At 34.6% G+C, this 72,089-nt stretch overlaps 2 protein-coding genes and 1 pseudogene across 2 annotated transcripts in view; 1 reads left to right on the top strand and 2 right to left on the bottom strand.

Moving 5' to 3' along the window:
• LOC114401808 (protein LATERAL ROOT PRIMORDIUM 1-like) overlaps nt 1–4,705 on the bottom strand; it is an 8,779-nt gene extending 4,074 nt beyond the window's left edge. Inside the window, exon 1 of the mRNA XM_028364392.1 lies at nt 4,489–4,705. Within this exon, the coding sequence (XP_028220193.1) occupies nt 4,489–4,705 (217 nt within the window). The remainder of the gene's footprint in view (nt 1–4,488) is intronic.
• Nucleotides 4,706–35,831: 31,126 nt separating this feature from the next.
• On the top strand, nt 35,832–36,684 carry LOC114401807 (annotated as a pseudogene).
• A 20,091-nt stretch (nt 36,685–56,775) lies between these two features.
• LOC114401806 lies at nt 56,776–57,123 on the bottom strand. Its single transcript, XM_028364390.1, has one exon. It carries the CDS (start codon nt 57,121–57,123, stop codon nt 56,776–56,778), a length of 348 nt encoding a protein of 115 aa, XP_028220191.1.
• Nucleotides 57,124–72,089: the final 14,966 nt, after the last annotated feature.

Raw genomic sequence — 72,089 nt, 5'->3', positions numbered from 1 at the left:
CAATTATATTAATACTTTATGTTTCACATGTTTGTTATGAAATAATAAAATAATTACTTTGAAATGTATTACACAATTTTATTTAAAATGCTCAAAAATAAAATTTTTGTTATATTTTCAGGAAAAAAATATTCTTAGGGTTAAAAAGATAATGTGTTTAATAAATGTCTTCTTAGTGTTTTCTTAAGACAAAAAATGTTAAGAATACACTCTTTTACAAATATATTGTTTATTAGTACATAAAATTCATGTAAAATAAATTTGTTTAGTAGGTCTTACTTTTTATTAAATATTTTTTTTTAATTTTGTAAATTTTAATAAATTTTAACTAATAATAAAGTATATGTTTAAAAAATTATATCAAAAAGTGTGTTCTTGGAACTAATTCTTCAAAAAAAATTAAAATATATATTTTTTATTAGTATAATTTTGTTAGATTTTAATTTTATTTCATTAGAAGGACGAGTGTGTTACAATACCTGTTATTAGTAGTCTAGCACTCCTGTACAACAAATATGGAAATAATTTGCTTTCTTATATATATATTTTTAAGATTATAAATACAAGAAATATATTTCATTTTTTTACTTATTTTTTTTATCTTTTTCATACATAATTAGTTTATGAAAATACAATTTGTGCATCGATTTAATTTCTAGTAAAATTAACAATGACTCAGTACTAATCTCTATGAACACTAACTCAAACAAATGCAAATTTTAAAGTATTTTACTTTACTTATTTTATAAGAATTTGTATTTTTGTGCTTTGTTTGTTTCAATAGATAGCATGGAAAATATGAACATATGATATATATTGGGCAATCCTTCCCCGTTTGCAATGATATAAATCACGAAGGAGTGCATATATTTATCCTACATAAAAACATACATGTCCTGTCTAAGGGATGGAGGAAAGGTTTATGTAGATATAAATAAATTAAAGTTGTTTTTATTTATATCACGTTCTTTTTTATTGGACGCCTTTACGTTATTCGAAACATATATTTTATTTTATTAACTAAATAAGAACAAATTTCACTTTTTAGTTTTTTTTTTTATAAATCAAAGAATAAACTACGTTCACACTGATCCGTAAGTTTTTTTCATATTACACATAATACTCCTATTTTTTTTTATCCTTACATGCACTTACTCACTTGTTTATTTGGAAAACATTATACAAATACAGTTTTATATATATATATATATATATATATATATATATATATATATATATATATTATTAATCCCCTTAATTATTTGAAACTACAGCCTTACTCTACAGAAAATTAGGCTCTCGCATGTAGTACGGCGCGTGAAAATGATGAGCTGTAACTGCTGAAATTATTTGTTTTAGAAAAATGGTAATATATATTATTCTAACGATTATTAATTGTTATTATTATATTAAACCTATGGCCTATGGAAATGAGTAGAGTGGTGGCAGTGTAGCACTCACCTACACTGTAGACTATAATCTCTAATGTCATCCATATCTTTCGCCCTTTTCCTAAGATAGTAGTAGTACTTCCTATACCAATATCATCACTGTATTCTTTTTTGTTTTGAAACGTATATATCACTGTATTCTCTTGTTTATATAGATTGTCCATGGATCATATCATTTTGAAGATGATGTTTAATTTTTAAATATATTATTTGCCTATTTGTTTCACATTTATACAATTGATTTGTATCTCTATTCTATTCTATTCCATTTGTTTAGATTATTGATATGTTTAAAATATTAATAAAAAAATAAAATAAAAAATTATTAAGATTTTTAACACTTAATGTTATCAATATGTTATCTATCATATTTTTTAATAATTTTATGTTTATTAATTCTTTAACTAGTATTTTTATAAATTTCATAATAAGACCCTTAATTATACGCATGTAATCATATTGTATACATGCTCTTTTATATAAGAATATAAGTTATGACGAAAATTTCTTGTTTATCACAGAACTGCCTTTTAGGTTTAGTCAAATATAATTAATTCAAGGAGACAAAATTCTCTTGTCTATTTTTCTTTCACAAAATTTGAATTTAAATTCTTACATAAAATTAAATTCATTGTTACTTAACCTAGTGCTTATTTGCAATTTTAATCTCATATTTAGTAAAATGTTTCTCTCTTTTTCCTTTTTATTGTGTAATAATATTTACATATTTCTCAAATTTTAATTTGGTGTACAAATGTTGAATGTTGGCAATATATATACTCCTAGAGCATGCCTTTCAAAAAAAAAAAAAAAAAACTCCAAGAACAGATCCCAATCTACTTACATCTTTTTGCGTGTGAAAAAAATTGACCTAAAAATGAAAACGAATTGTTTCAATGAGTACAAGCTGAGTCGTCCAGTAATGGTATGTTACATACTTTTGCAAAAGACAATTTTGGCGTTACTTTCACCTAATTAAGCAGTTCGGTATTTATAAGAATTGTCTATTTGTGGAATTTTATTGGCCACATAATAAAAAAATTTATTAAAATTTACTAAAATGTAACAAGATCGAATTACAAGTTTAGAAAATTAACAAACACTCTAACGGAAATTAAAAATAATTTATGTATCAAAATTCAGAAAAGAAATTCATATCTTAATAAGCCAAATCAAATGAATAAATATCTTACACAAGTGCGAGGACTAAACTATATATGAGATGTTTTCTTTGTGGTGTGTGGAGAAATGAAAGATTGTTGAAGTACACCCTATGGCGTAAACAGTCAGAGAGAGATTTCTTTATTTGGTCAAAACACTGATCCATAAATTCCGTGCGTGAAATAAGGACAAGATAAATAAATAGGTCAGCATCCAAAATCACAAAGAAATTAAGGCGGTCTTTGATTCAAAAAAAAGAAAAAAAGAAATAAGTTACATAAAACGGAGATGCAAAGGGTATTTTTTGTTCGTGTGATTTTGTTTTTTTATAAAAATTATTTTTTAGACGACAAAAATAACTTTTTTAACAAAAATCAATTTTTCTTGGTTTTTAGACAAAAAAAAATCAATTTTTTAGCCAAAAGAATCAAAGATAGGTAAAAAAAATAGATTTTCTTTGACACAATATATTTTTCTTATCAATTATTACTCATCTATTTTTCTTAAATCAAACAACATAATATATCATTTTTTTTCTTTTTCAGATTATCTCCTATTTCTATCACTCATATTTCTCTTATATAAATCAAACACACCTTAAGTTCAATAATGTTCCAATTCAAATAAAAATGACAATTCAGCTTGGGCGAGTTTGTTTAAACTTAAAAAAATAATTTAAAATATTTTTTATATAAGTTTTTTTTTAAGAAGAAGATAGAATTTACTTCTTAAAATAATTTAAACAAATATATTGTATTGTCCAAAAGCCACAAAATACATGTGGCATCGTACGTGGCACATAGAGGCACATGTTCACCCTACACATCAGTCCTGCTACAGAAGAGCGGACGCCTGACCCTTAGCAGTCAGGCTCCCCTAAAAAACCGATTATCTCTAAATATTCAAATGTATTTGAATATCTTATCCATTGGCAGGTAATTAATTATTTATAATGTCACACGTTATATACAAGGTATGATTATCTTCTACCTTTTTACCACGCTTAACTAATATAAATACAGGTTCCAAAGAACCCTTTACACGATCCATCACACATTCGCTACTACAAGTTTGTGTGTCTCTCTCTCTCTCATACGTTCCTTATTTACGCATACACTTGCTTTTCTTTCCTCACTCATATTCTTACTTGAGCATCAAAGTCTTTTATTTTGCAAGTCCCCCCTCCTCTCAAAGACACCTCTCCAGGACAACGTGTGAAGTTTGGGACCTCACTCAACCACGTCCACCCTAATGTGTCACAATTCCGAATTTTAGTAAGAACATTTGGCGCCCACCGTGGGGCCACGGTAAAACATACCCCACGACTTCTCGTCAATTCTCTCTCGTTCATCCATGGTTAGCAGTCGATCTAGCCTCAAACACGAGACCCTTCTCAAAGACTCCCATCCTCATCTGGTAGTTATGACAGACACAGACACTCTACAACAACTCCAAAACCACATTGTCGAGATAGAAAGACGCCACGAGAAGGAGTTGACAAAGCTAAAAGCTGACAATGACCAGCTGGAGGCTCATGTTAGACATCCCTAAGGAGACGAGCAATTTGCCCACACCTTGCTTGAACGCACCTAAGGGGAACAACACCTCCGACACACAGGCAACACTGTAGATGACTTAAGCCTCTTCCACATGCACCACCCAATAGAGAGGACTGTCTTTCGACATCCTTTTGTTGACTGCATTATGGAGGCTGGCATGCCCTTGGGGTGGAAACCACTCAACCTCGAGGGGTACAACGGGACAACAGATCCAAATGAGCATCTAGATGCCTTCCTCACATAGGCGAACCTCTACACAACGACGACATGATTCTATGTCTTTTCTTTCCTGCGTCCCTCAAAGGGGCAACATTGACCTGGTATGATGGACTCCCACCAAGGTCCATAGACAACTTCAACACCCTCGTTGAACAATTTAGTGCGCAGTATGCCACCAGCAAGTCTCACTGCATGACCTCGACCACCTTTATCAGTCTGCAACAAGCAAACGATGATTCCCTTAGAAAGTTCATGCACAGATTTGGGCGCATAGCTGTCCAGATCCAAAATCTTAACCCCAAGGTAGTGTTGCATTCCATGCTCCTCGCACTACGCCCTGGCAAGTTCGTGGATAGTCTATGCAAAAAAACCACTTGGTAATATGGACGAGTTGCGCGAGCAAGCCAAGGGTTACATCTTGATAGAAGAAATATCCATATTCCAAAATGAAGTCTATCAAGCCAGACAGAAGCTCGATAAGCGCAAAGCAAACACCAAGGCCGACTTACATAAGTCGAACAAGAGGCATAAGCCAAACAAGCGCCAGCCTCTCTCCAAAGGGCCTAGGTATAAGCATTACACACCCCTAACGACCAATCACACCACGATTCTCGAGGAAGTATTCAACCTGGATGTACCCATCCGGCTACCCAAGACGAAACTTCCAAGGTCAGGGTCAGACATAACCAAATACTGCAAATATTACCATGGTATTGATCATAGCACTGAAGATTGCTTGGCCTTAAAAGACAAGATAGAAGAACTTATACAGGTTGGGTACGTAGCCCAGTTTTTTAAGAGACTAGAAAATCACCAAGCAGGAGCAAGACCAGGAGGACATCAAGAGGAGCAGCACAAGAACCAGGAAGCAAATAGAAGAAGAGTGGAAGATCGAGGCAGACAAAGACCACAGCCACAACGGCATGAGCGACCACCTTCACCAAAACAGGAACCCACCCAACACATCAGATATGTAATCAACATCATCGCTGGCAGATTTTTCTATGGGGGACAATCGAACCAGTCCCGAAAATGTCATCTACACGTCATCCGGGACATCAACATTAACTTTGTCAACACACCCCTACAACGAAGTCTCCCTCCTATCACCTTCACGGACAAGGACTTCAAGGGCATCAACCCCATCAACCAAGAAGACCCTGTGGTTGTCTTCATGATCATAACGAACTTCATGGTGTCCAGGGTCCATATCGACCAAGGAAATTCCACTGATATCTTGTATTGGAAAACCTTCCAGACTTGATGTCTCACCCGACAATATGTGCACTCATGTTGGTCCACTCCTCGGCTTTTCACGTGAGAGAGTTGAGACCAGAGGCTACGTGGACTTGATGACCACTTTCGGTCAAGGCAAGCTCTCTAGGAGCTTCACCATCAGATATCTATTGGTTGACGCAAACACATCATACTTTGCCTTAATCGGCAGAAAGACACTCAACGAGCTTGGAGCCATAGTCTCCACGTCCTATTTGACGATGAAATTCCCTACACTAACAAGGGAGATTGTAACTGTCAAGGCTGACCAAAAGCAAGCACCACAATGCTATACAGAGAGCCTGAAGGTAGCACTGTATCCTCCCATCTGGGAGCCTGCCATGCCTCACCCCACAGCGGCTGAAGGCACTCAAGTCATGATCGTGGATGAAGTTTCTCAAATCTGAGCCCTGGCCGTCTACCAGGTCAGCCAAAGCGGTGATTTTGACATAGATCCATGAGACGACCCCTCCGATAGAGGCCTGAAACCAATCAAAGAGCTTGTCTAGCTGCAACTCGAACCTAAACTTGGGCAGTGCATGCGGCTTAGTAGGGACCTCTCCAGTCACGAACATTAGTGCATCACTGACCTACTATGTAGAAACACAAATTTATTTTCTTGGCAGTCATCTGACATGGTAGGAATCTATCCCGGCATAATCTGCCACAAACTGGCTATTTGCCCTCAGGCCAAACCTATATCACACAAGAAAAGGAAGATGGGAGAAGAACGACGTAAAGCTGTCAAAGAAGAAGTCGACAAGCTCCTCCATGCAAACTTTATCAGAGAGGTCAGGTTTTCTACCTGGCTCGCCAACGTTGTCATGGTAAAAAAGGCCAATAATAAATTGCGAATATGCACCGACTACACTAATCTAAACAGGGCATGCTCCAAAGACGCATACCCTCTGCCCAGTATCGACAGGTTGGTTGATGGAGCATCTGGATTTCAGGTGCTAAGCTTCATGGATGCCTACTCCGGATACAACCAGATCAGAATGCATCCTCTAGCCGAGGAGAAAATGAAATTCATTACTGAAGATGCCAACTTTTGCTACAGGGTCATGCCATTTGGCCTAAAAAATGTAGGCACAACATACCAACGACTAATGGACCGAGTCTTCAAACAAAAAATCAGACGAAACGTCGAGGTATATGTGGACGACATGGTCATCAAGTCTCAAAGCATACCCTAATACGTGGCAGACCTAGAAGAAGTCTTCAAGGAATTATGAAAATACGACATGCACCTCAACCATAAAAAATGTACTTTCGGGGTAAGGGGCAATAAGTTCCTCGACTTCATGATCACACATCAGGGGATTGAAGCCAACCCTAACAAATGCACTACCATACTGGAGATGCAGAGCCCAACCAACATCCAAGAGGTTCAGAAGCTCAACAGTATGCTAGCATCCCTGTCCAGGTTCCTTCCAAAACTCATCGAAAAGGCGAAGCTATTTTACAAACTGCTTAAGAAAATAGAGCCCTTCTCTTGGGACGAGACTTGTGAGCAAGCTTTCCTGGTTTTCAAGAAGACCATAGCCATATTGCCAGTTATGAGTCAACCCAGGCTAGGAGCACCATTACTTCTACATCTCTTAGTAGCTGCGAAGCCGTCAGTTCATCCCTCATACTAGAGGAAAGGAAGCACTAGCTCCTTATCTACTACACCAGCCACATACTCCATGATGCCGAGAAACGCTATCAAATGATTGAAAAGGTGGCACTAGCACTTATCACCTTGGCCAGACGACTTAAGCTCTATTTCCAGAGTAATCAAGTGGTAGTCAAGATGAACTACGTTATCAAGCAGGTTTTGAGAAATCCTGAACTCGTAGGAATGATGGTGGCTTGGTTTGTCGAACTTTCAAAGTTCGACATTCAATACCAACCACGTGGCCTCATGAAGATACAATTCATGGATGCCTTTCTAGCAGAATTTGATGGAAACGACATTACCACCCCAGACTGGTGGACCCTTTACATTAACGGTGCGTCTAATGTAAAAGAAAGCGGGGTAGGGATTATCCTCGAAGGCCCTAACAACATTACTCTAGAGCAAGCCCTTAAGCTCAACTTCAAAGCCTCAAACAATCAGACAAAGTATAAGGCGCTCATTTCAGGTCTGAAGCTAGCAAGAAAAGTTGGAGCCAAAAGGCTACAATGCTACATAGACTCGCAACTTGCCCAAGGACAAGTTGCCAACACATACCAGACCAAGGAAACAGTACTGCTCAAGTACTATCAGATAGCGAAGTCTCTCATCAACAATTTTGAATGTTTCGAAATGTACTACATTTCCAGAGAAAGCAATACACGAGCAGACCTGCTCTCTAAGCTGGCCAACACCAAGAAGATTGGCCACCTCAAGAATATCATCCACGAGATGCTCCAAAATCCTACCATAGATGCTGAAAAAATTATGGTTAGAGAAGAGGAGGAACCAAACTGGATGACTGATGTAGCTCCATGTGGAGCTTGTAGGCCTTGGATCTTCTTCATCAATGGAGTCTTTTGCTTCTTGAAGATGAATGGAAGCAGAATGGAGAAAGAAGATGATTAGAGATGCCACTTCAAGGAGAAGATGAGTCAAGAAGAAGCTCACCACCATAGGAAGCCATGGATAAGAGCTTGAAGGAAGGAAAAGATGAGTATAGGGAGAGGGAGAGAAGGAGCACGAAATTTAGTGCCTCAAATGAGGTCTGAACTTTGAAGTGTAATTCTCAAATGATCAAAGTTGAAAAAATGCACACACATGACCTCTATTTATAGCCTAAGTGTCACACAAAATTGGAGGGAAATTTGAATTTCTATTCAAATTTCACTTGAATTTGAAATTGAATTTCTAGAGCCAAAATTTCACTAATTATGATTAGTGAATTTTAGCTATGGTTCAGCCCACTAATCCAAGATCAAGTCCAAGATTCTCCACTAAGTGTGCTTAGGTATCATGAGGCATGTAAAGCATGAAGGACATTCACAAAGTGTGACTATATGATGTGGCAATTGGGTGTAACAAGCAAATGCTCACCTCCCCCTCTAAAATTTAATTGGATTGAGCTTCTCCCAATTCAATTAAATTTATTTTCCAACACACACACATCAAATATTCACTTAATGAATGTGAAATTACAAAACTACTCCTAATACAAAAACTAGTCTAGGTGCCCTAAAATACAAAGGCTGAAAAATCCTACATTTCTAGGGTACCTTACCTACATTATGGAGCCCTAAATACAAGACCCAAAAATAATGAAACTTTAATCTAATATGTACAAAGATAAGTGGGCTCGTACTTAGCCCATGGGCCCGAAATCTACCCTAAGGCTCATGAGAACCCTAGGGCCTTCTCTTGCATCTCTGGCCCAATCTTCTTGGAGTCTTCTATCCAATGCCCTTGGGGGGTAGGATTGCATCATTCTCTCCCCCTTGAAAAGGATTTGACCTCAAATCCAGAGGTTCTTGAAACTCAGGGATTCTTTCCTCAACACCTGTAAAAAGAATAAAAAGATATGTATTAGTGATGTTGGGTATGTTAGAGTAGGGTAAGGATTGAAAACCCCTTTCCTGGCTATCTTCTCATGAGAGAACATAGTTCCTCACCAACTCGATGAGTGATGCTACAAGTATAGAAAAATATGGGACAAACCTTTTGTAAAAGTTTTTTAAGTCATTGAAGACCCAAATTTCCCTTATACTTGGTGGAGTAGGCCATTCAGGAATGACCTTTATTCTCTTAGGGTCCGTGGGAAGCCCTTGATCACTATTTAAGAAGTTAAGGAAAGTAATGGAATAAAACATACATTTTTCTTTATTTTCATGTTGATTATTCCTACAAAAAATTACGACAAACCTAAGGTGTCCTATATGAGCACCTAGGTTTGTATTGAAACAAAAAATAAGAACAAACCTACCTAATGAGTCCCTATGTACACAAATCATGAAAATGTTAGGTGCATGAGTGATTTTACAAAAGAGGGTTGCACCACTCAACACATTTATCATACTACCTATCATAGGGATTTGGTGCCTCATAATTCCTATTTTGGGCACCAACAAAGCACAAGGATTTAAGCTCTTACGAATCAAACCATCATCCAACAACTCCTTTACTTGAGGAATAACCTCAAGCTCAAGAGGTATTGCAGTGTTAAGGGATGTTTCCCTTGATAAGATAAGGTAGAAAGATTGTTTAAGAAGGAGTGCTATTTTGATATCACCTGTTGTTGCAAGATGATTTTCCTTCTTAACAATATTCTTGGAGGAATCCTTTTCCTCTTTTCCCTTTCCCTTGGCCTTTAAAGACAAGGCCTTACTATCCTTCTTTTTCTTTTGTTTTTCTATTTTTTCTTCCTCATCCCTCTTATCTTGCATAGTTAGTTGATCTTTGGCCACCTGTGAAGGTGTTTGAGGATGCAACGCAAATTTAGTGCCAAGATGGGTGAGGGTAATCTCATTAGTTAGGTCATTGTAAATGTTCTTCCTATCAAATTGTAATGTCCTTCCTAAAAGAATATGCCCTACCTCCATGGGAACTACATCACAATTAACTTCATCCTTACATGTCCCAATGGAGAAAGGTACCTTCACTTGTTGGTTAACTATCATTTCCCCTTGTTTATTGAGCCATTGAAGTTTATAAGGTTTTGGGTGGGAAATGATAGAGAGGTTCAACTTGGAAACTAATCTTGTGCTACAATAATTGCAACAAGATCCATTATCCACAATGAGAGAACAAGTTTTATCTAAAATTTTGCATCTTGTATGAAAGATGTTCTCTCTTTGGGATTGAGATAGATCATAAGATTGACCTCCAAGGAGCCTTCTAACCATTAGGAGGCCACCTTCTTCATGGGGGTAGGCTTCCTCAGTAGACTCTTCACCCCTTACTTCATCTTCATTTCCACAAGAAGAAGAGGAAGAAGTAGTCTCCTCTTGACTACTATAAATGTCTTGACCCCTCATAATCATGGTTTTCTTTGTAGGGCATTGAGAGGCAATGTGACCTCTCCCAAGACATTTGAAGCATTTAATGTTGCTAGTCCTTTCTTGGGAACTAGTCTTAGGGGTGGATTTCTTTATGGTCTTACCCTTATCTTCCTTGGGTTTTGAAGGTGCAGCCCCCAAAATTCTTTGGGCTTGGTCCTTCCTTGGATAAGAGTGAAAGCCATAAGATTTTGAAGAAGGTTTTCTTTTAAGTTGTTGCTCCACTCTTATACAAAATTGGACTAGCTCATCTAGGTCCTTATATGGAAAGATTTCAACCTTATCCCTCACTTCCATATTAAGCCCACTAAGTAACTTAGCTATGCTTGTTCTTTCCTCCTCCCTAAGTCCAACTCTTAAAAGGAGTAGTTCCATTTATTGTCTATATTCTTCAACACTTATACTCCCTTTTCTAAGCCTTTGGAGCTTGTCCATAAGCATTCTTTCATAGTAGGAGGGAATATGCCTCTTCCTAAGGGCACTCTTAAGGTCATTCCAATACTCTACTGGAGGATCCCCATGAATCCTTTGTTCCCTAACAAGGGAAGTCCACCAATAGAGGGCATACCCTTGAAAGCTAAGGGTAGCCAATGGAACTTTTCTCTCTTCGCCAATATGATGGCAAGCAAAAAGTTATTTAACCTTCATTTCCCAATCTAAGTAGGCCTCAACATTATCTTTTCCATGGAAATATGGGAGGCTAATGTTAACCTCTTGAGGCCTTCTATCCTTTTCTCTTCTTTGGGAGTGAGGTCTAGGATGTGACCTATGCCTTCCTCTATAATAGTCACTAAGTTCTTCACTTAGGCTCTTGCAAAATTCATGACTACTATAGGAGACATGTTTTTCTTTTTCCATTTCTTTCATTATTTTTCTTCTTTCTTCCTTTCTTATTTTCTCTCTTTTATCTTGATGTATTTCTTCCACTCTTTTTTTTCCTTTTACTTTTCTCTCTTGTTTTTCTTTCCACAACTTAAGGGATCTCAACTCATCTAATATCTTATACAAGGGGTCCTTAGGAGTAGAACCCTCTCCATTAACACTAGATGAAGAATGAAGACTCATGTTGGTTCCTAAGTTGTGGTTCTTTCTTGTTGGGAGTTTGAAAACAAAAGGTAAAAGAAACTATGGTTTAAACTAGCCAAAATAAACACTAAAAGAGGTGTGAAAGATAAGGTAAAAACTAATTGGTAAAAGGCAAGCTATCTAGGCGATTTGATAATGGAAGGTAAAGGAAATAAGCTATGAAAGTAAGCAAGAAATTAAAGTGCAAGAAATGCAAACTAGGCGGATCCTAAGAGTGTTTGGATGACCTCATTTAAGGTTTCCAACAAAACACTCACTATCCTAAGGAAAAATTGCCTAAAATTATTACACACAAATAGAAGTAGGGTGACCTATTGGAGGCTCCCAACTTACTTCCAATGAAAGGCCTTTTTGTTACAAAATTTGAAAGCAAAGCAAATTGTCAATTACAAAATTACAAAAAAAAAGTCCTCAATTTTGGTGGCTATTCTCTCTTTGGTGTTTCACTCAATTTGGAGTGCTTCTTAGTCCAATAGCTCTTATGGTGGTTGGCCCCTTGCTTCTTGACTCAAATTCTTCAAGGGATGACACCAATCCTCCTTTCCAATTCCCTATATAGAAACTCACAAACAAGGAAACAAAGAGACAAGCAATAACCAAAGACCAAAACATGAAATGAAAGCAAAACCAATAGATTTTTAACAAGACAAATTTTCAAGGATTATTCAACAATTATAGCTATGAAAAGCACATAAAAGCAAGCTAGGACTCGAAGAGAAACTTAGAATGGCTCTAGAGTAGAGTAAAAAAAACAAAAAAAAAGACTCAAGAAACCTCTAATTTTGGCACTTGTTTTCACACTAATTTTGAATTTAAATTTCAGAACTAAGATTGGTATAAAATAGGCACCAATTATAGAACAAATTTTGAGCCAAAACAACAAGCACACTTCCCTTTCACTTTTTTTTTTCTTTTCTGGACACTAATTTTCCTGCCAACTTGTGTGATTTTTCTTATTTTTTCCTTTTGTCCCAATCACTTGTTTCTTTTTTTATAATTTTTTTTTCAAATGTATAGAAAATTCAGTAAAAATTTAAGCTCAATTGCAGTGACCAATTCTTAGTAATTTTTACAAGTTCATATGTTCAAGCTGCCAGCACCAGCGATTTCAACCTAGAAATTAAGAGTAGTGTTTATGTTGCTTAAGGCTTGGGTAATTACAATTTGTGTTTGCTTATGCTTAAATTTCTTGAATAAAAAAATTCAAGAGAGTTTAAGACATATTTTGATTCACAAATCCAGCCACAACTCAGCACCACAACTCAATTTCTTCATAGGCATCATATAGGAAACTTAGAAAACAAAACAAAGTTCAACAACAAGACTACTTCTAGGAATTGATTTAGAACATGTTATAAACTAAATAACATGCATGAATTAGACTCGAAATTAAAATGATAGGCTAAAAATGACAAGAATACATGAACAAATGTATCTAAAATTCAATCAACAAAATCAAAAGGAGAAGATGAGCTCATACTTAGCCCATGAGAAGATGAGTCAAGAAGAAGCTCACCACCATGAGAAGCCATGGATAAGAGCTCGAAGGAAGGAGAAGATGAGCAGAGGGAGAAAAGGAGCACGAAATTTAGTTCCTCAAATGAGGTCTGAACTTTGAAGTTTCATTCTCAAATTATCAAAGTTGAAAAAATGCACACACATGACTTCTATTTATAGCTTAAGTGTCACACAAAATTGGAGGGAAATTTGAATTTCTATTCAAATTTCACTTGAATTTGAAATTGAATTTCTGGAGCCAAATTTTGGAGCCAAAATTTCACTAATTATGATTAGTGAATTTTAGATATGGTTCAGCCCACTAATTCAATATCAAGTCCAAGATTCTTCACTAAGTGTGCTTAGGTGTCATGAGACATGTAAAGCATGAAGGACATGCACAAAGTGTGACCATATGATGTGGCAATGGGGTGTAGCAAGCAAATGCTCACCTCCCCCTCTAAAATTTAATTGGATTGGGCTTCTCCCAATTCAATTAAATTTATTTTCCAACACACACATCAAATATTCACTTAATGCATGTGAAATTACAAAACTACCCCTAATACAAAAACTAGTCTAGGTGCCCTAAAATACAAAGGCTGAAAAATCCTACATTTCTAGGGTACCTTACCTACATTATGGAGCCCTAAATACAAGGCCCAAAAATAATGAAACCTTAATCTAATATGTACAAAGATAAGTGGGCTCATACTTAGCCCATGGGCCCGAACTCTACCTTAAGGCTCATGAGAACCCTAGGGCTTTCTTTTGCATCGCTGGTCCAATCTTCTTGGAGTCTTCTATCCAATTCCCTTTTGGGGTAGGATTGCATCAATGACCCCCTACAAAAATTCCCTGATACGAGGGATACTCCTACTAAACGAGGACGAAGTTCGACGCGCCAAACTAAAGGGCAACTACTATGTCATCCTTGATGGCAAGCTATTCAACAAAGGGTTGACAACAACCCTACTCAAATTCCTAAACAAACAACAAGTAGATTATGTTATGAGAGAATTTCACAAAGGGATTTGCATTCTCTATACCAGAAGATGCTCCTTAGCCACCAAAGCGGTGTGAGCTGACTACTACTGGCCAACACTCAAGGTAGACACCCTCGACTTTACCAGGAGATGTAGACGATGCCAAGACTTTGCAGACGTGCCACACACTCCTCCTGTCAATCTTCACAGTCTGAGCTCCCTTTGGTCCTTCGCCATGTGGGGAATGGACATCCTGGGACCACTTCCAAAAGCCCCAGGAGCAGTCAAATACATACTAGTCGCCATAGACTACTTCACCAAGTGGATAAAAGCAAGACCACTATGGGAAATTACAGCCAACGAGGTGGAGAAATTCACCTGGAAACACCTCATCTGCAGGTTCTGTCTCCCATATGCCATTGTCACCGACAACGAAACTCAATTCAAAGCTCAAACTTATGAAGACTTCCTAAAAAGGCTAGGCATCAAGCACCTAGTCACCTCTGTCGAACATCCTCAGACTAATGGACAGGAAGAGGCAACTAATAAAGTCATCCTCAAGGCCCTGCGTACTAGACTCGATTTAACGACCCGCCTCGTCGCTACGATATTACCATTCTAAATCGCGATTATTTCAAATTTTAAATGAAAACTCCGTTAATTTGCTTATAAAAAAATGAAAGTAATTTTTGCCTCGACATACATTCACCAAACAACACACATTACTTAAGTGGATACATATATATTAGTATAGTAACTCAGTACATATCATTCACATAATGGAAATTAAACTTGTTCATACATATAATTCAAATCTGTGATTTACATCTTTGATTCAACAAAAGAATCATGGAACCAACTATGGAGGAGTTGATTAACAAAACACAACTCTCTCCCAAAATAATCCCAACGTCATCACTTCGGCTCGACGGCTCCTCAACAGAATCTCACTTCCTGCACCCTGCTGCTGTCATTCTGCTCCTACGAACAAGGTTCGCGATCATCACAGGTATCAACCTCACGATACAAAATTGCAAGGGTGAGTTCATTATAAAAAGAACCAATGCTAAATCCAAATAATCACAATTAGTAAGAAAACATAGGCAAACATCATGAGATTACACAACATTCATTATTCAACACCCACATTCAACAATTATTCATCATCCACATTCAACAATTATTCATCGTCCATCCATGGATCCAATCAATACTACTCAGAATGATGCATGCACCTGACCTCAACTCTCAGATTCAATATGGTACGTACCATCAACCAAGGAAATAGCCTAAGTGTGTCCACACGACACGACACCTCACTTAGGGAAACTATGCAGTAATTGTCGAGGCCACCCAGTCGTGCACTGTAACTCCCCCCCTCCCTCGATGATCAGCCTGGGCCACAAGGGAGTTCCCTACCAGGTGACACACCTCCTAGTACAAAGTACATATTGTCATAGTTTATACTATTTCCCGTGTCATATGAGGCATGAAACATGGGCACCATCAAGTACAATGACTATGGATGAGTTAAAGATCCTAAGTCATCCCCTCAGAGATGCTTAAACTCTTTAACTACTCTATTTTCCCCCATCAGGGACATCCGACAAGGTCAATGCACCTCCCCATGAACATACACAACATACAAAATATGAACATGAGAACCATCAAGTACAAAGACCATGGATGAATTAAAGATCCTAAACATCCCCTCAGAGATGTTTAAACTCTTTAACCACTTTATTTTCCCCCACCAGGGACATCCGACAAGGTTAATGCACCCCCCCCCCCCCCACGAACATACACAACATGCATCATCTCAATGCATTTACAACATCATCAACAATTTCATTTCAATATCATTCTTAACATAAACATCATCAATGACGTTATCAACAACAACAACCTCATTCCATATCAATATCACCACATATCAATTTAAAGTCATCAGTAGCAACATCAACAGTAAGTCACATTCCGCATGTACATATATATTTCATGCCTGAGATTCACACTCCCTAGGTCTTTAAACAACACAAGTCAAATAAGGACAATAATTTTATTCATCAACTATATATATATATATATATATATATATATATATATATATATATATATATATATATATATATATATATCACATCCCATTCGTCGAAAACATGGTTTTCTAGAAAAAAAATTCAGCATGCAATAGGGACAAACATATATTCTCATAGTTAGGTTCCCTGACCTTAACCACGATGCAGAAACGATAAATTTATAATAAACTCCCTTCACCTATCGTGAGCTCCCCGTCGGTTCCTCTTTGCGTCACTTAGAGGTCTCTCTCTCATTCACGCTTGTCGGTCCAACGCAAGTCTCTATTATGCCAAAACGAAAGGAATTTAGAATGGATTTCAAAAACAAGGTCGGGGTCAAATACCCCTGTCAAAACATAAAGGGTTGAGGGGTGTTTCGGATTGTACAAATGGAAACATCATTTTGAAATTTCGATCACGCCAATGTGACCGGGGTTCAGTGAATGCCGCAAAAATAACCTAAATGTTATAAAAAGATAACTTTTACAATGTCTCATTCTCTAGGGTTTTTCAAAGGAAGTGTAAAAACACCCTATTACAGTACCCAACACATAAGAGACACTAAGAGAAACTCAAACTAGCTAGGAGAAGGTTTAGAAGTCAAGATTACCTCAGAGAAACTTTGAAATGGAGGATTGAGGGATTTTCTCCACCAAATCTTCGAGGAGGATTCTGAGGATTCCGCTCCGATTAAAGTGTTCCTCTTGGTGTAGGGCTCCAACGGCAAGCAACGGCGGCCACCGGTGGTCTTGGGTGGTGAAAAATGAGGTTTTAGGGTTTGGGTGGCATTTTTGGAGAAAAGGAGAGTGAAAAATTGTACTTTTCACGCTAAGGATGTACTTATAACCTGTAAATTTTGTTTAGCGAGACTGTCGCGCTAAACTTAAGTCCACTTCTTGAGCTTAGCGCAAGAATTTAGGCTTAGTGCAGCCCCCTTTGCACTAGGGCGGGCTTAGCGCACCCTTGGGCGCTCAGCACAACTTCCTCTCTGGTTGGAATTGGACTTAGCACACCTCTAGGCGCTCAGCGCAACTTCCTCTCGGTTGGAATTGCGCTTAGTGCACCTCTGGGCACTCAGCACAACTTCCTCTCGGTTGGAATTGCACTTAGCGCGCCATTCGCGCTTATAGAGAGACCAAAAGTTGTTATTTTCAAAATCCCAACGGTCAGACTGTGGAAACATGTCTTAGAAAGCTCCAGACAAAATTTGAAGACGATCCAACCGTTAACAAATTCGGGATAACGATTTTACTGAACTAGGTTTAGGCAAAAATCTAAAATCTCATAATTTTAACTTTGCTCAACAAACCTCCACATAACTCAAAATCCACATCAATAAATTCACACATGACTAATTCAAGTAATATTTCAAATCATTCAAGTCAAACATATATTCAAACAACAAGCTAAACACAATCAAACATCGATTTATAATTAATAACATTTCAGGGTGTTACACTCGACAAGTCTAAGAGCGTATGGAAAGAAGAACTCTACAACATACTCTAGGCGTACCACTGTTCACCCCAGACAACAACCTACAAAACTCCTTATTGAATCACATATGGCATAGACACCATGATCCCCATTGAAGTTGGGGAACCATCGACAAGGAGACTATTGTTCCAACAACAATGAAATGAAAAGAATATGAGGGTGGAACTTGAAACCACTGAAGAAGTCCGAGAAATGGTGAAGATTAAGAAAGAAGCTGCCAAACTATGAACAACTAGAAGATACAATACAAAGGTTAAACCATGAGCCTTTCAGCCCAGCGACCTCATATGGCAAGTCTGAGGTGAAACCAGAAAAGATTCCCAAGCGGGAAAGCTTGGCCCCAACTAAGAAGATCCCTTTAGGGTCACATCCATCCTTGACAACGGAACGTACCAACTAAAAGAGCTGGATGGCAAAGTAATCCCACGAACGTGGAATGCCACCTACCTGAAGTTTTACTTCAGTTGACCTATACTCCAAACCCAATGTTGTATTCTTTTCCATACTCAAGTCTTTTTTCCCAAAAATAGAAAAATCAAGGTTTTGGCTTGAAGGGATTTTAACAAGGGACATCTGGGGTAATGAATAGAATTCATACTCAATCAAATACATTGAATAAAATTCTACATCCCTTCCTTTTCACAGTTCTCTTATCAAGACAAGAGCATACATAGTTGTAGCTTCCTGGCTCTTAAAACCCAAGATCCGCCCTTGGTGAGCCCCTCTTCTGGCACTAAGCCTCTAGTACATGTGTTAGTCGGTTAATACGACTAACTTTTATGTAAAAAAGCTGTGTAAATTGTATTCGACTCCTTCCATTTATAGTTTTTTTGTAGTATTGTAAGTAATCTTTGTTAAATATAGGTAATAAGTACTTAGTATCCCACTTTTGTGTATTTAATAACTTTTCCATTTCAATTTCAGGTAAAATAAGCAAGTTTGTGGAAGTGCTGATTTTGAGCCGCTCGCTAAGCCAATTCTCTGGCTTAGCGAGCCATCCGCTAAGCGCAACAGTTCATGGCTAAGCACATAGAAGATCCTGGAAGCAGATGAGTTGTCAGGTGCGTTGAGCGAGAGTCAAACACGCTAAGTGCACCGCTTGCACCTCCAGGCTGAGCGAAGAAGAGGCGCGCTAAGCCAAATGTCACTTAATTTGGCTAAGCGAACCAGAATGTGGCTGAACAAACGACCAAAAATTAGCAACACTATTTAAAGCCTGAAATCAGAAATGGAAGATAATTCTCTATTTTGGCGTTTTCTCTATTCTTGGAAGCATTCATCTGAGTGGCTGAGTGGTGGAGAGAACTTCTAGTGTGAAGATCCTGAGGGACAACAGAGATTGAAGAGGAAGTTATCGTGCAGAGTATGGGATGAGAGTTTGAGTGATTGTGAGGTTTTTAGAGGTGAAAGAGACATCCTCACCACTTGTACTTCCTAATCTTTCATTTTCTCTTTTTCATCTTTGTAAGAGAAGCTTCCCAGCAATGGAGAGCTAAATCCTCAGTTGGTTCTTCCTACGGGGTACTTGATGTAAATACTCTTATATCTATCTAATGGTGTTGCATGTGTTCTCTATGCTATCAGTACTTCATTTTAATATGCTTTTGCCTTGATCATGTAGATGCATGCTTAGTTAGGGTCATTCAACATTGGGAAATGGTTTGATCCTTAGAACTTGATAGAACGGGGCTAGTTTATCGTATTTTCACGAGGGATCGAGGTACGGTAACCTAGTTGTTGGTATATATGTCTTAATGCAATTCTGGTCAAGTTTAGTCCAACAAGAGGGATCTGAGGATGACGCTTGATTAGGATTAGGCTAAACATGCACAAGACATCGGGGTTTCGCAGTCCAGGAGACAACATAGAACACATGAATGTTGTTAGATAGAGAACATCTTTAGTAGCATCAGTCGCTCAGTAGGAAGACCAACACGTTGATCATCTGCCTTCGCACCCACCACTGCTCACCTTTTTATTTACCTTTGATTAGTTAGTTTACACACATGTCCATACTACACACAAACCTTTTACAACAAGACGCTTATTTACTGAACCATAGCTTTACCAAGTAAAACAAGTTCCCCGAGAGTTTGATACTCGGTTCTTACCGTTTTATACTACTCACGCGATCCGATGCACTTGTCGATCGTCGAACAACATGCCACTTTGTAAGAGTCACATATGCAAGAGCATATCACTGTGACTCCAATACATGCCACCCACGACGAGTGACATGTGCGCACGAGCACCCTACTAAGCCTCTAGTACATGCCACCCACTGCATGTGCGCACGAGCATCCTACTAAGTCATCAGTGCATATCACCTACGGGAGTGACATGTGCACACGAGCTCAATACCGTGTCTTCAGTACATGTCACTTTGTAAGAGGCATGTATGCAAAAACATACCACCATGACTCCAGTATATGTCACCCAATGATATATATGCAAGAGCATACTACCAAGCCTCTAGCACGAGCCACCCTTGGCGAGTGACATGTGCGCAAGAGCACACTACCATGAATCTAGTATATGCCACCCACAATGAGTGACATATATGCAAGAGCATACTACTAAGCCTCCAGTACACGACATTCATGGCATGTGCGTATGAGAACCTTACTAAGTCTCCAGTGTATGCCATCCACGACAAGTGACATACACGCAAGAGCATATTACAATCACAACTCTAGTGTATGCCACCCACTACGAGTGGCATGCATGCAAGAGCATATCAGTATCATGACTCCAATGTATGCCACCCACAACGAGTGAAATACATGCAAGAGCATGGTGCCCAAAACCCAGGACAAACAATTCTCTGGTTCATACTCTAAAGGGTTTGCAAAACCCAAAGTCCACCCTTGGTGAGTCCCACTGATCTACACCTCCTTGTCTCTAGTACTTGTTACTTTGTAAGAGGCACATACGCAAGAGCAAGCCATTTCATCTCCAATACATGCCACCAATGGCGAATGCCATATATGCAGGAGCACAACACTTACACTGCAGACAAGACTCGTCAAATCCAAGCTCCATGCTTGCTGATCCTCACATGTCTCCAAACACGTCCCTGGTCAAAGGCTTGATAAACCCAAGGTCCACCCTTGGTGAGCCCTTTCCATTACTAAGTTCCATCTCCACAGGAACACAAGGTATGCAAGGTCTACCCTTGATAGTCTTCTTTATTCCTAACTTTTATCTGTGCAGGAATATAGCTTACCAAAAACCCAAGGTCTACCCTTGGAAGTTACATCTCCAAAACCCAAGGTGTGCCCTTGGTACATATTCTTGCAAAACCCAACATCTGCCCTTGGTATATACTCCTACAAAACCCAAGGTACCCCCTTGGTACGTTCACATGCAGCAACTATGACGACCACCGTCAAGGGTCTAAGTTCAACCAAATGAGCTGCCACCCACTATTCGACAAGACATTTAATCATGATGAAGCCCATACTCACTCCTCACAACCATCAAAGGAGAAACTTAATAGGTCAAGCGACTTACCCCTCGACTGATTGGCAAGACTTTCTACCAGGGGCGAGTCAAACATAACTCCTTACAACCTTCAGGGGAAAAACTCCACAAAAGAGAGGGGAAGCCCCGTCAAATGGGTGACAAGACCTTTAACCAGGTTGAAATCAAATCTGATATGACTCTGCCTCATTCTACTTTTTACAAGACCACCACGATTCTACCTCTACATCAACAAAGTCTTGCTTCCTATGTTGTCTACATCATGACGACCCATTCATAGGCCACAAGTATGGAGTGTTGCAAAAAAAAAAAAATGCAACATACATGACAGACACACAAGATATATAGTGCATAATTCATTATCGAAAGAAAGCTTGTGCATTGAAGAAAATTAAAAAATTGTCATAGTTACAAGGCCTATGCGGCCAAATTTTCAACAACAAAGAAAAAAGATAAAGACAAAGACAGCCTAGACACGGGCATCATCGCCTTGCTCTGCAACACCCTACCCTTCATCATCAGCCTCCTCCTCCACAGCAATGTCTTCCTCATCAAGCAGGACATCATCCTTCACATCCTTGAAGGGATCGAAGAGACCCAAGTCAAGGTCCTTCGCAAAGAAACTGGCCTGCCTGACAGCCTTTTGAAATCCTTTTTCATGCTACTCAACAACCTTCTTCTTATACAGAAGCAACTCTTCTTCAAGCTCCCTGTTGGCCTCCCTTTCCTTAGCAGCCTAGAACTCAAACTCCTCCAGCCTGGACTCCCAATCCTTAAGCTGGGCCTCTAGATCAACAATCACCTTGGCAAGCCCATTCTTCTCAGCCGCCATGGTCTCCATTTTTCCACCCAAGTCCATCTTTTCCGCCTCCAAGTCCTTGCAGCATCTAAAAAATTCATCACCATCCAACCAGGTGCACAGTAATTTGGCCAATGAATCACCAACTTTGGAAGTCAGTTGGCGGTTCGACCTTACATTCTCAGCGAAAAGCAACGGTGGCATTGGCCACCTTAGGGTGCTTCACTCGCCAAAGAGTACGAGCAATAGCCCTCCACCTGGCGACCTCTGCCTCCAAGGATGCCACCTTCTGCATAGTCTCTTGGTGTCGTAGTCCATTCTCCTCCAAATTTCCAAAAGTCCTTTGGAGGAACACTTTGGAAAAGTCAGTAGCACTCTGCATCCCAGCCGACCTAATTAGGTTCTTGTCGAATGCTGACACAAAGCCAACCGGGGTCTTCTGCTCCAGCTTGTAAGTTGCACCCCACAATGAGTCAGCATCACTAAAGGTGTATAAGTGATAAAGGGAGACACGAGGGCGAGAGGATGAAGAAGGTGACGTCACTGTAGCCAAGACATTAGAGGGAGAAGCCACCGGAGCCATAAGGGAAGAAGGAAACATCATACGAGCACCAATGGTTGTCATACTAACACTTAGTAAAGGTGCCGCGACGGTGCCACGACAGAGTCAGCCTGAGTGGCTGGCACAGTAACTTTGACAGCAACAGGAGAAACCTCCTGAACAACAATAGCGGGAGGAGGTGAAGAAGCAGGAGTAGCAACAGTAGCAGGAGCCTTGACAATCGGTGGAGCTGGATGCACATCTTGCACAATCGAAAGGCGACCCGTAGTAGCCATCAACCCTGCAGCCTGCCTCAGAGCATAAAGACTCATAGAGGCCCTCGACTTCTTGCGGCCAAACAACCCAACAACATCATCTCTCTTCTTCTTTGCCAAAACAGAGGAAGAAGAGGGGTGACCTCAGCCCCAACAACAATAGGGCAAACCTCACCAGCAAGTTGACCCCCTTCTCCAACGGGTGGAGTAGCAGCAAACAGTGGCACGGTCCCACTTGTAGGTCCAACCTGCTTCATGAGTGGCCTCTGGGCAAAGTCACCCATAATACTTGTAAAACAAGCAAGACAACAACATATACACGTGTTAGTCATTGGTCGACACCGACCTTAAACATAAACAAGGACAAGGTTAGGCACTTTACCATCCAAGGCAACGAGAGGATCACTTGCTGATGAAAGAGACAGAATGAGCCATGTGTCCAGCGAGGTCACCAACTGCTCCAAAATTGCTTTGTTGACCCTCTCTACAAGGGTAGGGTCAGACTGCTAGTAGAACGAGAAGCAGGGCTCCCCGTCCCTGTTGAACATAAGTGGCATACCATCAGTCACGACACTAATAGCCAGGACCTTGAAAAAATGGTCCTTTAAATGGCGAAAGATGTTTGAATCAAACTCAACATTGTTCAAGGAGACCCATCCAATCTTGTCACTCTATTTCATTTGAAGGAAAAATAAGAAGACCGGGACACTAGGTTGGATGTTGAAGAAAGGACACAAAATCTCAAAGGCCCACACTATCACTCAACTGTTTGGGTGAAGTTGGGAAGAGGCCACATTCAAGTGCTCTAGTAGAGCACACTGAAAAGCGATCAAGGGCAGAATGACACTCAAGACCTCAAACATACATCTATACATTAAAAAAAAGGGCAAACGACCAATTGCCGCCCTCAAAAATGGGAAGTCATCACTCCCGCAAGCCTGAACGCCCAGCTTACAGGAGTCCTTAGGGTTTGCCAGCTTCACCTAGCGCTGAAGCGCAGCGGCACTCGCCACCAAGGTCAGACACGACTTATATTTCAAAACATCATCCCTCACCTACTCACAACTAGCAACAACCAGGGTAGAGGATAGCGACCCAACACTTAGGCTACATCGAACACAGGGAGACGCCTCACATCTCTGTCGGCACTACTTCTTCTTACACCCCCAGAAGCAGAAAGGGGGAGGATCACAGTGATTGGGAAAGGCTCCTCGACAACAGCGAAAGGCTACACCCTTCCTTAAGGGTGAAAAGCGCCCCCACTAGCACGAGATAAGGTCCTCACCCTCTCCGTAGAGTAGGACTCACTATTGGAGGCACCTCGGCACGTATCCTCATACGAGGAACCGCCTATCGAGATGACCTCCCAATCCATGATGGGTTGTCAATTGATCCCCTACAGTCATTGCCACCCAAATTGATGGCAGAATCAGACAGAAAGGAAGACATTATGGTGGACAAAAATACCTTTAGAAATTGAAGGGTGAAGAAAAGGAAACCGAAAGCCAGAAAGCACAAGAGAAAGAAAGCAAGGAAGCAAGGAGATAATGAACAATGACCCAAAATCAAATGTCCACTCCATTTAAAGGTGTGATTATCTTCTACCTTTTATCTATAAGCAAATGTTTACCTCTAATATTATCTATAAGCTCTCAGATATTATCTACAAGCCAAAAATTATCTGCAAAGGCTACAACAACCCTTACAACATAAAGACCAGCAGCCACGCTCAACTAATATAAATACAGGTTCCATCGAACCCTATACACGATCCATCACACACTCAGCACACGAGCAACAAGCCTATGCCTCTCTTTCTCTCGCTCGCTCATACGAGCCTTATTTAAGCATACACTTTCTTTTCTTTTCTTACTCATAGTCTTACTTGAGCATCAAAGTCTTTTGTTTTGCAAGTCCCCCATCCTGTCAAAGGGACCTCTCTAGTTCGACGTGTGAAGTTTGGGACTTTACTCAACCATGTCTACCCTAACAAGTCACGGTTTCGGATTTTCATAAGAACATACACTAAAAAACAAAATTATTTATTTTATTAAAATAAAAACTTATTTTAATAAATAAGTTTGATCAAACTTACGAATATTGGATCTACGGTGTATCTGAAAAGTGAAAAGGCGTTCCTAAATCCTAAGCTTAATTTATTTGTTTTTTTAATTTAATTCCTAAGCTTAATGTTAGTACAGAAATAAGTATCAATTGTAGTGTTGACTATCCCAGGGCAGTACTATATATTCTTAATTAAGGAAGAAAAGTAACCACTCTCAGATTTCCCCCTCTTCATCGCTATATGAAATTCCCTCAAAGAGATGAAATATGTTCAATTTGGTATTAAAATGGTGCAATTTTTTCTGTAAATAATCAAAATGGGTAGATTTAAAAATATTAAAGAGCAGACGTATTTTAAATCTCATTCATGTAGATGTATTTTTACCAAAATCGTGCTTCAAAAGATTATTTCATTTTTTAGATTTTTTTTTAAATGTGGTGGTTAAAAGACTGCTACAAATTACTTCTTTATCAGCCATTTTGGTAATTTATGAAAAAAAATTATGGTGGTTGAAATGCATTTTTTTAAATCTATCCATTGTGTAAAAATTAGACCATTTTATTAAAAAATACGAAATACGTTTGTTCTTTGAGATTTTTCAGTATATATATTAGTAAATTTTCAACTCATTTACATACAGTGTATAGTTTTACTAGAAGCTTTCCATTGTTTGACTATTGAATATGGGGGCGATGCTACTCATTACATAAGTTCGTTCAAACTATCATTGTTTTGTTGCATGAGTCTACATGAATGGGATTTGAATCTAATGAAGTTTTATTTATGTTATGTTTGCCAAAGTAGCTAGTTGAGAAAATGTAGCTGAAAGTTAAAAAGTTAGCTTGTAATTAAAAATAAAAAAATTAACTTATTAAATTTTAAGTGTTTGAAAAAATTAGCGATTGAAGTAGCTGAAAAGTGTAAAATGACAAAAAAACAACAAAATAATTAGGAAATTTGTAAAATGTATCAAGGACAAAAAGGAAAATAAATATAAAAGCTTGAAGTTAGCATTTTAAAAAACTTTATTTCAAGTAACGTTTCAAAAAATATTAAAAGTTACTAAAAAGCTACTAAAAATAATTTGTTTACCAAACAATTAAACAAGTTCTACGACTAGTAAAAAAGATAAAAACTAGCTAGAATGCCTTGCATGCTGAGCATAGCCTTATTACTCTATTTGTTCTAAAATGATAGTCTTTTTTTAAAAAAAAATAATTCTTTTATTTTTCTTAACTATTTTTTTCCAACAATACTCCTATATATAACTATGAAGATCAATACATACTTGTGTTGAAAAGAGACATTTTTCACAAAAATAAGTTGGTGGAGGATAGAATGACTCCCTCCAAACCTAAATATAAAAAACAACAACAAAAAAATATTTTTGCACTAAAATAGAAGCAAATTTTAACTATTTTGACCGTATCTAATGATATCATTCCAAAAATGTCTTTCAATTAATTGTGATTCTAGTTCGATCCAATAAATTTTTTTTGTATTCTTGACATCAAATTCTAATTAAGAACACTTTAGGAAAGAAGTTTATTTTTTAAAACATGATTAGTATAATTATTGGTGAATAGTGGGATAATTAATGACAATAGTTCAAAAACTAAGGATACTTTTGTCCCTCGTGTTTTATGAATTTCCATTTTTAGCTTCTCATAATTTTTTTTGTATTAGTCCCTAAAAAAAGTTTGTTTTGTTTTTAGTCATTTAAAAAATTTATTTTGTTTTTACTCCCTAAAAAATTTCTACATTAGGAACAAAAAAATGGAATGAAGTTCTTTTGAGAGATTAAAAACAAATAACAAATAATTATGAAGGATTAAAAGGATAAGAAAAACTATATGGAATAAGATATGAAAAACTATGCCTTTGAATTTTATAACACTGTAAAATTAGTAGGTCAAAGGTCATCCCTAATGCAAGATTCCTTTGAGTTCTTTTTTATTTAACAATTTCTCTAAGTTCTTAAGTAAGTCCTATTTGTATGCATCACTTATTTCAAGCTCTTTCAATTTAAACATATCCTAAGAACTCAACATTTCCAACCCAACCCCCAATAAAATTAACTAAATGGGCCCTACCAATTGGCCACACATCCTTATAAGTTAGGGTATTGTCACGTGGGTGCCTTTTCGTTGTATTCCCAAATTGCCCCTTGGCAGGAAATAAAACAGGAGCATGCTTCCATTTTGCAAATTGGGGTAAAAAAAAATTAACAATGAAATCATGATTGTGTTAATTCTGTTGTTAATTTTTTCACCCTCGTTTACAAAACAAAAACATGTTTCTGTTTTATTTCCTGCCAAGGGACAATTTGGAAATACAACAAAAAGGCACCCACATGGGTAGTGCGTTTGTCACTAATCCCTCTCTTTCCCTCACTCGTTTGTCGCTAAGTAGAAAAGGACTTAAGAAAATGATATCCCCTTGCTAATCCCTTGCTATTTAGCATCAGATTAGTGATGAGAAGTTTTCCTCTTGAATCCCTCGCTATTTAGCATCAAATTAGCGACTATTTTTTGTGTACTCACATGGTATCTTTGCAAAGTTACCAATTATTTTAGCAAGGGATTATTTCCATCACAAATCTCTCACAAAAAACCTTCATTGTTTTCAGAATAATAATTTAATTTAGCAAGGAAATATTTCCTTTCCCTTACAAATTAGTGAAGGTATAATTCCCATGCAGCTCTGTCGCAAATGTAAATAAAGAATGGAATTTAGTTTTTAAAATAATATTAATAATGAAATAAAATTAAACACTTATTTTTATAAATTAATACTAAATAATGTTTAATTAACATAACATTAATTTTAACAACATACGAAATTAATTATATTAGTTAACTAAAAATATCTATTATATTATATAGTTATTTTTTATTATACATAACATATATCATTAATTATTTTAATATAAATAATTAGAGAATACTACTATCACTACCATCACATCGTTACCATTAATATCATTATCACTACCACCATCATTACTGTTTCTATCATCGTCACTGTCACTGTTGCCACCATTGCCATTGTTTTCACCACTACTATTTTCATTGCTACCACCACTATCATTATCATCTGTTGGATCAAGTGGTCTCAGAATAATTAAGAAGGGGGGATTGAATTAATTATTACTGAACCTTTACTAATTAAAAATCTATTCTTCTTAATATTACCAAAAGTAAAAAGAATAATTAAAGTGCACAGCGGAAATTAAAAGAGTAAGGAAGAAGAAGACAAACACAAGAGATTTATACTAGTTTAGCAACAACCCGTGCCTACATCCAGTCCCCAAGCGACCTGCAGTCCTTGAGATTTCTTTTCAACCTTGTAAAAATCCTTTTACAAGTAAAGATCCACAAGGGATGTACCCTCCCTTGTTCTCTTTGAACAAACTAGTGGATGTAGCCTCCACTAGAACTGATCCACAAGAGATGTACCCTCTCTTGTTCTCAGTCACAACAACCTAAATAGATGTACCCTTTACTTGTACCACAAAGGATGTACCCTCCAATGTGTTAAGACAAAGTTCTCAAGAGGTTAATCCTTTGAAACTTTGTGAAGGGGGAAACAAAAGAATTCTCAGGCGGTTAGTCCTTTGAAATCTTTTGTTTATGGGAAAGGAAAGAATCAAAAGAATTCTCAGACTGTGTCATTTTGAATTCTTTGACAAGGGAGAAGGGAGACACAAAAGAATTCAGGCGATTAGTCCTTTGTTCTTTTGGAAAAGGGAGAAGGGAATGAAAAAGATGAATAACACAAGTTTTTGAACAAAGAACTTTTCTTGGAAGAGAAAGTTTTGAACAAAAACTTTTAGAAAGATGAAACAGAAAGTTCTAAAAGAAATGAAAGAAGATGTTGAAAGATAGATTGAAAGATAGAATGATTGATATGAATTATTGAATTAATTATTTCATGCCAAGGTCACATATTTATAGTTTCTTGATGACTCAAGTCAAAACTTGTAACTCTTGGAAATTCCTTTAAAACTAATCACTTAAAAAGATATGACTTTTGAAAGAATCTTTAGAAACAAGTCACTTGAAGAAATGTGACTTTTGGAAATGAATTTTTCGAAAACAGTCACTGGTAATCGATTACCATAAAGGTGTAATCAATTGCACATCAACAGATGTGACTCTTCATTTTGAATTTTGAAAATCTTAACGTTTTAAAACCACTGGTAATCAATTACTTTAATATGATAATCGATTACCAGAGAGTAAAACTCTTTGGTAATGATTTTGTGAAAACTTCTTGTACTATTCAATGTTTTGAAATTTTTTTAATACTTATCTTGATTAAGTCTTCTCTTGATTCTTGAATCTTTGAGTCTTGAATCTTGAATCTTCTTGATGAAACTTTCTCTTGAATATTTCTCTTGATTCTTGAATTGTTCTTGACTCAATCTTGAAATCATTATCTTGGGCTTTTTGTCATCATCTTTGTTATCATCAAAACACCTTGAATCAATCTTGATTCATCATCATGAAGCAATGAAGCTTGCTTCTACATCATCGTCGTCAGTGTTACTGTCGTCATTGTTACCACCATTGTCTGAATACATAATTGATTTAGTTAAACTCTTTGTTCATGAAAAGGATTTCAAGATGAATTTGAATAAATGTTGCATGATATTGCTTGTAGGGATCATAATTGGATCTACACTAGCAGTGGATGCTCTATCTCTTCTATGTTACATTGTCGAGGATCATTCCTCTTTGGCATGCCTATTATGAGAAGTTGCAGGCAAATTTGGTGTTCTTCTATATCCCTAGATAGAAATAATTTGTTATCTGGCGAATGTTGAGAACTAGGGAGTTTTGGCACAGTTTATGTAGGACACCTTCACAATTTTGAGCATGTTGCTATCAAAAAGATTAAGTAGTATAGAGACAAAACAAGGTGTAATTTAACTAAAGGTGTTGCGTAAAGTTTTAATTTAGCCACAAATGTTTAATATAATCTTAATAATTGTTTTGCATGTATACAAATTTAATTGAAATTGAGTATTTTCCTCTATAGAGTTTTCTTTCCAAACCAAATTGTGGAATTATCTTATAATTGTTTTATTTTATTTTATTTAAGATTTGATACATATTTTATTTCATTTCTAAATTTCATTAAATATAAATTAATTGTAAAATAATTTTTTAATATATATAATTTTTAATAGTTGTGAGAAGAATTGATTTTAAAAAATATTTAAAAATTGTGAGGAAATAGCGTGGGAATAGAGAGGGAAATAAGGCTATGAGTTGCGAGGGATTAGCGAGAAATTAGAGAGCAAAACTAGGTGATGAATAGTGAGGAACTAGAGAGGGTTTAGAGAGGCACAATTGCAAGGAATTATTTATCAGTGAGGGACAATAGCAAAAAATTAGAAAACTTTCTTAGAATGAAGAATTGTATTTAGATTGGGTTAAAATATGTTTTTCATCCCTTTAAAGATATAAAAGTTTGATTTTAGTCCATGGAAAAAAATTTGTCCATTTTTAGTCCTCGCAAAATTATAATGTGTCATTTTTGGCCTGGAATTAGGGTTAGATGAATTCGAGCCTAGGTGTCAAATGACTGTCCACTTAAAATTGGACATGTGTTGCTCCATTTTTTTGTTTCCTTTATCTTTTTCCCACACTCATTCTTCTCCTACAATTTCGACACCACCACCAGCACAACCCAGATCTACCCTATAAAGCGGCATGATGGGCAAAAATGAAAGCTGCAAAAACCCTAACTAACCAGAAGTTGAGGAAAACATAAGCCCTAATGAGAGTAGAGGATAGGACCCTAGCTACAAATTTATACACCCAATCAACATAGTCGAAGACAACATTTGAAGTTAGGTGAAGACACCTAAACGACGATGCTTGCAATGGAACCATCGCCTACTGTTACTGAGGTGATTGGATCAACGAGACTATGCAGATCATGCATGTAGGTGGAGATGAGTGACTCAACAGGCGCATGGACAATGATGATTGGTGGCAAAGAAGAAGTTATTGTTGAAGGAGACAACGTTAGGGAGTTGAGGGCAGTAGAACAACGACTAATGCTACAGTTTTTGTTGTGCTTGTGCTTGCACCTGATTGGGTGTAGTTTGTTATTGTTTCTTTTTTCTTTCTCCCTTTTCTCCGCATACCACAAAAAAAATCATTATTAAAGCTTAAATTAATGTTATACTATTTCAACGACCAAACTCTAATTTTCAATTTGGGTTTGGTTTTATTAGGAGTTTCTTGATCTAGATTGATGTTAGCAAAGAAGGGTTTGATTCATTCATTTTTTATTTGTCTAATTAGGTTTTTGAATATGATTTTTGCATTTTTTTGTTTATCTAATTTGTGGTGGTTTTTAACCTCCACAAATTAAATTCTTATAATTTTTATTTTTTTTCTTCAATTTGTGATAGTTTTTAACCCCTATAAATAATATTTAAATTTTAAAATAAAATAAAAATGGCATACAGGTTCAGACATAATCGAACCTAACTCCAGACCAAAAAATAACACATCATAATTTTACGAGGACGAAAAATGGACAAAATTTTTGTAAGAACTAAAACCGAACTTTGGTATATTTGCATAGATGAAAAGTATATGTTTAGTCTTTAGACTTAAACAAAATATGACCTAGCTCTAGGACATAACCAAACCTAACTCTAAGACAAAAAATAACACATTAATTATAAGTTTACGAGCACAAAAAATGGAAATTTTTTTTGTAGAAACTAAAACCGAACTTTGATATATTTACATGTATTTTAGCTTTTAGACTTAAACAAAATTTAAATTTACAAAATTAATTAGAAATTCTAATAGTTTGAAACATAAACACGAGAGAGTAGATAAATATTGAATAAATATTAAAAAAAACATAATAAATGATATTCTATGGAACTGCTAAACATATCAAGGAATCATCTCAAATATTTGCACAATTTTTTTACCAAAATATATACTACCCCAACTCAAGGTCATACAACAGAGGTACTTCACATCCCTTCATTTGAAATCCATTCACCATTCTCAAATTAGAAAATTTCTTAAAATCTCTATACGAACTCTTTTATTCTCACCAAACTAAGTCTGTAGAATTCTTTATTTTGTCTGGTTTCACATAAATGCATTGAGCAACATCAAATATTCCTCACAAACAGAGATACTCTTCAATTTATACAACATCAAATTCAAATCATCCCAACATCATTTAGTGGAAAAACCACTATAAACCATGGCCACATCTAAAAATTCTAGTTGCATTGTAAACGAGACACAAAGAGATAGAATTCCTCAAAATAACGAAGTCAAATTCAATTCACTTAGTATTTCGTTAGTTTCTTGGTTTAACTACTACTTAACATTCATTATGCTTGAATCAAACACTACCACAATTATCCTATCTTCACATTAATCATTATTAGCTCATGCTAACTCTCTCGTGGATGAATTTTAAACTCAGATTCAATAACACGTACACACAAGTATCAATTTCAACATCAAATATAGCTTTAGTACATCAATTTGTTTTTCATTCTCAAGTCAACCACACATGTACATTATCCAAAACAAATTAAATTCCCTCCTCCTCTTACTAATAGGAGGCATACCTTTATCATGATATGACAATCTTTTTTGGCACATTGAGAATAATAAAATTTAGAACTGCGATTACTTGTAACAAACAGTTATATAGTCCCTTAGTACTGATGGATTTATGCTGTCTTGCAACGTTACAATGTTTAAAATTGTTAATTACAGAAGACTTTTGACATGTTTGTTGGTGTTTCACTGCATCTTTGCAATCTGGTGGCAATGATTGACAATTATAATGCTCAGGATTTGGAGATGGGTTTTATATATGTAGTATGTAGGTCTTCAAAGTCTCCTAGTGCTTTTAGATCTATATATATATATATATATATATATATATATATATATATATATATATATATATATATATATATATATATATATATATATATATAATTGAGCAATTCTTACAAAATCTGAAAGAAACTAATCACATGCTAGCTTAATATTTTATTTTTTAATTTTAAAGCAAGACAAAAAAATACAGGAAAATGAACTAATAATGGTGGAGAAGAGATTGATCTTATACACACACTCATTTTTTCTTTTTTTAAAAAAGGATCTAAACATGGTCAATTAATGCTGCTAAATTATTTATCTAAAGTAGCATAGTTTCATAGGTATGCATAGTTCAGGCTAGCTATGAACAACTGAACAAGGTATGCATTCCATCAGGCTAGCTATGAAGAAGCATGTATAATTCATATATATGAGTAATAATACACACTTCATAATTTTAAACACCCTATTAATATTTATTATTATTTTTCTTTCTTTCTTTCTTTGGCATGCATGTGCAAATACTTATGTTCCTTCTCTCTTTATTATCTTTCTAGGTGTTTATAAGAGTATGAGTATTTATCAATCATTTTCCTTCATGTATGGTATCTTTTGAAGTGGATAACAAAACTTTTATATAGACTTTCTTTTTGTTCTATTACTTTTCTGCCGCAAACTATCATTCATGTTTAACACACTTCCAGTGAGAACCTAAAAAAGATTTTGTACGTACCAATAACAAAAAGTATAGGAAGCAAGAAAACAAGACATTTGTTAGACAAACATTTCTGTCATGTTTCATTTTCATATGCTCCCTTAGCTTATATATAGACTCAAATTATTTCACAAATTCTATCTGCTTCCCTTTTTTTCTTTTTGGATTATTTTTGTACCCAAACATATTATAGATTAATTAGGATAAGAGATTAGGGGTGCATATATTATTATTATTAATATTATTAGCGGATCTCATGCATTATCATGTATGTGTGTCTATATTTTTAATTTGTTATCATGTTTTTTCTTTATAATTGAAATATTTTTTTCCAGTTTATATTACTATATACATTGAAGTGTATGGTAGTTATATAGAGAACTTTAATTATATACACAAGAAAAAGTGTTTGAAATATTTCAGGAATAAAAGTAAAATACTATTTATGTATAATATTTTGATAATTGGTAGTGCATGCATTAATTCATGTTTTGTGCTTCTTTCCTATATATCCATTTTTTCGCCTGTTTGGTGTTTTATTGCGTGGTTTTTTGCTCTTCGCTGACTTTCTTGTTTTTTTTTTGAGGTTGTTCTCCTTTTTTTTTTTCAGTTTCCTTTGTTGTGGTGTTCCCTTTGGTTGTCAGAAGTCAAGGTAATACCTTCCCACTGAAGGGTGAACTTTGCTTTGGTGTTCCTTTTGGTTGCTTCGGTTTTCCCTTTGCAACTGCACTTCTTTTTTGCTTGTTATGTATCTTTAGTAGTTCTTCATCTCAAGGTGTGATTCTACGGTTGTTCAGTTTGGTTGAGAGTTATGCATGCTTGCGTTCATGTTTTGTGCTTCTTTCCTATATCCTTTTATTTCGTCTGTTTGGTGTTTATTACATGTTTTTTTTTTGTTTTTTCTAAGTTTCCTATTTTATTTGAGGTTGTTTCCCAGTTTGCTTTGCTACGGTGTTCCCTTTGGTTGCCAGGAGTCAAGGTAACACCTTCCCACATAGGCATGAAGTTTGCTTTGGTGTTCCTTTTGGTTGTAATTTTTTGTAAAAAAAATTCCTATGTTTCCTGTCTAACTTTTGAAGCACCAAACGTTTGGTAGAGCTTCTTTAGCTTAAGTATTTTTTTTGGGTTTTTTGTTGTTGGTGTTTTCCTAAGATTTTTTGGTTTTTGTGAATGCATGGTTGGATTTTTTGTATCTTTGTCTTGGAATCAGTTTCTGCTAGGGTTTGTTTGCGAGAAATTATGGCTGTGTTTTGATTATAAACTGATACATTGACCATTGTTTGTTTTGGATAATGGCCAAATACTGTCTTGCATGCTGTAGGATAATTATTGCTTGCAGTTCTTAGAGTACTTGAATGAGGCTGAAAATGATGTTCAAATGATTATTCTATTGACCCATGGTCGAATTAAAGAAGCACAAACCACACCTTTTTTTTCCTGTTATGTATCTTTAGTTCTTCATTTAATTTTTTGTGCTTCTTTCCTATATCTTTTTTTCCTTTGATGCTAACACTTGCATGTCTATTATACACTTGTGCCCGCACATTAGCTGATTTTTATGCATGTTTGCTTTTTATTATTATTATTATTATTATTATTATGTAGGCTATGTTCTCCTATAGTTTCTTAGTTTGTTTTAAAACAAGTGTTTATCCCTAAATTTCAATTTTTTAAAACAAGTGCAGAAAATAAATTGTTGGTTTGTTGAATGGATATGCAACTGGAGGTGCAATATCAACAAAAGGTAACTCTTTTTTCTTTCATTTTCTGTCTTTTATCATGTTTTTCTTTCTCTTATATGTTACAAATGACAGGCATACATGACATTTCAATAATAAAGGTAATGATTGCTATACTTTACTAATAGTTATTTTTTTCGGTTGTGGCATTGATCTTGGCTGCCTGATATGGCATCTTTATCTGCTTTTCTTGCTCAGTTGTTGGGATAGAATTGGCATGTTCACATGGCACACGGTTTCTCTCATCCTATTGCATCTATATATCAAAGCTTGATCGACTCATGCTTCCTATCATCACTGCCCGTTTTCTAAATCTCATTCTTCATCTGCAACTATTTGGATTGCTGATTTTTGGTACATTCTCCACTTTTTAGAGTTTATTTTTTCCCTTCCCAATTGTTGATATGAATTATCATTTATTATTTTCTAGAAGTTGATAATTTTTTCATGTTCATTCTGCAGTTAATACCATATTGATATTGGCGCATTTCTTTGAGAAGGTTACTAATTCATTGGCACAGGCAAAAATGCTGGGATTTTTCAAGGAGAAGTTGGTTAAAGCACCCAAAGAGGTGAACAATCCAGCTTCTTTGAATTCATGCAGCAAGCCTAAGCCAAGTCATGAAATCCTGAAGGATTTCATGCCCTACAATTCCTCCAATGCTTTCTCCATGTGCTTTGGGAATGATGCTTTGTTAGCCTATTCCCCTTTAAACAAGCCCTTCATTCATCATAGGTATACTTAATTTAATTGCCTTTGAGATATAAATGAATCTATTGTTATAATCAGTACATTCCATTTTCAAATTTCATGGTTGATAGGTTAATAAATCCATTGTTTGTGAAACGGATTTATGAATGATTAAGTTGTATTGCTAATACAAAAGAAAAAATATGTCACGGGTTGTTTAGTGGTTTGGATAACATATATTGTGTCTTCCTGGGTGGCTTGCACAACCTTAGCATGGTCAATAAGCAGTATGGTCTATCAAAGGGAACAAATGAGGCCATTTTTATCACTAAAGTGTATCGAACTCTTCACGACAGGGGTCCACACCCTGCTGATCAGGTCGTCAAGGAACTTGAAGGTAGTTTCGATTTGTGATCTATGACAACAAGGATGGAACAATTTTTGTAGCATCTGTAACTCTCTAATTTCTCGATCTATGCATGGCAATGTGTGGTTTGGCTATGTGTAAATGGTGTTATTAATCTTTCTTGGACTGATTATTAATTTGTTTGTTTGAGCATGGTTCTAATGGCCAGATTGGGCTCTATTGGGGTGTTGCAACTGATAGTTCCATAGTTATTTCTGAAAATCTGGAGCTTATAAAAGCAAGCTGTGCTAAATCATTTGCACCATTTCCAACTGGTATGTAAATTTAAAGCTTTGATTCTAAATCACCATTCAAATTACTAATTCTTTTCAGAGTAACTAATAAGTATAAGATAATGGAAAAGAAAAATAAATGTGGCATAATAGAAAAAGTAAAATACATTTCAAAGGGTAACTTGTGTGTGGAATTTAACGCTTTACTGGTGTTTTTGTTTGGAATGGTCAATAGATCAAAGCCTGAAACATCCATTCTCTTTTCTTTTTCTTGGTTGATATATTATTATTATTATTATTATTATTATTATTATTATTATTATTATTATTATTATTATTATTATTATTATTATTATTATTATGTAGGCTTTGTTCTTCTATAGTTTCTTAGTTTGTTTTAAAACAAGTGTTTATCCCTAAATTTCAATTTTTTAAAACAAGTGTAGAAAATAAATTGTTGCTTTGTTTACTGGATATGCAACTGGAGGTGCAATATTAGCAAAAGGTAACTCTTTATTCTTTCATTTTCTGTCATTTTTATCATGTTTTTCTTTCTCTTATATGTTACAAATGATAGACATACATGACATCACGATTTCTCTTCTTCTCGAGTCAATTTTTTCATTTTACATTAGACACATCTATTTTTCGTTGTATGTTTTTACCTCTCTACGGGCAATATTTGCATACTAGCAGGAGACACAAGTTGCTCTTTCATGTTCTTGCAAAGCTAAACTCCATTTAAGGAAAAATCTTCAATCTTACATCATTATTCTTTATTTTATTTATTTTTTAAACTTCTGAGGCATCATTCTTTTAAGTTATGGTTATGCATTATACTATATTACTAAGTCTAACTAATCCTTGAATTAACCACAAATTATATATAATGGCACAATGGATTGTTAATTTACTTTTTATTTCTATTGATTTTTAAAATTCCTAAATTTGGTGAAACCTTTTTTCTTTTAGTTTGAGTTGATGATGGAGTTCTATGATGAACATGAAGGATGGTGATGACTGTGATTTTAGATGAGTCTCGATTGTGCATTGAATTTTCTATTATGAAATAATTTTATTCTTTTTTCTTGATTATTATATTATATTTATTTGCTATTTGAATTGGATGCATAGCCAAAATGATGGAAGCTTGCTTGTGGGGCTTCTATGGAGGCTGGATCTTTCAAATTCAATGGGGTCCTTTAATGGTGATTTTCCACCATGGAGATGCAGCGGAAGACAAAGGAGAAGAAGTGAGAGAAGGCGCCATCCATTAAGGAATAAGCCATGGAAGAAGGAGCTTCACCACCAAGATGAGCCTTGGATAAGAAGCTTGGAGAGGATGCTTCAATGGAGGAAAAGAAAGAGAGAATGGGGGAGCACGAAATTGAAGGAATAAAAGAGGGAGAGAAGTGGAACTTTGAAGTGTGTCTCATAAGACTTTCATTCATCAAAGTTACAAGTGTTACACATGTTTCTATTTATAGACTAGGTAGCTTGAGAAGCTTTCTTTAGAAAACTTCCTTGAGAAACTTCTTTGAGAAAACTTCCTTGAGAAGCTAGAGCTTAGCTAAACACACCCATCTAAAAACTAAGCCCACCTCCTTGAGAAGCTAGAGCTTAGCTACACACCCCTATAATAGCTAAGTGCACCCCCATGACAAAATACATGAAAATACAAAAAAAAAGTCCTTACTACAAAGACTACTCAAAATGCCCTGAAATACAAGGCTAAAACCAAATACTACTAGAATGGCCAAAATACAAGGCCCAAAAGAAAGAAAAAACCTATTCTAATATTTACAAAGAAGAGTGGATCCAACCTTGACCCATAGGCTCAAAAATCTACCCTAAGGTTCATGAGAACCCTAGGGCCTTCTTTAGTAGCTCTAGCCTAAGTCTCTTGGAGTCTTCTATCCAATACCCTTGGGGGGTAGGATTGCATCATCCTCTCCACCTTGGAAAGGATTTGACCTCAAATCCCGAGGTTCTTCATACTCTGGGCTCCTTCCCTCGACACCTGTAAAAAGAATGAAAACATATGTATTAGTGGTGTTGGGTATGTTAGAGTAGGGTAAGGTCTGAAAACCCATTTCCTGGGCATCTTCCCATGAAGGAACATGGTTCCTCACCAACTCAATGAGTGGTGCTGCAAGTATAGAAAAATATGGGACAAACCTTTTGTAAAAGTTTGTTAAGTCATGGAAGCCCCAAATTTTTCTTATACTTGGTGGAGTGGGCCACTCGGGAATGACCTTTATTCTCTTAGGGTTCATGGGAACCCTTTAATCACTATTTGAAAAATTAAGAAAAAGTAACGCAATAAAACATACATTTTTCTGTATTTTCATATTGATTATTCCTACCAAAAAGTATGACAAACCTAAGGTGTCCCATATGAGTACCTAAGTTTGTATTGAAACTAAAAATAAGAACAAACCTACCTAATGGGTCCCTATGTACACACACCATGAAGATGTTGGGTGCACGAGTGATTTTACAAAAAAGGGTGGCACCATTCAAAATATTCATCATACCACCTATTTTAGGGACTTGGTGCCTAATAATACCTATTTTTGGCCCCAACAAAGCACAAGGATTTAAGTTCTTGCAAACCAAACCCTCATCCAACAACTTCTTTACTTGAGGAATAAACTCAAGCCCAAGAGGTGTGGCAATGCTAGCAAGTTTCTTTTTACAAAAGAGAAAATGTGGAGGTTGTCTAAGAGGGAAAGTTTCTTTAATGTTTGTCTTTATTGTAAAATGATTTTCCTTCTTAGCTAAACTCTTGGAGGAGACACTTACCTCCTTACACTTCTCTTTAACCACTAACGGTTGTCCTTCTTTTTGGGGGTAGATTTCTTCACTAGATTTTTCCCCTTTTGCTTCTTCACTTTCACTAGAGGAAGGTGAAGTAGTAGCCTCATCTTGGCTACTATAAATGTCTTGGCCCCTCATAATCATGGTTTTTGTGGTGGGGCATTGAGAAGTAATGTATCCTCTTCCAAGACATTTAAAGCGCTTTATAAAGCTAGCCTTCTCTTGCATACTAGCCTTAGGGGCTTGCTTTTCTATTATCTTCCCCTTATCATCTTTGGGCTTAGAAGGTATCACCCCTAAGATTCCTTGACCTTGGTCTTTCTTTGGATAAGAGTGAGAGCCATAAGATTTTGAAGTAGACTTCTCTTTAAGTTGTTGCTCTACCCTTATTTCCCAATCTAAGTTAGCCTCTACATTGTCCTTCCTATGGAAGTATGGGAGGTTAATGTTAGCCTCTTGAGACTTTCTTTCCTTTTCTCTCCTATGGGAGTGAGGTCTAAGATGTGACCTATGCCTTCCTTCATAATAGTCGCGAAGTTCTTCACTTAGGCTCTTGCAAGAGTTATGACTACTATAGGAGACATGTTTTTCTCTTTTCATTTCTTTCATTATTTTTCTTCTTTCTTCCTCTCTTATTTTATTTCTTTCATCTTGACTTATTTCTTCCACTCTTTTTTTTCCTTTTTCTTTTCTCTCTTGTTTTTCTTTCTATAACTTGAGGGAACTCAACTCATCTAAGATTCTAGATAAAGGGTCTTTATGACTAGTACCCTTGCCATTAACACTAGCTGAATGATGACTCATGTTGGTTCCTAAGTTGTGGTTCTTTCTTGTTGGAGGTTTGAAAACAAAAGGTAAAAGAAACTATGTTTGAAACTAGCCAAAGTAAACACTAAAAGAGGTGTGAAAGATAAGGTAAAAACTAATTGGTAAAAGACAAGCTATCTAGGCGGTCTGACAATGGAAGGTAAAGGAAATAAGCTATGAAAGTAATCAAGAAATGTGAACTAGGAAAATCCTAAGAGTGTTTGGATGACCACATTTAAGGTTCCCAACAAAACACTCACAATCCTAAGGGAAAATTGCCTAAAATTATTTCACACAAATGAAAGTAGGGTGACCTATTGGAGGCTCCCAACTTACTTCCAATGAAAGGCCTTTTTGTTACAAAATTTGAAAGCAATGAATGTAAGTAAATTGCAAATTAAAAAATTACAAAACGTCCTCAATTTTGGTGGTTGTTCTCTCTGGTGATTCACTCAATTTGGAATGCTTTTTAGTCCAATAGCTCTTAAGGTGGTTGGCCCCTTTCTTCTTGACTCAAATTCTTCAAGGGATGACACCCATCCTCCTTCCAATTCCCTATATGGCAACCCACAAACAAGGAAACAAAGAGACAAGCAATAACCAAAGACCAAAAAAATGAAATGAAAGTTAAACCAATGGATTTTTAACAAGACAATTTTTCAAGGATTATTCAACAATTAAAGCAATGAAAAAGACATAGAAGCAAGCTAGGACTTCAAAGAGAAACTTAGAATGACTCTAGACTAGAGTAAAAAAAACTATAAAAAAAAGACTCAACAAACCTCTAGCTTTGGCACTTGTTTTCACAGTAATTTTCAATTGAAATTTAGGAACTAAGATTGGTATAACATAGGCACCAATTATAGAATAAATTTTGAGCCAAAACAACAAGCACACTTCCCTTTCACTTTTTTTTTCCTGGATACTGATTTTTCTACCAACTTGTGTGATTTTTAGTATTTTTTCCTTTTATCCAAATCACTTGGTTCTTTTTTATAACTTTTTTTCAGATGTCTAGCAAATTCAGTAAAAATTTCAGCTCAAAATTCGAAGTAACCAATTCTCAGTAATTTTTACAAGTTTGTATGTCCAAGCTGCCAGCACCAGCGTTTTGGTTTTTTTAAGCATGGTATATTGATTGCCTTGGGCTTACTTTCAACCTTCCCATGTATGTTGAACTCACTAGGATTGTTTACCACAGTTTTAGGAGTTCAATATTCACTTAGGATCAACATTTCAGCCAACAATTCAATCACCAAAACTCAAATTCACAATAGACACAATCATAAGGAAACCTAAAAGTTCAAAAAAAGGTTCACAATCAAAGACTCTCTAAGAATTTTGCATGAACATGTTAAGGACTAATTAACATGAAAGATTTGACTCAAATCAAATAAGAGGCTAAGAGAATTTCATACACTCATAAACAAATGAGTTAGACAAAGAAACAAGAAAACAAAAGTCAGCACAACATAAGAAATCTTATGTGACAAGTTTCATGACTAGACATGACTTCTATGATAAAACTACAATAGGTGAACAAGTCACTCTAGATTTTTTATGTTTTCTTCTACATTAATATTTTTGTAAGAATTTTATGGTTTAGGTTTCAGCCACAAAAAAATAACAAGACAAAACTCAAAGGAACCTAAACTCAACACAATTCATGGTTCAAGAACAAGAACAAGAAATTTGAACCATAAAAAATCAAATCTAGCTTCTATAGCAAGTTTAATCGGTGGAAACTCTAAAGAATCATGTTAAAAACATTTATCACAAGACATGTGAGGAGATACATGGAGAAAAAAATGAAGAAACAACAATGGAAGAGAAGGTAAAGCAAAAAATTAATGGAGGTTTAAGGAGCACCTACTTGAAGCTCTTGTGCTCTGATTACCACTTGATCGAAGCTTGCTTGTGGGGCTTCTATTGAGGCTGGATCTTTGGGCGTCAATGGGGTCCTTTAATGATGATTTTCCACCATGGAGATGCAGTGGAAGACAAAGGAGAAGAGGTGAGAGGAGGCGCCATCCATTAAGGAATAAGCCATGGAAGAAAGAGCTTCACCACCAAGATGAGCCTTGGATAAGAAGCTTGGAGAGGATGCTTCAATGAGGAAAAAAAAGAGAGAAGGGGGGAGCACGAAATTGAAGGAATAAAAGAGGGAGAGAAGTGGAACTTTGAAGTGTGTCTCATAAGACTTTCATTCATCAAAGTTACAACAAGTGTTACACATGCATCTATTTATAGACTAGGTAGCTTCCTTGAGAAGCTTTCTTGAGAAAACTTCCTTTAGAAGCTTCCTTAAGAAAACTTTCTTGAGAAGCTAGAGCTTAGCTAAACACACCCATCTAAAAACTAAGCTCACCTCCTTGAGAAGCTTCCTTGAGAAGCTAAAGCTTAGCTACACACACCCCTCTAATAACTAAGCTCACCTCCTTGAGAAGAGAAGCTAGAGCTTAGCTACACACCCCTATAATAGCTAAGCGCACCCCCATGACAAAATACATGAAAATACAAAAAAAAAAGTCCCTACTACAAAGACTACTCAAAATGCCCTGAAATACAAGGCTAAAACCCTATACTACTAGAATGGCCAAAATACAAGGCCCAAAAGAAGGAAAAAACCTATTCTAATATTTACAAAGAAGAGTGGATCCAACCTTGACCTATGGGCTCAAAAATCTATCTTAAGGTTCATGAAAACCCTAGGGCCTTCTTTAGTAGCTCTAGCCTAAGCCTCTTGGAGTCTTCTATCCAATACCCTTGGGGGTAGGATTGCATCACAAAATGCATTTACTAGATCACGAGGTGGTCTTCCAATTGGAGATGGAATATCTTTGAATTATGGTGTGCATCCTGTTGCAAATATTCCACTACATGATCAGTTTTCTTGTGGAAATGACTATGCCTTGAAGGTTCTGCCCTGAATTTTTGTGTGTTTGTGGCATTATACATTTGATTTTTCGCATCTGTGATAGTGTCACCTTTATTTTAATCAATTTTATGTCTACATTTACAGGTAAGGAAACCATATACTATCACAAAACAAAGAGAAAGCTAGGCAGATGAAGAACATAAGAAGTTCCTTGAAGCCTTAAAGCTATATGACAGGGCCTAGCGACGGATTGAAGGTATAATTAATTTAGAAATTTCATATCTTAGGCAAAGTATGACATAAAGATTCTAGCAACACACACACAGATTCTGAGATTAACTACATTTCTCAGGTAAACCTGTTATTTATGTTTCCTATTTTTTTGGTGCAATGGAAAGTCCAATCAAAAGTACTGGCAACTAAACTCTATTAACTCTAATCAAAGTGTTGTTATTTTAAATTATTAAGCTTTAGCTAACTCGACTATTTCTGAATTTTCGGTTTGCCTTTCTATCAATATGAATTAACCACAACAATCCAACATGCATTTCAATTTATTCAAATAAACATCTTCTGCTCCTGCTATAATGCCAATCATTCACGCCTTCATGACACTAGCCTTGAATATTCCAAGTCATGTCCATTTGTATTACCAATTCTTATTTTTTATGATTCTCTGTATCTTTTTTTCCTTTTGGACTTTTTTTTCCTATTCGATGGTCATGGTTATTGACAAAAAACTTATTGAACCCATTCTTTGGCCAAATAATCAATACAAAGTCTGTCCTGCTGCTCAGCCTAGACCCTGCATCATTGCAACTGTAGGAGTAACATATTAGATTCTAGATAGAATTGTTATAATCCTGATTGGTGATAATAACTGATCTAATATATATATATGCTCTACATCCATCTCTGGCAAAAGTTAAAATTAGTTTTTGAAAAATTGACTTAAAATATCATATGATTTTTATCCAATGATCATGCATGAGTTAAAGCTCCAATTACATTTCTTCCTGGGCAAGATTTAAAATGATCTTATCCTCTATTCTGCATTTTTCCTAAAAAAATATTCAACATAAGGCCAGCTACATTAAATTATAAGTCAAGTCACAAACCTCACTCTACATTGTTTGATCATGTTCTTGGTTCAATTGTCAAATCCAGTTGATACACAACACCTCCAACATTAAAAGCATTCATGATATAATAATTCATTATATTCTATTATTGCTTTGATATTCCATAGTGCAGCTTATAAAAAGAGTTAAAACATTTCACATGCATAAATAACCCTTCAGCTGCTTGCACAACAATGTACCTTGCCAATCATTCAAATGCCCTTGCAACATTAACTCTTAAGAAACAACAATTAAGACTGCATAATTGCCAAACAACTCAATCTGTCGTTAGTTACAACTTTGTGAAAATGCAACAATTTAATGCCTACAATCTGCTACTTCAACTTCCTTCAACACACCAAAGGAGAGCTTATCTTGCAAATTTTGTTTCAGTTTTTTGCCAAAGAACCATTAGCTTCAGGCTATCCCAGAAATGAGCATAACATCGTCAACAACGTCAAGTAGGGTAAGCCACCTAAATAACTTTCATTTACTTAGCTTTTGTTTTCAATCAACTGCTTTTCTTCACCCCAAATCCTATTTTCCTTCAAACACTTCTACGCCTGAAATTATCATGCCTACATTATTGCAGATAAGTAATCCAATTATGAGGTGACCCTTCATCCTACAATTTATCGCCATCTTCCACAATGACAGAGTGATATTAAACTACTCTTTTATTCACATTGTGTCTTTGACTTATTCTTCTCATCCAATATATAACACCTAACTTTAACACATTTTTTTGGCAGGATTATATAGAAATACCAGTCTTCTACCATGAACAGTGGTCACCACACTACCCGGACTTTGCCCACTTTAGCTATGACGGAGCCATGTACGAAATATGAATCAGATAGCACCGAGGGAAATTCTTCTTTGCTGATGGCCTCAAAATCTTCAGAAAAGATTTAGGGATCCACGAGTCCACCACCATCAATTTTTTGGCCTGTGACCAAAAATGGATATTCAACCTCCACTTCAGTCCTCCACTAGATCTACAATCATGCGGCAGACCCCTACTAACATCCAGAATGCATGTCTGGACTCTTGAACTCACCCAAGGCCTGCTTGGTGCCCCTGATCCACTGGTAACTGACATTAACTACATTTACATTATTATGCAAATTTTTTCCAAACATTAATTTCAATTTAATTTTATGTACAAAGACTTCCACCTATTGCAGCAATACATCTTCCTTCCTGCGGTTTCCATATGACGATTTTAAGAAGGTTTGGCCCTCCATTGCAATGGCCTGTCATCACGCTTGACATTGGCATTGGTGACAAGTACGTTGTCCAACCATGGTACCAATTTCTCGCAAAAGGTGATTTCAGCCATGAAGACGAACTCTCATTCTACTATAGGCCTCACGACAAAATTTGGGAAATTGTTATTAGAAGACAAAAACATTGGGGCGACAACGATAGTGATTGAATTTTAATTTGTATTTTTTGGATTTTAAAACGATGTTTTGTTAATTTAGATGTTGAACAATTATTTAGTTTTAAATATTTAGCCTTTTAGCTTTGCTAATTTTTTTGTGTTCACCATCATTTAGTTATTATGCCTACCATATTCTATATATTTGTAATATTCTTCTGCGAACAACAAATGAACAACACGACCAAAAAACATCCATAAGCAACGAAACATGTAGAAAATCAAACAATTTTCCAAGTTTCCAAAATGAACAACATTCGTTGTGATTATTATTATTATTATTATTATTTATTATTATTATTATTATTATTATTATTATTATTATAGATTATGTAGGCTCTACCTGAAAGCCCTTTTTATGTTATGATGATAGGAGTTAACACTGATATTTCTTATCTCTTTTGTTTTTTTTTTTTTTGACTATCATGCATGTTTGCTTCGTCACTAATTGTTTCCATTTGCAAGACATGTATATTTTTTCCTTAGGCTGATGTTGACGAAAATAAGTCAATTGACTATCTTGAATTCATTTCGGCTACAATGCATAATAATATTATAATAATCAATTACTGACAGATATTTACTTCAATATTTTTTTTTCACATAAAGAGAGAACCTGAAAATATTTTCTTGGTTTCAAATTGCAAATGATTCCAAGTTGTCCAAATAATAATAATAATAATCATAATAATAATAATAATAATCATAATAATAATAATAATAACAAAACGCACATTATCAATTATCATATTCATAGGTATAAACCACCTTTCTCTCTTGCGTTTTCTTTGTTACTCCGTCTCTCCCTCAATCTTCTCTTTCTCCATCTTTCTCTTCCTCAATTTTCTCCTCTTTTCTTTTTATTCTTTTTGTTTCTTCCTTCATGCAGGCGACCGTAATTTTATTGTTGTTGATGTTATTGTTGTTGTTGTTGTTATTATTATTATTATTATTATTATTATTATTATTATTATTATTATTATTATTATTATTATGTAGGCTCTAGCTGAAGACCTTTTTTTATGTTGTGATGATAGGAGTTAGTATTTCCTATCTCTTATTTTTTTTTTGCCATCATCCATGTTTGCTTCATTATTATTATTATTATTATTATTATCATTATAGATTATGTAGGCTCTACCTGAAGGCCTTTTTGTATGTTGTGATGACAGGAGTTAACACTGATATTTTCTATCTCTTAATTTTTTTTTTGTTGTCATGCATATTTGTTTCATTACTAATTGTTTCCATTTGCAACACATGTATATTTTTTCCTTAGGTTGATATTGACAAAAATAGGTCAATTGACTATCTAGAATTCATTTCAGCTACAATTCATAATAATAATAATAATAATAATAATGATGATGATGATGATAAACAATTTGTCAACTTTGAACATGAAATTTATTATCAATGTTAAATCTATTTTAATTAGCAAGGTGCCTTTCATTTTATTTCTACCTTGCAAAACAAATAAGCATGCATGCTAAATAAATTGCGAACGACTCGTGCGTATGCACGAGTTACACACAAGCTTCTAGAACCCTAGCTTGTTCCAAAAATCAAACCACATGTTGATTAAGTTAGATAAAATATTTTTTATTTAACTACATGTCTTTAAATTTAAATCTTAAATATATAATCATATTAAATATTTAGAGAAAGAATTTTACCGTGTATAATAACTCTATCGTCTATGATTTTAATTCACAAAAGATTTCAATCCTAAGAGCAACTTAATAGAAATACACTACACTACCCAAATATACATGGTGGTATCTAGCTCGACAGATATTTATCAAAATAATAATAATACATGTCGTCTTAATCTTAGATTATTATTGATTATGTAGGCTCTAGCTTCTCTTAATTTTTTTCCTATCATGCATGTTTCCTTTGTTGTTGTTGTTGTTGTTGTTGTTATTATTATTATTATTATTATTATTATCATAGATTATGTAGGCTCTAGCTGAAGGCCATTTTTTATATTGTGATGATAGGAGATAAGGCTGATATTTCCTATCTCTTATTTTTTTTTGTTGACATGCATGTTTGTTGGCAAAACCATTAACAACTACTTCATTCACTACGAAGGACAAACCCACAAGATATTTTCTATTAGAAACACAACTCATCATTATGATTAATTCACAATGTCACTCTTTCTGTAATGATATTATTATTATTATTATTATTATTATTATTATTATTATTATTATTATTATTATTATTATTATGTAGGCTCTAGCTAAAGACCCTTTTTTAAGCTGTAATGACGAAAGTGAACATTGAGATTTTTCTTTGAGGTTCCTGGTGTGTGTAGGTGGTAATACATGCTTTCCTCATATACTATCAAACATGTTGATTAAGTTAGATAAAGTTATTTTAATTTAACTACATGATTTAAATTTTAATCTTAAATATATAATCATATTAAATATTTAGAGAAATAATTTTACCGTATATAATCATTTTATCGTATATAAGTATAATCTACTAAATATTTCAACCCTAAGAGGAACTTAACAGAAATACACTTTACTACCCAAATATACATGGTGGTACGTGGCTCGACAGATATTTATGAAAAAATAATGATACGTGTCGCGTGAATCTTAGATTATTCTTGATGACGGAAAATGTTTTTCTCTTCAGGAGATGTTTTTAAATCAATTCCTACGTATCACTGTTATGCAAATTCAAAAACCTAACAAGGTAAATATAATAATGCATTGTGATTGATGTAAATAACATCCAAGTTTATGGGCTTAAGTTGGAATGACCGCCAAGATGAAAGATAATGTCTTTAAAATGTTTGACTTCAAAGTTTGAATGACTGACTATCTAGAAAATTTGCCTAAAAGTAAAGTTGCTTTTGTTCTGTTGTAACTTTATACACGGTAACTAAAGTAAGGTATGCTTCTTCAATTTTAGGAGATTTAATTATTTAGAGAAAATACACAAATATTCAACATCATAAACTCTCCAATATATAGTTCATTTTAATCTATGTTTTTCTCGAATTTCTCTTCCATATTCATTTCGTTTTCTATTATTTTCAAATTTTATCCATTTATTTATTCTACCTTTTGTGTGTTCTTGTTATTTTTGAAAAATTTAACAGCAAAAAAATTAAAACAAAAAAACACCCTTGCTTTACATTTGATTATTGTTCCTTTAATTTACAAACAAAGTTTGTTATGCTTTTCTCATGTTAATACAAATTCTATATCTATAAAAAAAAACTCTAATCTAAAAGAAAAAGGTTTACTCTTTACTCAAGTTCTCAATAATTACCAATCAACATTTCATTGACGTGTTCTTTTTTTTTTCTTAATTATTTTCCATACAATCGGTTCTTTTTCCCGAATTTTTCTCTTAGCAATTCCTATGTTTGAAGCAGAATGTTTTTGAATTAGACCACGAATTAGAACAATTGAGACAAATCTAGCTCTTAGACGAGCTAGGACACGAGTCTATCAATGTGATTTCATAACAAGTTGATGCGTCTAAATACCGGAATAACTAAAAAATGGAAAATGAAACAGTAAAAAAAGATACAAAAAAAGAGAGTAGAAAAACTTATTAGCTACCAAAGTGAATGGATTACCAAAGTGGATGATTTACTCATTCCATACTAGAAACAGGAAATCTTTTGATAACGTAGATTCCTATTTCTCAATGATATCAAGCCGCTGAATATTGGAAACAAGCTATAGCCTTAACCCCCTGATAATTATATTGTTATAATAACTGTCTTCATTCCTATATTTCTTTTTTTGCTACCATTCAATAAAAATATTCTAAAATTGCTAAATAAATAAAAAATCCATGGGTATGCATAGTTGATGAGGTTTAAGCACAATATTATTATAAATATTCAGTTCTCTTATTCGTCGATATGCATAGCTGATGACTTTGAACATCAAACTTATTATCAATATTAAATCTATTTTAAGTTCCACACTACTTCTCATTTTGTTTCTTCCTTGCAAAACAATTAAGCATATATGCTAGATAAATTGTGAACGATCGGTTCGTATGCAAGGGTTACATACTAGTTATTAATAAAAATGCGGACAAAGTAGAAAAGTGTTAAAAACATTTCTTTCTTCGGTAGGCAGAGGCGCACATGTGTATCCGCAATTCTATTTGTGTTGCGTTAAAAATAGTATATTGTAATAATTTTTCTTATTATGCGTAGATGTGTATATTAATTTTAGTTTAATATATTTTTATTACATGTTTATTTATATAATTTTTTTACAACTTAGTTCCTACTAATTAACTATGGGACAAAAATAGTATTAAATTCTAGAGAGATGAAAATAAAGAAATTTTATACTTTTTATATTTCTTAAAAAAAATTATTTTTTTAAAGTCTAATATTTTAGACATTTGTCTTCAAGAAGTATACAAATGCCAACATAAAAAAATGATGTAAAATGGGACAATTTTAATGATTTAAAATTTTAGATGCATAAAAATAAATAAATTGTTATATCTTTTATATTTTTTAAACTTTTATTTTATTATATGTAAAAAAATTATTTTATTAAACTCTATTATTTTAGACGTAATTCTTTTCAACTCACTGGAAATTTTTCAGTGTTGTATACAAACTTTTCTAATTATTTCTCTTCATTTAAACATATAAAAGAAGAGTAATAAAATAAATAATTTTTTTCATTTACTGAAATTATAAACTTCCAATTTATTTGAATTTTAAAAACCTGTCCATTTTCCTTTTATTTATTAAAAAAAATACCCAGTTTTTGTAATTTAAAAAAACTAACTACACATTAATTTAAATAGACATTTTTATTAATTTCAAAAACTTTACCAATTTGTTAATTGAAACTGTTCATTTTTTAAAATTATAAAAACTATTGATTTGTTAATTAAAACTGATCAATTTTTTTAATTCAATTTAAGAATCTATCAGTTTTTTGTTAAATAAAAGTGTCCAGTTTTTTTATTTTAAAAAATTAGTAACTAGTTGACTAAAATTTTCCATTTTTAAAATTTTAAAAACCTACCAATCAATTTATTAGTTGAGCTCCCTAGACTGTTTTTGTTTTACTATCTTTTGAAAATATATCATTTTAATTTTTTTTATGTGTTGCTGGGGTTGCTTTTTCAATATTCTAGCTATTTTTTAAGCAGTGCTTTAGCTTTTTTCAATATTCAGTACACAATAAAAGAAATGTAATAGGATATTCATGCACACTAATAACTGGAAACATGATCTAATTTAATAATACATGCACTGATTTTCTTTTGATTTAAAGAAAAAAAGATAATGAAAAGTGTAGTTTGATTCAAATAATATGATATAATTTATTATTCTATCATTTATATAGAAGTACAACCAAATTGGAAGGAAATATATATCTGTTAGGTACGATTAGAAACAACAGAAAATTAAGCAAGACTAACTAAGATACAAATGCAACGTCACTTAAAGAGACATCCAAAACTGCATTGTATGGTGCTAGTGCATCCTCAACATAAATTTGCATGTCAAAATACGTTTTTAACATAAATCATCCAAATTATCTTAACAGTCCAAATTTCTTTTGCATATTCATGCATGTCAATCCTTAATGTACATTAGCTTGTGGTAGCATGGACAACTTTCAAAGAACACAGATGTTGTTACACTTGTGTGTCCATATATCTAGTATGTTATCATGTTTTATTACGCTAATTAATTTAATATATTTATACTCTTTTAATGAAAAAATTATTAATTATTAATTATACTATTTACTTCTTGTATAGTAAAAAGAAAGTTATGACAACATTTTTTTAGTTCTTATTTATTATCACATATAATTGTAAATTTAAAAATATTCTTAAGGAAAAACTTGCTTCATATATCTTTTCTTTGCGAATATTTTATATATCTTTTAATTCATCAACAAATGCATAAAAAGTATGTATTTAATTCCGTAATTAAGTTTGGTGATCTTAATTAATGAACGTGATAATATAACACGTTTAAATTGTTAATTTATCCATGAGATAATAAGTTAGTTTAAATTAACTTTTTACTAAATAAAAGAAAAATTAATTTAAAATATATAAAATAAATACAACAATCATGAGTGGATTGCTAACAAAAATGGTATTCTTATTCTCAAATTTTCATAATGGTTTATTTGAGTTACTACAATGACCTCAGACCTCAGGTATAAAAAAAATAGAAAGAAAAACATACATTGATATAAATATATAAATTAAATTTGAAGTAGTATATATTTGTAAAATTGCATAACAACGAAAGGTAATTTGGCCGTGGCTAATCCACGATATGTATAAATCAAATTTCAAAATTAAAAAAATTATACAAAATGAAAAATTTATACATGATTGAATAAACTAAGATTATACATAACTAAAAAAAGATGATGCGTATGCCATTAAGTATCATCAAATTTCATTAACTAATAAGATATTACAGTGTACATATAATTCTTGCTTTCTTTGCATATTCAAAATTTTTCACATTAACCATGTTTACTTCAAATAGTAATGTAACTTTGTAAGTGGTTCCTTTGGTTTATAATTCTCTACACGCATTTATAGTTTAGAGATAAAAACAGAATTTTGAATTGATCAGACCAGTAACAGTTTTTTATATTAAAAAACAAAAACAAAATAAACAAAGAAAAACTGTAAATAAATATAGGAGACTCCAAATTTACTTCGGTTCAAATCCTCATGTGTGTGTCCGTATTTCAATTTAATTATCATATTTTTGCGTTAAAATTATTTTTTTCAATTTATTGGTCTGTAAATTGATGTGTGTTACAGTAATATAAATAAATTGAATTATATACAAAATAAAGTTACAAAATATTTCATTATTGTAGTATTGTACATAAATTGATTAAGCTAAAATTGATTATATTTAGTTTTACTTTTTTATCAATAATAAATATTTTTCAACTTATCCAAGCAAAATTGCTTATGAGAAGTTTTCCGTAGCAATAGTTGATCAATGTCTTCCTTCCTCATTTCTTTAGTAAAATTAATTTAATCTCTAGCACAACTCAAACTGACTCCTTTAAATGACTATTAAACAAAGGTGTTATCGCGCGCTGCGTGCTCATTTTTATATTGCTATCCCATTTTTTTTAATATTTTTTTTCAATATCTCTTAGTAACACATAACGTGTATTTTTTACTTTTATGAAGTTTTATGTACACTTATAATTCACTTTAGTTTTTCTCATTATAATATCATGTCAGTGCCCCCAGATGCAAACATAATTGTAACATTCAATTTTTAAAATTATTTTTTGTTTTAAAAAAAATTAAAAATATTTTTCGTTCAAATTTTGATTTTAAAAATTTAATATTGATGAAAATGATTTTTAAACTTGTTTTAAAAATTATATTATTTTTCTGCCTTTATTTTCTATTGTTGAATATAACTTTTTTTTTTCATATTTTTCAATTGTTTTAAAATTCTGTCTCTAATTTCCTATGCTTTTGTTATTCAAATGAATCTTCTTTTAAGAAATCAAATTAATATATATATATATATATATATATATATATATATATATTATCTTATTTTAAAAATTAGTTTTCATTTCAGGGTTTTATTTAAATTGAATGGTTACTTGGCATGGGTTAACACATTTAAATGAGTAATTATTTAAAATTAGTTTTACTTTATTTTTATCAGTAAATCTATTTCACTTTTTAAAATTACCAATTTTACATATAAAACCAAAATGAGTTTTTAAATTATGTGAATGACCATTTATTATGCATTAGCTACTTATTTGGGGTTGGTCAAATTAATGATATATCTAGCTTGTGTTTTTGTTATTAAAAAAAAAAACCTGTGAAGTTGTGAATCACTTTTGTGTTATTTCATTTTATTTTGCGTTGAATGTATCCTTTCAACTCTTATGCTTGGATAGAGTATTTAAAGAAGTAATTGATTTGAAACGGGATATTGAATATCAATCATTTTAAATTTTGTATTTTGATAAAAAAAAATGTAAAGTAAAATTAAATATATATCATTTTAATAGGAAATTTTAATCAATGGAAAAGAAAAAATTTGAAGTTCATGTAAAAGTTAAGAAATTTTAAATATCTGACATTTCAAATTTTCTGAATTTTTGAAATTTTCCATCCAAACACATGACTAATGTAATATATGTTAGTCTTTTAAAATTCATTCTATTGAATACATAATACATGATTAATTTTTAAAAAAATTACACTTATTTTTTTAATGAAATTCTGTTTTTACTTTTTTAGAAAATAATAAAAGTATAAAAAAACTAACCTACAAATTAGTGAATTTGGTTTTAACTTTTCTACATGTCATTTTGTTGATTTAAAACATAAAATTGACTACATGTATAATTGATTGAAGGTTTTTCTTTTTTTCTTAATTTAATGTGGAAAGTGTATTTATGATTTACTTTAGTTTAGTTGTGTTAGTAAATTATTAATATATAGTCACGTTAAATTCAATTCAATTATGTAAACTTAAAATCAATAAGAGTTAATTTGTTAACAAATGAAGAGAGAGAAAACTATAGGAAAAAGAACAATGAATTGGAAGTTATTAACTTATTATAAAGAAAAAAGGTGTTAGGGATGTAAACAAATCAAAAGTCAGTTTGGACACTGATCTTAGAAGAGGGGATGATGCAAAAGAAATTGGGCAGAGTGGTGTTGAGAGGGAAATTAAAATTTAGTTTTGTGTTATTTCTTTTTATTTTACATTGCATCTATTATTTTCATTCCAGTGATGCGATTATTTTAAACTTTCAATAAATAAAATTATAAGATCAAACTATGAAGATGCAACAAAATTGTATCCACTAAAATTACAATTAACTATTTTTTAAAATTTAAATGTAAATCAATCAAATAATTATTTCAAAATTGTATAAAAATTCATTATTTGAATTAAAGAAAAAAATATGAAGTGTTATTTAAAATTAAAATTACATATGATTAATCATTAATATATACCGTACGTACACCTGAAATGAATACTTGAAAGTAACAAAAATATAATATTAATGTTAATTGTGTTGCTTATATTTTTTTCATAATTTGTTTGTCTCTTAGATAATTCATTTGTCTTTTTTCATGATCATTTTTCATCTTCTATTTCTTGTATTTTTTTTTTCCTTTTGTTCTCTTGATTGATGAGTATTTAAATTATCCATACTTTATATTACATGTTAAAGAATGATTTTTTTAAAAAAAATAATGCTAAAAAAGAAGAAATTAATACAGGATATAAGAAGATAAATAGAAGGTTGGCAATATATTTGAAATGAATAATGTATGCAATTTAGTTGTGCCATAGTTATTAGAGAATTTTGTGGTAGAATGACGGAAAGAGTAAGATTGAGAGAATAATATAAAATGGAAATAAAAAAAATAAGAGAAAAAAGGTAAGATTGAGAGAAAAATAAAATAAAATAAATAAATGAATTTCTTAAAAATCAAAGTTACTAAAAAATTTGATAAATTCCTACGAATTTGATTATTAATCACAAACTTGAAATGAATTTGAAGTCATGGAGTTGTGATAAACTTGAAATGAATTTGATAAATTCCTACGAATTTGATTCCTATAAATGAATTTGAAGTTATGGAGTTGTGATAAACTTGAAATGCACATAAAATATTAGAAAAAATTAAAATAGAAACATAAACAATTAAAAGCAATTGTATCATATGGTGTAAAAAATCTCACATTCAAAGGTTAAACAAAGAACCTGAATATAAATTAAGAACGAAGCCAAAATAAATTGAAAGATGAAAATAAAAAGATTGAATGTTATTAGATGAGATATCTGAAATTGCATGGAATCATGATAAACAAAATTGTATATGTTAACCATTCAAAAAGATAAACAAAATTCATTTCTGCAACATTAAAAAATGAAAAAAAAAAAGAGAAAGACTTTTTCTATTCATTCCTCTTTTACTCTCACGAAATGTCTATGCACAAAATAATAGCAAGCGCTTTTAATTATCAAACACAAACATGAAAATTCAATTGATTGGAAACAAACGAACGCAACCCAAACGTAACAACACTAATTTAATTATTATAATTAGTTGAGAGGGAAAAGGATAATTGGGAAGGAGAAGGAGAACCTTTGGCAGTGAGTTTCTTGGTGAAGATGTTCATGACAATTGGTACGTGTTGTCATAATAGTCGAAGACAATTTACGGAGAGACACACACAACACAATGATGGTGTAGAAAAGAAAGATCCTCCTATTTTTCTTAGTGGAGAGATAAAAAATATTTTTGATCAAGAAGGGTGCAAAGGTCAAGACAAAATGAACGAATAAAATTAAGTAGATGAAGTAAGGATAATAAATGGTAATTTTGTGATTAATTTAGAGACAAAAGCGTCAAATAAAATGTATACACAAAAAGGAGATATCCTCTTTATATTGTTATAGATTATTTGATGGAACCAAATATTATTTTTAGTTGAATGCGTAATAATTTTTAGTTGAATCGATTAAAAAAATGTGCTATAGTATAGAGATTAAATTACAGAGGCACTGCACGTATAAAAAATAAGTTGATCTTATTTTTAGTTGAACCAATAAAAAGTGATCAAATGTATTTAAATTCAAGAAAATATATCTAGTTTTTAGTTTTAGTTCCTGTAATATTTGTAAGTATACTTTTTATGTATTCCAGTAGTATATAATTTCTCATACTATCAATTAATGAAAATTAACATTATTAATAAAAATGCAGACACAAAGTAGAGGAGTGTAAAAAACAAGCCATAAGAATGCATTTAACTTTCTTAGTTAATTTTCATGCTTGCATTATTAGGTAATAGGTATTTTCCAACACTACTAAAAAAAAATACTTTTTATCACACCAAAAGTATATAAGGGGGCGACATTTTTTTAAATAAAACATCTTAGAAAATTTTTGCTGTTTTTAATATTTAATTTCTCTGTTTTTGTGAAAATCGTCTCACTCTTCCACTTCCTTCTAGGGTTTTGAAGCCACAGCTACACCTGTAGGTGCTCCCGCCTCCTTACCAAACCCTCCACAAACAACATAGAGAGAGGGAGGAAACCTTAGATATGGCGGCGTGGTGGTGGTGGTGGTGGTGGCGGCGGCTGGAGTCTTCGTAATTGTCAGTGCCAGCGCTCCAAGAGAGGGGCGTGGTGGGGCTGCATGTAGTTGAAACAACGGTGTCGCTGCGAGAGACAACAGCTCTAAGCCTTGATCTTGAGCGCGACTGTTTCACACCCCAGGAGAAAGGTATAAGCTGCTGGTGAGATTTGTGCGAAACGGTACCTTGCTTGAGGCATAGCAGAAGCTCCACCACGACGGTGTCGTCCGCCATCGCCGCTCGCACCCACTCGTCTTTGTTTACCATCTTCGCCGTTCAACACTCATCAAAGGGAAATGATCGAGTGTGAGTATTGGAGAAAACTTAGATACAATTAAGAAATGTGGAGTGTCCTTACCTTTTCTTTTTTACTTTTTTTTAAAACTCTATTTTGGTTGTTCTCAATTGCAATGCACTGATGATTGTGTATTAGGCTCTAAAAGTCTATCCATTTCCAGCAACAATTACAGCATTTCAATTTGTCTTTGCATCGTTGGTGATTAATTTAGTCTGAACTTTGAATCTCCATCCAAGACCAAACATAAGTGGTTCACATGTATTTTGAATTGTATGATGATTGAATTGTATGGTGAAAAAGGGGTGGTCCATTAATTTGGTGGCGTAATCACTCTAATTTCAAATTATTAATTTTATTAATTATATTTGTGTTTACAGCTTGCAGCAATCCTTCCATTGGCAGTGGCTCACACAATGGGAAACCTCTTGACCAACATTAGTCTTGGCAAGGTTGCTGTATCTTTCACTCACACAATCAAAGCCATGGAGCCTTTCTTCAGTGTTGTTCTTTCTACCCTTTTACTGGGTGAGGTAACGTTCAAGTCTTCACTTTTTCTTCTTGTAATTTGTACATAATTAAGTGTTATTAATTTCTTTTCATAAACTGAAAAACTTGAATGCATGTCATAAGAATTCTAATGATTTTTTATTTTTAATAAATTTTATCGAATAGAAAAATATGTGTTATAAAGATTATATTCCTTATACTCTTTTTAATTCTTTTATCTCAAAAGATATGATCCAAAAGAGAAAAAAGAGAGTGAGTAGAGAAAAAAGAGAGATAATTTTCTTAAAATCTTCACCTAGTTTTTTATATAAAAAATACATGTTTTTCTCTTCTCTTTAGAAATAAAACTACTTAATTTTTAATAATTTTTCATGAAACGTGTTTGTCCCAAGTTCTTAATATAACAAGAATAAAAGTTTAAGTGATTCTCTACTCATTCCGATTCTTTCTTATTACGAGCATAACTTGAATGCAAGTTCTTATAGTAATATATGTCTCTTAATATAATAAAACTTGTATTTTGATAGAAACAATGATAATAATTCATCATTACCAGGACAGTTAATTCATCATACCTCTAGGGATTTAAGGCTCAGTTAGTTAGCAATCATGAGGTGGCACGAAAGAGGGGGGCAGTACATTTCCACAATACAAGGAACAGTCAATAGAGAGAATAGGGGCACTGTGGATTTGGCAGTTAGATCTAGAGGGAATGAATAAGATATTCTAGTATCCTATAGGAGCGTAGCTCTAGGCCCATTTTGGGATTGACACATTCCATTCTCTGTACTCGTTTCCATTTTTCATCAATAAAGCTATCTTTCCTCATATTTTCATAATCGTTTTACTGCTACATTGATTATTGTTCTATTAGTTCTTATCAAACTGGTCCGACCTGTCGGATTCATCATTCCCGGAACCAGTGAATGCCCCCGAAGAAGGTTAAGATGGATGTGAAGGTAGCGGCGTTAGAAGGAGAGATGTCGGAGGTAAAGTCAACGTTAAAAGACGTTCAGAATGCGGTGAAGACTAGCCATGAAAGTCTCATGGCCATGTTTGAGCGATGTCTAGGGAAGGCGATGCTGGAAGGAGAAGATAGTGCGAGTGGGAGGGGAGTCCCTCCGGATCCGGGCTTCACAACCTCAGTCGTGATGCATTGACAGATTTTCATCAATCCATCAAAAAGGTAGAGCTACCGTCCTTCAACGGCGAAGATCCCGCTGGGTGGATTTCACGTGCGGAGGTGTATTTCCGTGTTCAGGGGACGTTACCGGAGTTGAAAGTGAGTCTAGCTCAGTTATGTATGGAGGGAGCTACGATTCATTTCTTCAATTCTCTGGTCAGAGAAGATGAAGGCTTGTCGTGGGAGAAGTTGAAGGAATCACTGTTGGCCAGATATGGGGGTCATGGCGACGGTGACGTATATGAACAATTAACAGGGCTTAAACAGAGTGGGATGGTGGAAGAATATATCACCGAATTTGAGTATCTCATGGCTCAGATTCCGAAATTGCCTGACAAGCAATTTTTGGGGTATTTTCTTCATGGGTTGAAGGTGGAGATTAGAGGACGAGTTCGCAGTTTCGTAGCCATGGGGGAAATGAGTCGCGCAAGGTTGTTATAGGTAACGCGTGCTGTAGAGAAGGAGGTCTGTGGAGAAAATGGGTCGTCTAGTAGGAGAGGGCTCAGATTTGGAAGTGGGTCACACCGACCCGGAACTCATGGAGAGGGTCGAGGACTTTCGGATTGGGTTTTAGTGAAGAATAGAGAAGGTGGAATGAACGGGGTTTCTAAAAGTAATCCTATTGGGCCTAGAGATGAAAGAGCGACCCATGGAGATAAGAGAAGGAATGGGCCTCGTGATCGTGGGTTTCAACACTTATCTTATCAGGAATTGATGGATAGGAAACAAAAGGGGCTTTGCTTCAAATGTAAGGGGCCTTTCTCTCCTACACATCATCCCGATAAACACCTTCGGATCCTTCTTGTTGATGACAGTGATACGAAGGAGTTAGAGGGCCAAGTTCTGGCGATCGAAGTGAATGAGGCGGAGGACGATGAGATGGGAGAGATGAGTCTGATGCATTTGGATCAGATGGCTAATCACACTCCCCAAGTTATACGTTTTCAAGGTGAGATCAAAGGAGTTCCGGTGCTTGTGTTGGTAGACAGCGGGGCAACGCATAACTTCATCTCTCAGAAGTTGGTAAACAAGATGGATTGGCCCATGGAGGAGACTTCACAAATGCGAATCAGGTTGGGTGATGGGTTTCAAACCATGACTCGAGGAGTTTGCAGAGGGGTGGAATTGAAGATTGGAGGATTCGAAATTCAAGCAGATATGCATTTGTTTGAGCTAGGGGAAATTGATGTTGTGTTGGGAATAGAGTGGTTGAACACTCTTGGAGATATGATTATGAATTGGAAGAAGCAACTCATGAGTTTTTGGAGTAATAAAGAGTGGGTTACATTACAGGGCTTAGGGAGCACCAAAGAATCCATGGTGGCTCTGTAGAGTATTTTGGTGAAGCCTAAGCAGTGGAGAGAGAGGAAGTTAGGGAGTATAGAGAAACAGGAGAGTGGAGCAAAAGAGAGCCATTTGTCTTAACTACAGAAGGAAAGGTTGGGTCAGTTATTACACAATTTTGTTTCGGTGTTCGCAGAGCCTAAGGGGCTACCTCCAATCAGAGACAAGAAACATACCATTAAGCTAGTCGAAGGAGCAAGACCGGTGAATGTGAGGCCCTATAGGTATCCTCATCATCACAAAGATGAGATTGAGAAACAAATCAAAGAGATGCTGGCTACAGGAATAATCAGGAACAACACCAGCTCTTTCTCTAGTTCGGTAATATTGGTGAAGAAGAAGGATAGTTCGTGGAGAATGTGCATAGATTACAGGGCCTTAAACAAGGTAACCATCCTGGATAAGTTCCCAATACCTGTTATAGAAGAGTTGTTAGACGAGTTGCACGGTGCTAGATTCTTTTCCAAATTAGACTTGAAATCGGGATATCATCAAGTAAGGGTCAAAGAAGAAGATGTATACAAGACAACCTTTCGTACTCATGAGGGGCACTATGAATTCCTAGTAATGCCTTTTGGCCTTATGAATGCACCCTCCACATTCCAAAGCCTCATGAACGAAGTGTTTAAACCCATGTTCAGAAAATACGTGTTGGTGTTCTTCGATGATATCTTAGTATACAGTGCTGATTGGGAGTCCCATTTGCAACATTTACAAACTGTGTTGCAAGTTTTAGAGGACAATGGATTAGTAGCAAACAAGAAAAAGTGCTTATTTGCTCAGAAAACCATTGAATATTTGCGGCATGTCATATCCCAAGAGGGAGTCGTTGTGGATCCTAATAAGGTAATCAGTGTGACCCAATGGCCTACACCTAAGAATGTGAAGGGAGTTAGAGGTTTCTTAGGGCTGACTGGGTACTACAAAAAATTTATCAAAGACTATGGCAGGATAACTAAACCGTTAACGGAGTTAACAAAGAAAGACGGGTTTAAGTGGGGGAATGAAACTCAAAGAGCTTTTGAAGAATTGAAAGAGAAGCTCACTACAACACCTGTCCTGGCTCTACCTGACTTTAGTAAGACATTTGTAATTGAGTGTGATGCCTCTGGGAGTGGTATAGGGGCAATTCTATTGCAAGACAAACGACCGATAGCTTACTTTAGTAAGGCGTTGGGAGTACGAAATCTGTCCAAGTCGGCATATGAGAAAGAGCTTATGGCATTGGGCTTGGCTATACAACATTGGAGACCTTACCTCATTGGCAGGAAATTTATTGTGTCCACTGACCAAAAAAGCTTGAAGCAACTGTTACAGCAGAGAATATCCACTGCAAAGCAGCAAAACTGGGCTGCAAAACTACTTGGTTATGACTTTGAGTATGTTTATAAGCAAGGCAAATTGAATAGAGGAGCGGATGCCTTATCTAGAATGCACGAAGGAATGGAGTTGAGGAGTATTACCTCTTTTCTGCAGTGGGATCAGACACAATTAATGAAGGAGGAGGTGCAGAATGATGAGGAATTACAGAAAGTAATAGCTGAACTATCACATGATCCAGTTTCCCGACCTGGATATGTCTACAAACAGGGAGTTTTACTGTATGATGGGAGAATAGTCCTTTCGAGACATTCAGCCATGATTCCTACATTATTGAAAGAGTTCCATAGTACTCCACAAGGAGGGCATTCGGGTTTCTACAAGACATATAGAAGGCTGGCGGCAAATGTTTATTGGGTGGGAATGAAGGGAGTAGTGCAGGAATTTGTTAGAAGTTGTGATGTGTGCCAAAGGCAAAAATATTTAGCATCTTCACCAGGGGGCTTGCTGCAGCCTCTGCCCATACCTGAACGCATTTGAGAAGACATTTCTATGGATTTCATCACCGGCTTGCCGAAATCCAAGGGGTATGAAGCCATTTTTGTAGTAGTAGACAGGTTGTCTAAATATTGTCACTTCATTCCTCTTAAACATCCGTATACTGCTAGAAGTTTGGCTGAGATTTTTAGTAAGGAAGTAATCAAGTTGCATGGGATACCCATGTCTATAGTGAGTGATAGAGATCCCATTTTTATGAGTAATTTTTGGAGAGAATTGTTTAAGGCCCAGGGAACTCAACTCAAGATGAGCTCGTCCTATCACCCGGAATCCGATGGCCAAACAGAGGTAGTTAACCGGTGTTTAGAGGCATACCTTAGATGCTTCATCTCTGATCAGCCCAAGACTTGGATGTCATGGCTACATTGGGCTGAATACTGGTTCAATACGTCATTTCACACTACTACAGAGTACACCCCTTTTGAACTAGTCTATGGTAGACCTCCTCCTATGATGAGTAGATGGGTTCAAGGGGAAACAAGGGTTGAAGCAGTACATAGGGACTTAATAGAACGGGATGAGGCAATCAGACAGTTGAGAAGCCATTTGCTCAGAGCACAAGATAGAATGAAGGCTCAGGCTGATAAGAAGAGAAGTGATAGGAGTTTTGAAATAGGAGAATGGGTCTTTGTTAAGTTGAGAGCACATAGGCAAAATTCTATGGTTACCCGAATTAATGCTAAACTTGCTGCTAGATACTATGGACCTTACCCTATTACAGAGAGAATTAGAGCTATCGCCTACAAATTGAGATTACCAATAAGTTCCAGAGTTCATCCTGTGTTTCATGTTTCATTATTAAAAAAAGCCGTGGGACAGTACCATGAGAATGAAGAGCTACCAGACCTTTGTTGGACAAGTGGCCTTAGATATCTTAAGAAGGAAGGGTTGAATTAAGATATTACAAATTATTTCCCCAATTAAAAATTCTATTTAACTTTCTATTAAAGTTATAAATTCCCTTAATAATGAATTTCTTAAATATTGATTCAAATAGAACAATTTGAATATGAATATAAAACAATAATAAATAAAGGAGTTTAAGGGAAGAGAAAGTGCAAACTCAAATTTATACTGGTTCGGTCATACCCTTGTGCCTACGTCCAGTCCCCAAGCAACCCGCTTGAGAGTTCCACTATCTTGTAAATTTCTTTTACAAGTTCTAAACACACAAGGACAATCCTTCCTTTGTGTTTAGAATTCTTTCACAACAAGAGATCATCGGTCTCTTAATCCTTTTTCAGAATAAAGAAGAAAAGAAGAAGAAATCTCTCTTGAAAGAGATAGATTGAACAATTTGAGCACTCAAATAATTCCTTATTGAATCACAAGTGTTTTGGCCAAGGAATTTGTAAGAGGATAAAACGATTTTTCTTTTTAAGAGGATAAGACCTTTTTGTTCTGAAAAACTCTTAGTAAATTCATGTCTCAAGTCACATATATATAGGCCTTTGATAGCCATTCAAGAACCAAATGAAAAGATGTGACAGTTGAGAATATTTTCTGAAGAGAGGAACTATCTTCAGTTGGTAGGTTGCCTTCATCATCAGCGGGTTGAGCAGCCTTTTTGACCCAAGAGCCATCATGCTTTTTGCGGTAACCAAGAGAAGCAATAACAGTAGCACCAATTAAAAAGGATCTCTTGATTGGAACATAAGGTTCAGAATCAAGAGGAATTTGAAAATGGCGAAAAAAGAGAGTAACAAGGTGTGGATATGGCAAAGGAGCATTTAATCGCAATGCCTTATGCATGCGATATCTGACTAAATGTGCCCAGTCAAGTTGACACCCGGTATGAAAGGCCCACATGATAACAAGATCTTCCTCAGAAACCTGGGCAAGGTTGGAAGATCGTGGAAGTAAAATCCGCACAATAAGATAATGAAGGATGCGGCTTTCAAAAGCCAATGAACCAGCAAGGAGGCGTCCGGTCATATCCGCATGGTTGGTGCAAACCAACTGGCGGGCATCATGTGCAGAGAAATCAAATTTCCAATCGTCATTTAGTGTACCTTCAAATGGTACACCGTCACTGGACAATTGGTTTAAGTCATGGAAAAGGGATTGGTCAATGACCATTTTTATCCCAAAAACCTCAGAAATCAAAGTGTTGTCCTGAATTTCAAGATTACAATAAAAGTCTTTAACCAATTCAGGATAAACAGGCAATTGTAATGACATGAAAGGTATGAGACCTAAATTCTGAAATGCTTGAATGCAATCAAAGGTTTCAGCAGAAAAGAATTCCATATCAATGAACTTAGGGTCGATAATAGAACAAGATGAGAAAAGATTTGAGTACCATTTCTGCTGTTCTTCGAAAAAAAAACAATGTGGAAGAGGATAAGGAGGGTGGAATTGGTGCTGTGGATGCGCTAGTGGCTCCGGAACGATGAGCTCTTGAAGCCGAAGCGGAGGCGGATGAACCCTTACGTTTCTTTGACGATTCTGCCATTTGAAGGAGTTTTTGCAGATTTCAATCGGTGAAATCAAAAGAAAAATGAAAAAAAGAAGAAGATTGCAAGTTACGGGAGTCGATTTGATGAAGAAATGAGTAAGATAGGAATGTTTGGAGGTTTGGGAATGGAGGAACGTCGCAAGGGAGAAGAGGCTGCGCAGGGGTTTCTGAAAAACGTGATATTTATAGACCAGGACGCATTGTAATCGATTACAAGTAATGGTAATCGATTACAGATGGAGGCAGCCTACTAGTAATCAATTACATGAATACTGTAATCGATTACAGGCCATCTGTTCTAGTGTAATCGATTACAGTATTCATGTAATCGATTACCAGAACAAAATAATAGCCTTTTCCTAAAAGAAAACTTATTTCTAAGTCTAAAAAACTTATACTATCTTAAGAGTTATTCTAACAAGAAAAGTAAACTAAATTAAACAAAAACAAGTGTCATACTCAATCAAAACACAATCAATCAATCATAAAACTTTACCTATCCAAATCACTAAGGTCTAAAAGTCCTAATTCTCTTATTGAAAAGAATATATCCTTTGGGAGAGGTTTTGTAAAGATATCAGCAAGCTGATTCTTTGTATCAACAAACTCTAGCAAACAATCTCCTTTTAGAACATGGTCTCTTAGAAAATGGTGCCTAATTTCTATATGTTTCGTTCTAGAATGTTGTACAGGTTTTTGGATAGATTTATGGCACTAGTGTTATCACACCTAATAGGTATTCGATCAAGAAGGATACCATAATCAGATAATTGTTGCTTCATCCATAAAATTTGTGCACAACAACTGCCGGCAGAGATATATTCCGCTTCAGCAGTGGATAAAGCAACACTGTTTTGTTTCTTACTATGCCATGAGACAAGAGCGGATCCAATGAATTGACAAGTTTCACTTGTGCTTTTTCTATCAGTTTTAGATCCGGCAAAGTTAGAATCAAAATATCCTATTAAGTTACATGTTGAGTTCTTAGGATACCATAATCCTAAATTTATTGTACCTAATAGATATCTCATGATTCTCTTAACTGCACTCAAATGTGATTGTTTGGGGTTGGATTGAAACCTAGCACACATGCATACACTAAACATAATATCAGGTCTACTAGCAGATAAATAGAGAAGAGATCCGATCATACCTCGATACAGTTTCATGTCTTTAGATTGACCAGATTCATCTTTATCTAAGTAACAGTTAGTGCTCATCGGTGTAGCCATGTGTTTTGCACTTTCCATCCCAAATCTTTTGATCAATTCCTTGCAATACTTGGATTGATTGATGAATATACCTTCTTGAGTTTGCTTGATTTGTAATCCCAGGAAATACTTTAGTTCTCCCATCATTGACATTTCAAATTCACTTTGCATATCAAGGGAAAACTCATTGCACAATGAATCATTAGTAGATCCAAAAATTATATCATCAACATACATTTGAACCAACAAAATATCATTATGCTTTCTCTTTATGAACAATGTGGTATCCACTTTTCCTCTAGAAAATTCTTTTTCTAGGAGAAAATTACTTAAACGTTCATACCACGCCCTAGGGGCTTGTTTCAAACCATAAAGAGCCTTTTGCAATTTATAAACATGATTTGATTTATCCGGGATTTCAAAACCTGGGGGTTGTTCAACATATACTTCTTCTTGAATTAAACCATTTAGAAAAGCACTTTTAACATCCATTTGATAGAGCTTAAAATTCATTATGGATGCATATGCTAAGAGCATTCTAATGGCTTCTAATCTTGCAACTAGAGCATATGTTTCTTCATAGTCTATTCCCTCTTCTTGATTATACCCTTTTGCTACTAACCTAGCCTTATTTCTAATAATTATTCCATGTTCATCTAATTTATTTCTAAAAACCCATTTTGTTCCTATGACAGGATAATTTTCAGGTTTTTCTACTAGTTTCCACACATTGTTTCTTTCAAATTGATTCAGTTCTTCTTGCATGGCAATGATCTAGTTATCATCTACTATGGCTTCTTTTATATTTTTAGGTTCAATCATAGATACAAAAGTCATATTATTGCATAAATCTTTAAGAGAATGTCTAGTTGTTACCCCTTTTGATATATCACCAATAATGTTGTCGAGGGGATGATCTCTTGAGGCTTTCCATTCTCTTGGAAGTTCATTATTTCCTCTAACTCCATTATCTTGAGAATCCTCATTGCTTCCTTCATCTTTTTCTTTAGAGTCATTTCCATGAATATGTGTATCTTCTAAGGAATCTGAAACATCATCTAAAAAATCCTTCCTTGGAAGAATGGCATTAGACTCATCAAAGGAAACATGTATAGAATCTTCAATTGTCATTGTTCTTTTATTATATATTCTATAAGCTTTACTATGCAGCGAATATCCAAGGAAAATACCTTCATCTGACTTAGCATCAAATTTTCCTAAGTTATCTTTTCCATTATTCAATACAAAACATTTACAACTAAAGATATGAAGATATGAGATGTTTGGTTTTCTACCATTGAACAATTCATATGGAGTTTTCTTTAAAATGGGTCTTATTAAAGCCCTATTTAAAATGTAACATGCAGTGTTAATGGCTTCAGCCCAAAAGTATTTTGGAAGAGGAGTATCATTTAATAAAGTTCTAGCAATCTCTTCCAAAGATCTATTTTTCCTTTCAACAACACCATTTTGTTGAGGAGTTCTTGGTGCAGAAAAGTTATGCTCAATCCCATGCTTATCACAAAATAATTCAAATTCTTTATTTTCAAACTCACCCCCATGATCACTCCTAATAGATATAATCTTGAGATTTTTCTTATTTTGAATGATTTTTGCAAGTTTTCTAAATGCTTGAAATGCATCATTCTTATGAGTGATAAAAAGAGTCCATGTGTATCTGGAATAATCATCAACTATAACAAGAACATAGTAACTTCCTCCAAAACTCATGATTCTGGAAGGACCAAACAAATCCATATGTAGTAATTGTAAGGGTTGAGTAGTTGAAACAATGTTTTTAGATTTGAAAGAAACTCTAGTTTGTTTTCCCTTTTGACATGCATCACATAACCTATCTTTTTCAAATCTTAGTTTTGGCAAACCAACAACTAAATCTTTTGATATTAATCTATTTAAGTGTTCCATGTTTATATGTGCAATCCGTTTATGCCACAACCATGGATCATCATCTTTACTAAGAAAACACTGATTATTATCTAGTTTTTGACTTAAGTCTATCATGTAAACATTGTTGACTCTAAACCCTATATGCTTTATATTTGTATCATGCTTATGTTCAATGACACACTTTTGAGAATCAAATGATACCAGATAGCCTTTGTCACATAATTGACTCACACTAAGCAGACTATGTTTAAGACCTTCAACAAGTAGAACATTTTCAATGGAGGTTGAAGAATTTGTACCTATTTTTCCAACTCCAAGAATTCTACCTTTGTTGTTGTCACCATAAGTTACATGTCCACTTTTCTTGGGAGAGATATGTGTGAATTTTGATTCGTCTCCCGTCATATGTTTTGAGCATCCACTATCTATGTACCACTTTTTCCTCAAGGGTTCCTATAAAATCAAGGTTGTAACTTAAGTACCCAAACTTTATTGGGTCCTTGTGTGTTAGTATGAATAACAGATCCTTTTGGGACCCAAATCATTTTAATATTGTTACAATTTCTTCTAAAATAGCATGTAGATGTGCCATGCCCTTTTCTTCCACAGTAAAAACATGTGATAGAACTAGAATTATATTTTTGTATGGAAGTAGAGAAGTTTTTATGAAATTTTTGTTGTTTTTCAGATTTATATCCTAGTCCAGCCTTATTGGAGGCATGTCTTTGTTTTCCTAATATGACATCTAAATTATTTTTACTATAAGAAAATTTTGCAAGTGAGTTTTTCAACTCTTTAATTTCTTTTTCATATTTTTCACAACAACTACAAGGATCTGACATTTTCTTGTCAGAAATAGTAGAGATATGAACTTTTTCATTTGGTTTAGAAATTGAGACTTCATTTCTAAGATGATCTAATTTTTTGTTTAATTTTGAAATTTCATTTTCTAAATTTGAAATTGTTTTCTTCGAAAATGAAACTAACTTTGCAAGTTTAATTGACTCTTTATGCAGATCAGCAAATGCATCTTGCAATTCATCAAAAGAAATAGATAAGTTTTTTGAAGATGTTACCTCTTCATCACTTTCATAACTTTTAGCCATAAGGCAGAGGTTTATTTCTTCATTTTCTGAATCTTTAGAAGATTCCATATCGTTTTCATCCCATGTAATGTATGCTTTCTTTAATTTCTTTTCATTAATATTTTTCTTTTCAGACTTCTCCATCTTTTTCTTGAAGATGGGACAATCAACCCTCAGATGTCCAGGTTGATTGCACTCAAAGCATTTTAGAGTAGAGGATGAAGTTTTTGTCCTTCTTTTAGATTTAAAATTGGGTCGCTTTTGATTTCCTCTGACTCTCAGGAACTTGTTGAATCATTTTACAAAAAGACTAATATCTTCATCATTATCCAAGTCAATTGAATCTTCTTTATCACTGTCGTCTTGGATAGCATATGAGGCTTTAAGAGCGATTCCCTTCTTCTTCTTATCAGTTTCTTCATGTTGATTTAATCTCAATAATTCCATTTCATGCTCCTGCAATTTTCCAAATAACGTAGCAAGAGACATACTAGACAAATCTTGAGATTTTGTGATGGTTGTTACCTTTGGTTGCCATTCTCTATTAAGACATCTTAAAACTTTATTTACTAGATCTTCATTTTGAAAAGTTTTTCCTAGAGATGCAAGATGATTAACTATGTGTGTGAATCTCTTTTGCATGTCTTGTATACTTTCATTTACATTCATCCTAAACAGTTCATATTCATGAGTTAAAGTGTTTATTCTAGATCTTTTAACATCTGTTGTACCTTCATGTGTTACTTGTAGTGTATCCCACATATCCTTAACACTTTTACAATTTGAAACCCTAAAGTATTCATCTATTCCTAGGGCAGATGTAATAATATTTTTGGCCTTTAAATTATATTGTACTAATCTTCTTTCTTCCTCAGTCAAATCTGCTCTAGGTTTTTCTATTGTTGCACTTCCGGCCACTATAGAGGGAACATAAGGTCCTTGTTCTATGGCTTCCCAAATATTTAAATCTATTGCCTCTATAAAGATTTGCATGCGGGTTTTCCAGTAGTGGTAACCCACTCCATTAAAGATGGGAGGTCTATTTATAGAATTTCCCTCGGGAAACAAATAGTTTGATGAGGCCATAATTCTTGAAGCTTCTAAACTTTATACAAGAATGAAGCTCTTATATCACTTGTTGGACAAGTGGCCTCAGATATCTTAAGAAGGAGGGGTTGAATTAAGATATTACAAATTATTTCTGCAATTAAAAATTCTATTTAACTTTCTATTCAAGTTATAAATTCCATTAATAATGAATTTCTTAAATATTGATTCAAATAGAACAATTTGAATATGAATATAAAACAATAATAAATAAAGGAGTTTAAGGGAAGAGAAAGTGCAAACTCAGATTTATACTGGTTCGGCCACACCCTTGTGCCTACGTCCAGTCCCCAAGTAACCCGCTTGAGAGTTCCACTATCTTGTAAATTCCTTTTACAAGTTTTAAACACACAAGGACAATCCTTCCTTTGTGTTTAGAATTCTTTCACAACAAGAGACCCTCGGTCTCTTAATCCCTTTTCAGAATAAAGAAGAAAAGAAGAAGAAATCTCTCTTGAAAGAGATAGATTGAACAATTTGAGCACTCAAATAATTCCTTATTGAATCACAAGTGTTTTGGCCAAGGAATTTGTAAGAGGATAAAACGATTTTGCTTTTTAAGAGGATAAGACCTTTTTGTTCTTAAAAACTCTTAGCAAATTCGTGTCTCAAGTCACATATATATAGGCCTTTGATAGCCATTCAAGAACCAAATGAAAAGATGTGACAATTGAGAATATTTTCTAAAAATCTCTTCTGGTAATCGATTACAGTATGTGTGTAATCGATTACAAGCTTTAAAATTTGAATTAAAAACGTTCAGTAACTGCTGGTAATCGATTACCAAATATGTGTAATCGATTACACAGTGCAAATTTTGAATTCAAATTTTAATAGCTGTTGTAAATCAATTTTGGCCACTGGTAATCGATTACATCCTCCGGTAATCGATTACCAGAGAGTAAATCTCTTGAAAAAGACTTTTTTAACTTAAATTTCTTGGCCAAACCTTTTGCTACTTCAATTGGAATTCCCTTCCTATTTAATGTAATCTTCCTAAGACTCTAGAGACTGTCTTGATCATCCATCTTGAATATCTTTGATTTCTTTGTCTTGAATAAAACTTTGAGAAGCATGTAATCCTTTGGCATCATCAAAACATCAGCTTGATCCTTTGTCTACAACCTTATGGCAGGAGAGCAGGAAGAGGAGTTTGAACCTGAAGCGGTGCTGGCTGTGAGGAGGGTACAGAAACAGGGTGAAGAGGTGAAACAATTACTTATCCATTGGAAGGGGAAGACAGTAGAGGAAGCTACTTGGGAGGACTATGTCATGTTCAAAAGTCAATTTCCTCAATTCAACCTTGAGGACAAGGTTGCAGCTGAAGAGGGGAGTATTGATAGAAACAATGATAATAATTCATCATTACCAGGACAGTTAATTCATCATACCTCTAGTGGTCCTAGAGTTTGGAAAGTATACTCTAGAAGGGGTAAAAAAGGGATTTAAGGCTCAGTTAGTTAGCAATCATGAGGTGGCACGAAAGAAGGGGGCAGTACGTTTCCACAATATAAGGAACAGTCAGTAGAGAGAATAGGGGCACTGTGGATTTGGCAGTTAGATCTAGAGGGAATGAATAGGATATTCTAGTATCCTATAGGAGCGTAGCTCTGGGCTCATTTTTGGATTGACACATTCCATTCTCTGTACTCGTTTCCATTTTTCATCAATAAAGCTATCTTTCCTCATATTTTCATAATCGTTTTACTGCTACATTGATTATTGTTCTGTTAGTTCGTATCATATTTGATGATATATAATGTTCTCTTAAAATACTGTTTATTACTGCATGTCAATGCCTTCCTCTCAATCTATAGTCCAACACTACTTTTTCCAATGTATGACAGCTATATTGAAACATTCACTCACACACTAATCTTTCTTCGTTATACAAATTTGCAATACATCTCATTTTTGCGATTGCACTATTCAACTAAAAGATCTGGAATCAACACAAAGCTGTTTTTAATTCAATAAATTTAAAAATTGAGCTTATTGAATCATTTAGTTTTACTTTATCATGTGTGTATTCCAAATCTATCGAGAATGTTGAAGATATTGCATGCATTCTGTCATAGGCAGCGATGTACAGGAGAGGTCGTGGAAGTTGGTCAAGGTGTCCGAAAGTTCAAACCTGGAGACAAAGTTGTAGCCCTTGTTAACCCCTTTGTAAGTATCAGAACTATATTTATTATTTTTCTTGCCTCTGTCCACTTGAAAAGAATACAAGAATACTACCAGTGTCTAATTTCTT

The sequence above is a fragment of the Glycine soja genome, chromosome 20 (assembly GCF_004193775.1).
Source record: "Glycine soja cultivar W05 chromosome 20, ASM419377v2, whole genome shotgun sequence".
NCBI classification, from domain to species: domain Eukaryota; kingdom Viridiplantae; phylum Streptophyta; class Magnoliopsida; order Fabales; family Fabaceae; genus Glycine; species Glycine soja.
This window is presented reverse-complemented; position numbering and strand designations above follow the sequence as displayed.

Bases quoted from the DNA above. Each gene is read 5' to 3' on its own strand.
- LOC114401806 (XM_028364390.1), bottom strand. From the start codon at position 57,123: ATGGTAAACAAAGACGAGTGGGTGCGAGCGGCGATGGCGGACGACACC.